Raw genomic sequence first — 63,168 nt, 5'->3', positions numbered from 1 at the left:
GACATATTGTGGGTATAGAACATGGTTTGCAATTCAGAGACTCATGAAGTTCTGCTTTTCTGATGTATCAAATACTTATGTCATGCAATAAAATGCAAATTAATTACTTAAAAATCATACAATGTGATTTTCTGGATTTTTGTTTTAGATTCCGTCTCTCACAGTTGAAGTGTACCTATGATAAAAATTACAGACCTCTACATGCTTTGTAAGTAGTAAAACCTGCAAAATCGGCAGTGTATCAAATACTTGTTCTCCCCACTGTGTATATATATATATAGAAGGTTGTTTAGTTTTTTTATCTAGAGGCTAGCAGCATTTGTATTTTATTTGGAACAGCCTACTTTCATCATCCATGCAGACACATTACAATTCAATTAAGCCCTCAAACTCAGAGGGGAGGCTAAATGTGCAACAAAATGTCAACAAAGAGGAAAACACCCTTTTTAACATTTGATATTTTGCATGTTAACACACTAGTACTTTACATACACAACATTGTCATTTGAAAGCTTCTTGTGAATTCTACAGACCGACACCACCAAGTGGTGCATTTTAATCATGAAATGTAGGACTACTTTTGCCACAAGAGAGAGCTCTTTACATAAAAATGTATAATCCATGTTGCGAGTTGGAAAATAAATGGTCCTTATCAGCTACTGGCAGAGATTTGTTTTTTTTGTGACAGTTGATCATGCCATTACATTATACCTCATGTAATGATTGTAGTGGAGTTCCTGGAATATTGCATGAATCATCAAACACAACAATAATCAAATGAATTGGGGGCATTTAATAAGGAGTCTTTGCGCAGGTCTCTGAAATACACCAGTATTATAAATCTATTAGGGCTATGGGTAAGGTTTGCAACATGCGTCACTGTCTTGGGACACGATGGATGACAAGGTGAGGATTTGATGAGCCCCTAAAGTAGTACAGCTGACTAAAGCTTCTCAAGGAGCACGTTATATGTGGATTGGAACATATGTTAAACAAACACGACTCAAACTCAACAAAGACAAACCCTACCAGGCTGACAATAGTGAAAGAATATGGGGCATGAAAGGGGGTCAACTCATTTGAGCTACCCCCCAAATTTGCTACATGGTGTAAGAAATGGGAAGTCTATTGAAAGCTTGCTCCGTCGTTATGGGTATGAGGGACTGCACGTTCCAAAGGAAGGGGGTAGTTTAGTGACCAAGAAATCCACCCTCTTGGTGTCATAAAGTGTTCAACTGACAGTCGCAGGGACCCAGGTTCAATTGTATTTTTAAAATAAAAAAATCATCACAAATACCACTTTTCACACATTGCCCTGTCAGAGAGAGAGGATGGAAAACCTGAGCCTTTTTGGCCCTGTCTATCCTAACAGGCAGTGAACTACATATCCCAGAAGGCAGTAGAAAAATATTGTTTTTCTTTTTTTATATATTAACAAATATAACAAAATATACAAACATATTTGACAAAACAGTATACCAAATAAAACAGACCAACTTAATACACAGGGAGAAATACTGTCCCCCTCTCCTTTCTCCAACTACTTTCGCACGGTATGTGCGCAATGCAAGGTCTTTCGATGGGAGTGCAGTTAAACTGTAACATGCCAAATGTTGATACCCTGGAGTGATAGTGACTTTTTTTTTTACAGCTAGTTAAAGCTGCACTGTGTACCTATGTGGATACAGGTGTTTTTTGAGACCCCTCTGGCAAGAATGGGGTATTTTTTCTAGATTTCAACACAATTTGTTGAGAGCTCAGACTTTCCAACCTGAAGGTCAAGGAGTCATGGTTTGACCTATTTTTTTTCCCAGAGTTCCCAGTTGTCTTGAAAGCACAAAGTCAAGGCTGTTGGAAATTCTAGACTGGATGCGATAACAGCTACACACAAGATTGAAAAGATACATCAATTCCATTTTACAATGTCTTCACAACAGGTAGCAAAATACATTATACACTGAATACAGCTGTCCTCAGGCAGGCTAAAAGCACAATATTGTTCCTGTTGCATTACATTGGGTGACCACTAGCGACATATTGGAGCTTTCGAACATAAAAAATAGATGAAGTTGCAGCTTTAACTGATAAAGGATTGACTGAGAAGTGTAGTGCCAGCGACCGACATGTCGGTAGCGTTCACCTGCTCAGATGTCCCCTGCTCAATAGTTGCATGCCACTCATGAACTGACAGAGTTCGATAACATATCGGGAGTGTTCCTCTGCCTAGGCGTTAATGACACCTGCCAGATCTTACAACGCCAGTCAGTGGATGATATAGTCGATGACGTGGCACGCAACCATTGGTTGATGCATGCAATGTCTGAGCAGGGGAATGCGACCATGATGTGGTATTTTTATTTAACTAGGCAAGTCAGTTAAGAACAAGTTCTTATTTACAATGACGGCCTAGCCCGGCCAAACCCTTCCCTAACCCGGATGACGCTGGGCCAATTGTGCGCCACCCTATGGGACTCCCGATCATGGCCGGTTGTGACACAACCTGAGAACGAGCAGGGTCGGTCGTGACGCCTCTAGCCAGTGTTGCCAACTCCTCAGTAAGGAAAGTAGCTATTGGCTGTCCTAAAAGTTGCTAAATGACATCACCTAATTTGCATAATTGGCCATGTAATTGTGATGGACACTGTAGGAGAGATGAATAATGTTGTGGGAGAGACAAAAAGTGAGTAAAAAACACCCTAAATATGTTTAGAACTACAAATGAACTTTGTGTTGATTCTTGTTTTTTTAAAGTCACAATTCCAACCCTCCTCCTTTATCCTGGGCTTGGGACCGGCAAAAGTGACCCAAGAGAAACACTCTGGCGGAGTTACTTAGTTTTTAATTTTATTTTAAATTTTGTTTGGTTATTAACATTATGTTCCACTTAGGAGCCTACAACAAGTCACAGTAAAACATTAAATGTTTTAACCATATCATTAAAAAAAAAAAWTTATACAATCTACATGAACAATCTAAATGGACCAAAAAGAGATAATAGAAAAAAATGTCAATGGCAATGTGAGAAAATTATGGTAACTAGTCTGGCCCTAATTCAGGTTATTTTTTATTTTTTTATGTAAGCCAGGGCGAGCTCAGCCAGCAGCGGCTTCCCGCATGCGCGATTCATTTGCAGTCTGGACGCGGAGGGGTGAACATCTTCTGCTCTGGCTGCAGCTGGGAGGGACTGCTGCATGAGGACTGGGCCGCCTGTGAGTGCTTTGGGACGGACTTTCACGTCAGTCTCCAAGTCTCCAATAGCACCAGAAAAAGTCGCTAGATTTGTCGCTAGTCGCTTTTTTGAAAATGTGTCGCTAGAGGGGTCTGAATACTCGCTAAATATAGCGACTTAATCGCTAAATTGGCAACACTGAGTGTCTTAGGTTATGAGATTGCGTGTGTGAGAGCAAGCAATTTACACTTGAGAGCTGTTAATCCACCGTGGGTCCAACGTTACTTTAGATTGACATGAGAACGTTAGCTTCTTGCTAGCTGAATACCAGTGCTCTCAGAACCACGTTGTGGAGTTGATAACATCATTTGAAGCTGCTGTATGGGTGAGTTAGGATCTACTGTTCCATGTGGGTTTAGGGTATCATGTGGACAGTGTTTATAGCAGAGCCACTACCATTTATGTATTTCACTTTGTACTTATTGTCCTCAGATTGTTTTATATGCACTTTACTTACATTTATTTCACTTGATTGTGATTTAGACTTAAAATTACTTCGCCTTGCGGTGAWTTCCCTTCTACATTATCCTATTTTAAATGTAAGCGTTGACAGAATAAACAACCCCAAATTAGTTTGTGTCCTGTGCTGGGTTTACTTTCGCCAGGCTACACTTAGATCATGTATTTTCAAGTAGAGATCGTGCATTCTTCTCTATTTTACACAGCAGGCAAATGTGCGCAATAAAACGAATGAAATGGAATTCTAATAATTTAACTGATGTCCAATTAGTTGTTTAAAAACCGAAAAACAACCAAAATGTAGGTCTTGTAAGATCTGGCAGGCGTCAGCAACGCCTAAGCAGAGGAGCGAGCCCACAATCTTCTGGTCTGTTGACCAACTCAGAGTTCTAACTCGGAAACTCGGTACTCTTTCTAGAGCTCCATAGGGCGGCGCACAATTTGCCCAGTGTCGTCCGGGTTAGGGTTTGGCCGGGGTAAGCCGTCATTGTTTTGTTCTACCTATAACTAGCTACCCATCTCTTCCTTGGAATCTCGGACGGAGATTCAAACACCGAGGTAAAGTTGGTTTTATATTCACACATTTGGACATTCAGACATTCGCCAAAAGCCATTTAAAAATGTAAAAATCAATAACTAATTCACCGTTTGTCACAATCATCGAACTAGATATGATTTATTCTATAAATGTCTAGCATACGTTTACAACCTTTGTTTTGGGGAAAAGTTCCAGTTGAGATTTTATAGAAATACATCAAATCTATAAAATGCCATTTAAAGCGGTATAAATCAATAACTAATTCACTGTTTGTCACAAACGTTAAACTAGGTATGATTTATTTTCACGCCCTGACCTTAGAGATGTAACGGCTTTCTTCTGTGGACGAAGGAGAGGACCAAAGCGCAGCGTGGTTAGTGTTCATCATGTTTAATAAAGAACATAAACAAATGTGAAAAACCGAAACAGTCCTATCTGGTGCATAGACAGAAGACAACCACCCACAAAACCCAACACAAAACAGGGTACCTAAATATGGTTCCCAATCAGAGACAATGACTAACACCTGCCTCTGATTGAGAACCATATCAGGCCAAACATAGAAACAGGAAAACTAGACACACAACATAGAATGCCCACTCAGCTCATGTCCTGACCAACACTAAAACAACGAAAACACAAAAGAACTATAGTCAGAATGTGACAAGAGAGCCTTTTTATGTCTCTATTTGGTTTGGTCAGGGTGTGATTTGGGTGGGCATTCTATGTTCTTTATTTCTAGGTTTTGGCCGMGTATGGTTCTCAATCAGGGACAGCTGTCTATCGTTGTCTCTGATTGGGAATCATACTTAGGCAGCCTGTTTTGCCACCTTAGGTTGTGGGATCTTGTCTTTGTTTGTTGCATGTTTTGCACTACGAAGCTTTACGTTCGTTTTATTGTTTTTGGTGGAACATTAATAAAGAAAATGTATGCCTATCACGCTGCACCTTGGTCCGGTCATTTTACCACCAACGACTGGACGTAAGTTGTGATGCAAAAATATTAGCAAAATGCATAGCACTCAGAATTTAAAGGGTTTTACCAGGTATTGTTCATCCTGATCAGACATGTTTTTTTACATGGACGATACATTGGAGATAATATACGACAACTACTAGAAATAATAGAAGATCATGAAACATATAAGAAGCCAGGAATGGTATTTACAGCGGATTTTGAAAAGGCATTTGATAAAGTAAGACTGGATTTTATTTATTTCGGTAATTCTCTTAAAAAATGGGTAAAAATAATGTATAGCAACCCCAGGTGTAAAATAGTAAGTAACGGCTACTTCTCATAGTTTTGAATTGTCAAGAGGAGTTAAACAAGGGTGTCCGCTGTCACCACATCGTTATGGCCATCGAAATGCTAGCTATTAAAATCAGATCCAATAACAACATTAGAGGATTAGAAATCCAAGGCTTAAAAACAAAGGTGTCCATGTATGCCGATGACTCAAGTTTTATGTTAAGTCCGCAAGCTAGATCCCTGCAATGTCTCATTAAAGATAACTTTTCTGTACTCTCTGGACAAAAACATAATTATGATAAGTGTACAATATTACATATTGGATCCTTAAAAAATACAACTTTTACATTACCTTGCAGCTTACCTATAAAATGGGCTGATGGTGAAGTAGACATACTCGGTATTCATATCACAAAATATATAAATAAGCTCTCCACAATGAATTTCAATAGAAAACAAGAAAACAAGATCCTGCAACCATGGAGAGGTAAATACCTGTCTATTTATGGAAAAATTGCCCTGATTAACTCCTTAGTCATATCTCAGTTTACTCACTTACTTATGYRGCTGCCTACTCCTGATGATRRGRTTTTSAAATCATATGAGCAAAAAATATTTCYCTTTATCTGGGAAGCTAAACCAGACAAAATAAAACGAGCATATCTATATAATGAATATGAATTGGGTGGGTTGAGATTATTAAATATAAAAGCACTAAACCTCTCTCATTGGTACAACAAAGTGAGAAGACCTCTGCATCCGTACAGCAGTCTGGAGGCCCAGCCAGCATTGACAGTTGGCTGCGTCGAAACTCCCAGCCCTTACTGGAGAGAAGCTCCACGGTGCGCTGCCTGCTGCAGTTTCACGGGAGTGCAAGGAGAGCAACATCTCCCAAACCATGCATTATGCGACCACCGTTCGGCCCTCCAAGGGCATTCTGAAGAGACGAGGCAGCCTGAAGCAGAAGGTCCTCAGAGAGGCTCCGACCCCAGTGATATAGGAACTAACGAAGGTCTTCGACATCTCCCCCCCGGCCCAGCCCCCACATGTTGCATCGCTGCCCCGCAAAGGCATCTTGAAGAAACCAGCCAAGCGAGAGTATGGCTACTACTCCTCCCAAAACAACAGTGACTCTGCCCAGACACCCCAGGCCCAGCTCTGCCCCTCCGCACGCCCCACCGGAAGGGCATCCTGAAGTGCCACAGCAAGTTCTCCTCAGTCGGACTGCAGGAGTTTAGGGCCTCTGGACCAGCTGGCYGTCTCCCTGGCAAGAGGTGGCATCAGAGCACAACCCAGCGGAGAAATAAGCGAGGACAGCATCCTCTCCTCTGTCCTTTGACCAGCTGGATCTGCCTGACTGCGTGGGACCAGTGGCGTCACTCATGGAGGTAGCTGTTAATAGTGACATTTGTCTGGATTGAGTTCCAATTGGCTTTGGGGGGTTTTCAATGTTGACTTTGGGATTTTGATTTCTAAATTGTGCACTTTTGTTCAGGATGTTAGGGACTTTATCAGGGCTCGGTATCCCAAAAGCATCTGAAGGCTAAGTTCATGATTAGAACCTTCGTAGAAGAATCGTTAAATCTCAGAGCTGTTTCCCAAAACCATCGTTATTAATATTGCACTCAAACACTTGTATTTTAACTTGCGGACTAGACCGGACGCGTGTGCACGTTTATTTTGTACATCCAAACATGATCAGGACACGCAGGTTGAAATATCAAAAGGAACTCTAAACCAACTATATTAATTTGGGGACAGGTCGAAAATAATTAAACTTTCATGGCAATTTAACTAGCTAGCTTGCTGTTGCTAGCTAAATTGTCCTGGGATATAAACATAGGGTTGTTATTTTACCTGAAATGCACAAGGTCCTCTACTCTGACAATTCAATTCATCTTTCAATCACCCACGTGGGTATATGCTTCTAAAAAACAATCAGGCAATGGGAGAGGCGGGACTTGCATTGCGTCGAGCGTCACAAATAGAACCAAGTTCTATTTTAGCGCCTGGCTATGCAGATGATCGTTGACCCATGCGAGCAGTGTGGGTGCAATGATTGAATAACATGTGTGTAAATTTATTTTTGCAACGCTCGTGCACGTTACTCGATTGGTGTGGTCAGCATCCTGATTGGTTTTTAGGAGCATATACCCACGTGGGTGATTGAAAGATGAACTGAGGTTCACACTTCAGTCCAGGTGGTGGTTGTAATGCACCTTAAAGTTGGTTGCCAACCACCATATAAAAAGTGCATCATTAGATGTTTTTTTGCCCTCGCACATCACTTTATACACAGAAGATCTCTGCTAAAAGAATCACATGCTTTATCCTTCTCTCTGTGACCGCCGATAACTTCAGAACAAAGTTGACAACAAATAAAAATACTTTGCAATTGATACAAACCAGCGACTTATAAAATGAAAACCGAGATGACTGCATTAAAATATAAACAGTATGCTAGGTCTAATTCAATCATATTGAAATATGGTCATTTCCATGTAAAAGGACCCATGAGCACCAGCATGTGATGTTCATAGGAGCATGTCAAAATGAGTGTCAAATGAAAGCTAAGAATGTATATTTTTGAGAAAGGAAGGTATATATACATTTGTAAACCATTTTCCATCCTTAAAATGTGGAATAAGCGAAGACTTTGATTTCTGGTCAAACAGATGAAAAGGGGTTATTTTTTACTTTTTACCAGAAAAAGTCTTAAAAGGTATTAGAAATACATTAAAACACAATAATGACCCCTGCCAACTAATATCAACACTTATATTAAACTTTTGAGAAATGTTTCTGCCTTCTGTAAGTTTAAGAAACATTGCCTTGTGCCTTGAAATTCTGTTTCCAAAAACCAACATATCTTTAAGATATTTTCAAATTTCTCTCCCTCATGAGGGAGGATAATGAAAGTTCACAGAAATAACAAGTAAAGGTAGACCTATCAATTAGTTAGTGTTTTTAGTGATGTATATTTTGTTTATTAATTATTAAGTGATTAAAACTCGAAATTCAGTATCTACACATGCTACAACGACGGACTTAGCGACTGTTCTCTCTTTATGTTCAATCACCATGTTGTAGGCCGTCATTGTAAATAGAATTTGTTCTCAACTGACTTGCCTGGTAAAATAAATAATCAGACAGATTCATCTGGGCCTGCAGAGCTGCAGGGTCTAGAACTGACTTTTATTGTCTTTAGCATGTATGGTAACTAGTTAATGTGTAACTTCCCCAGTGAACTGAAGAACTAGTCCAAACCAATACATGGGACATTTTTATGAGTTGACTAATTTACAAGGATGTGTTTTTGTTTCCCTGTAACAGCAGGTGGCCAAAGACTGGTATTTATTATTTTATGATGTGCCCTCTGGGCATTTCATAATTATGACCAGGTTTGATTAACTTTATTCCATTTTAACATTATTTGTGTTATTAAAAACAGTGCCTAGGAGCTGCCTAATCAGACTATTGAAACCTGATGATTATATCAAATGTTTATCAGGGTTCACTTGAATGTGTAACAAAATGCACACAAAGCTTCGCACAAGGGGCTGCAACATCAAGTTGCTATTCAGTGACTGGAATCTGATGAATACTTAGTTGCATTTTTAATAGGATGCTTTTAAATGTAAAGGGAAATACAGTATAACTCTTGGTTTTAGATGTATACAAGAGTGGTCGACAAAGGAGGGTAACATTTTTTTCCAGTATTATACAGGAACTACAAACCTTTCAAACAATTCCCTTAAGTGACCTAAATACGTTTTTGTCAAGTTTTTGTCCACACAACCTTAAAAATATGTTGCCAGGTAATAGATGCAGCATGCAGGTTAATCTAAGCAATGATATGTAGGTTGTGATCCATGTTTGCCAAAGTTCCCAGCTTATCTTTTGCGTCACCTTATGCTCTATCCCACTGATTAATCATTTTAAAAAACGGAAATGAAACTATACCCACATGAATGATTCTATCATTGTCTTTGACCTCGTTTGCGACATATGATAGTTGTGGCATTACTATTGATTTAGTAGGCTGATTATAGTAGAATGCTGATACCAGAAAACAATGCATGTTTGTGCTGATCAAATTCTGCTGGCATTAGTCAACATATAGGTGTATTACAACACTCGTAACAGTCCTGACTTACTGATGTTCGCAGGATGAGAGAGATGTCAGAAGGGGTACAAAATTAAAAGCAGCATTTTAATAATAGTGAATAATGTCTTCTCTTCACCAAGCTCACACAGCGCAAACATTGAAATAAAAATGTAGTGCAAAACAGCTGGCAAAATCACAAATAGCATATTTCAGTTAAAAGGATAGCCCTCTGTGGTAACTCTTCAGAGAGCTTCCCTGAAGCTAACAACAGTAACTTCAAAGTTTAAAAATGTCCTTAAAACACCAAGTGCATAGCAATGAAATAAAGAACTCAAACAAATGTCAACAGAAAGACACATGGACATCTTATCAAAAAGATCACAATTCATCTCAAAAGACATGTTTCTTCATATCACATACATTGTTATAGTGACTGAGCTTGTACTTCTCTGCCAAAAATTGTCGTAGGGGGTAGTTAAGACACCTTTCTCATTATGGTCACTATGGTAAAATAAGCCAAAGTCATTGTTAAGAAAGACCCATTAAAGTGATTGTCTGCTTGGTGTCATCTCTATCCCAATAGGTCTTGGATGTTAGTGGCGGTCTAGCTGACCTCTGGGACGGGCATCCCTGAACGACAAGCCCCTGGTGCCTGGGGGGAGGGGGGCAGGCTGAGCTCCAGCACACCCTCCAACTGGTCGGAGCAGCAGCAGAGATACTCCTGTTTGAGGACAGAGCAGTAAAGAAATTGTCTAGGAAGGGTGAAATGAAAAGCTGTAAACCATCAAACTTAGAGTCCTCACCAACCAAGGCTCAGAGAAAACAATTACATTTGTACTATGTTTTTAAACCAGTTTGCTTCCTTATTGAATAAAGGAGGCCTTTTTTCTTTACCTTGTGGAATGAACGACTAGATTGTACTTCCAGGGAGAAGCCAGACAAACAAGGAAAATACAAGTATATATTTTTTTATCAAATAAAATGTTATTTGTCACATGCTTCTTAAACAGAAGGTGTAGGCTAAGTGTGAAATGATTCCTTACGGGTCTTTTTCCAACAATGCTGAGTTGTGACACGAGGAATAAATACACAGTGACTCACGTATAATAGTAACGAGTACAAATAACATGGCTATATACAGGGTGTACCACTACCGAGTCGACGTGCAGGGATACGAGGTAGGGGTAAAGTGACTAGGCAACAGGATAAATAATAGACAGTAGAAGCAGCGTATGTGTATGTGAATATGTGTATGACGTAAGTATGCATGTGTGTGTTGGTGTTAGTGTACGTATGTGTGGGTAGAGTCCAATGTGTGTGCATAGAGTCAGTGCAAGTTACTGCAAAAAATGTATTGTTTAGCTTGGGGGTAGAAGCTGTTCAGGGTCCTGTTGGTTCCTGAGTTGGTGCGGTGGTACCACTTGCCATGTGGTAGCAGAGGGAACAGTGTATGACTTGGGTGGTTCGAGTCTTTGACCATTTTTTTGGCCTTCCTCTTACATTGCCTGGTATAGAGGTCCTAGATGGTAGGGAGCTCGGCCCCAGTGATGTACTGGGCCGTACTTATCACCCTCTGTAGCGCCTTGTGGTCAGGTGCTTTGTAGTTGCTGTACCAAGCCGTGATGCAGCCATTCAAGATGTTCTCAAAGGTGCAGTTGTATAATTTTTTGAGGATCTGAGGGCCTATGCCAAATGTTTTCAGTCTTCTGAGGGGGAATAGGCACTGTCATGCCCTCTTCACATGCACCTATTACATAGAATAACAATGAGATGCTTGTTTTTCTATGCTAAAACTACTGGTGGGTGCTTCCTAAAATACTTGACTTGTAGGCCTAAATGTTTCTGCATTGCTAGTATCAACAGTCACATTTCGCCATGAGCTACCAAATGTCTGCCCCTACCTGTGGCTGCCAGTGCAATGTAGGAGTGGACATGCCTGCGCAAGGCATGGAGGTTGTGAGGGATTATGGGTATGCCATGAAGAATTGGCTCCAGGAAGTCAGAGGGTAACACAGAAGCCAGGTCCCACTCTAACCCTGCCACCACCACAAGTTCCCACTGCTGCAAAACACACACATTACATTAAATCAACCATAAGCTCCAACTGCTGCATAACAGATAAATACATATGTAGGCTATTACATCAACAGAAAACAGGTTCCCACTGACTGAAAAGCAGAACATAGAACCAAAATGACAGTATATTCAACCTACTATAACAAACAAAGTAATAACACACTTATTGAGTCAAAACTCATTCTTATGGCAAAAGCAAATGGAACTTGAAAACAAATCTTGTGTTTACCAGAAGCTCTGACACTGTAATGGCATTTTCAGCATAGCTTGCTGGCGCTCAGGGGTACTGTCTTTTAAAGTTTTGAGGCCAGGAACATGTAAACAGCACCTAAAAGTTGCAGGTTTGCCCATTGAACAGGAAAGAGACTCAAGTAATGGTCCAGTTAGTGGCTGGACAAAGGAAATAGCTCAACCTCACACTTCTGCTCCCTGCAAACCTGTTGGAGGAAAGAAGTATGTTAAGCAATGATAAACTGTGACTACACTGGCTTCATGGATGGATTTGTTTCTATCCTCATGCATTAGTATCTAGGCAAAGGAGCTGATGAATATGACCAGATGTTCTCTCTGCCCAGAAAGCTACCATTCACCAGCTCTGCAAAGCGTTATAATGTCAAAACACATTCGTCACTCAAAAAATATGCATATTGTCATTTACTGCGTTACACCGTGTACTTCCCATAGGCCTATCAGCAGTGGGGTAAAGTACTTAAGTAAAAATTATTTAAAGTACTACTTAAGTAGTTTTTTGGGGTGTCTACACTTTACTATTTATATTTTTGACTACTTTTACTTTTACTTCACTACATTCCTAAAGACAATAATGTACTTTTTACTCCATACATTTTCCCTGACACCCAAAAGTATTCGTTCTATTTTGAATGCTTAGCAGGACAGAAAATTGTTAAATTCACACACTTATCAAGAAAACATCCCTGGTCATCCTTACTGCCTCTGATCTGGCGGACTCACTAAACACAAATTCTTTGTTTGTAAATGATGCCTGAGTGTTGGAGTGTGCCCCAGGCTATCTGTAAATTTAAAGAACAAGAATATTGTGCCATTTGGTTTGCTTAATATAATGACTTTTTATTTTATTTTTACATTTAGACTTTTACTTAAATAGGATTTTACTCTGTGACTTTCACTTTTACTTGAGTCATTTTCTATTAAGGTATCTTTACTTTACCAAATTGTCATACTTGAGTAAATTTTTCCACCATGTTTAAATAAAATGTACAAGCAACCGAAGGAGCGGTCAAATACAAAACATTTAAAAAATAGGTTGCTTGTATTTTGACATAACTCTTGCAGAGCTGGTGAATGGTAGCTTGAACGGTAGCTTTCTGGTCAGAGAGGAGATCTCATCATATTCATAATCTGTTTTCACTGTAGTCCTCCAATGTGTCTCTATTTTGTGATACTATTTAGAGATGATGGTGATGCCCGACTGGTCTTTTCCAGGGACAGAAAGTTATACAATGTTCGAAGCAAACCAGATGGCACCATTTTCTTGCTTTTTATTTTTTTACGGATAGCCAGGGACACACTCCAACAAAAGGAGTGGGTGCGCCAGATCGTGGGTGTTTGTGTGCGGACGTGCGTGAGAGAGTTTGTGGTGATATTATTCCATATTAATGGATTGGAGAGTTTTTTTTATGTGAATTGGTGACTGTTTGATGACATCAGGATGATGTCAGATTTAATTAATTCATAAATTCAATGAAATCCAATAAAGGGGTAATCTGGGATTGGTACATCCAATTTTGGTTTAATATGCAGCTATTGATTCTTGAAGAATATAACTTAGAAATGCCTCATGAGCAATGGTCAGAACCCAAAATATAAGCTTGTTTTACTCCATTGTTTATAAAGAATGGAATTGTAAACAAACACTGTAAGCTTCAAAACATGGTTCAAACGAAGGTTACGTATGTAACCACGGTTATGTGAGCTATATGGATCACTTCAATGTATTGGTATCACTCCGCAGCGGAGGGATACATCAGAGGTGAGGATTTACAGATTTACTCCCGTATACACCTATGTCACGGCTGGGGTCCGCCCCTATATATAGACCCCATGGCCATGACACATGTTCTCTACATCATTTTTGAGGCGCCTCTAGAGGAGGAGGATTGGAGTGATCCATATAGCTCACATAACCGTGGTTACATACGTAACCTTGGTTATGTTTCACTATATTGGATCATTCCAATATATTGGTATACCCATACCAGATTAGTCTGTGCTAGAGGGACCTGGCCAGCCAGCGGTGAAGTCCCAGCGCGGGACCGAGACGCAGGGGCCGTCAATGTGGAAGGGGGGGGGGTCCCGGCACAGTCCCCAGAAGGGGAGGACCCCTGAACCAACCGCAGAGGGAAGTACCACATTTACCCGATAGTACCTAGCAAAGGTGCAAGAGGAAGCCCAGCTGGCTGCAGCACAGATATCAGCGAGAGCCCAGGACGCAGCCATACCTCGTGTTGAATGTGCCACCACAGATCCCAGCACTGGCCTGCCAGCCAGGCGGTATGCTGTCGTAATCGTTTCCACGATCCAGTGAGAGAGCCTCTGCTTTGATAGCCCAGCCCCCAGGACTCTGTCACCATAGCAGACAAAGAGCTGGTCTGTTGTTCTCACTGACCATGTCCGCTCCACATCGGCAGCCAGTGCACTCACAGGGCACAGCATGCCGGAGTGAAGTCCAGACTCCACTGCCACTGTTGGGGGGTCGTAAGCAGACAGAATAAAAGGATGTTCACATGCCTGTCTGACAAAACCTTCGGGAGGAATGAAGGGTTGGGGCAGAGAGATATACTCCTCCCCCCGGGGTCCATCCGGTAGCACTCAGAACTTACTGAAAAAGCATGGAGCTCACCCACCCTCTACATGGAAGTAATCGCTACCAAAAGTCACCTTCATAGTGAGGTGTTTCAGGGAGGCAGACTTCAAACGGTTCGAAAGGCGGCTTTGTCAAAGCTGCCAAGACCACACCCAGATCCCAGCTCGCCATTGAGGGGTTCCTAGCTGGACGCAGGTGACAAACCCCCTTCATAAAGCTGGAGACCAAGGGATGGCGCCCCACTGGCCTGTCCATCCACCCCACATGGCAGGCAGATATTGCAGCCAAATACCCTCTCAGTGTAGAGGCTGTCAAACCCTCATCCAAGCGAGACTGCAGGTATTAGATGACATACTGCAACCCGCATGACTCGGGCACAACCTCAATACCAGTGCACCAAGAGCAGAACAACCGCCAGCGCAACTGGTATGCCACGGTTGTAGCCGGAGCCCTTGTGCTCTACATGGTGTTCATTTCATCCCCTGTAGTCCTAACATGGACCATTGGTGCCTTTCAGTGGCCAAGCCCACAGACTGAGGCGGTGCGGCCTCGGATGCCACAGAGTTCCCCCGGCCTGAGGCAGCAAGTCCGGTCTCAGGGGAAGTTGCCAAGGTGTCCCACACAACAGGGACAGGAGAAGGCTGAACCAGGGTCGTCTGGGGTAGTATGGGGCCACCAGAAGCAGACGATGCTCTGCCATCCTGGTCCTGTCCAGCACAGCCTGGATCAGGGAAAAAGGGGGGAAATGCCTAAAGCTCCAGCCCTGGCCAATCGTGAGCCAGAGCTTCCAAGCCCAGAGGCCCTGGTGGCTCCGACGTGGAGTACCACAGGGGGCGGTGTGCATTGTCCAGGGAGGCAAACAGGTCCACCTGCGCCTTCCTGAACTTGTCCCACAGGTGCTGCACCACCTGGGGATGTAGGCTCCAGTCCCAAGGTGGCGGGCGCTCCCTTGAGAGCATATCCGTTGCCACACTCAGGATGCCAGGTACGTGCGCTGCGTGTAGAGACACTAGACGTCCCTGAGCCCAGAGAAGTAGCTCCCGTGCTTTAAGATTGACGTGGTGGGACCTAGGTCCACCCTGATGGTTGATGTTAGCCACCACTGTGGTGTTGTCCGTTCTCACCAGGACATGTCTTCCCTTCAGATGTGGAAGGTAAGACCGCAGGGCCAGCAGTACAGCTCAGAGCTCTAGTGTATTGATGTGCCTGCCGCTCCAAGGGGGTAGCCAACAGCCGCTGGCCGACCTGCCCTTGGTCACACCCCCCCAGCCGATGGGAGGCGTCTGTGCTGACCAGCTCCCGGCGGCACATCCTCAGCATCTCCACCCCACCTGAAAGGTCAGGGCGGATACCACCCGCCCCTGCCGAAAGTGGTCGAGGCAAGATAAGATCGCCTGAACCCTTCTGGTGGGCAGGCGTGCTCTCAGGACTGAGTCCAATTCTATGCCAATGAAGGCCACTCTCTGGGTGTGCGTCAGTTGACTCTTCTTGTCGTTTACAGTAATGCCCAGCCTGCCGATGTGGGTCAGGAGCATGTCTCTGTCTGACAGGACCTCGGGCCTGGTTGGGGCACAAATCAACCAATCGTCCAGGTAATTGAGGATAAACAATCCTGAGGAGGCAACATGAACCGTCTCAGGGTCTCCCGGTCCCTGCGAACATTATTGGTCTGCTCTAGAATGTCATCAACCCCTGGGCCAAACGTCAGCCCTGGGGTGATGGAGTGAGTGGCAAATGTGCTCTGGAGAGCAGGTGGCAGACGGGATTGGGCCAGCCAGAGATGGCGCCAGGAGGTAACCACCTGCACCATGGCCCGTCCATTGACGTGGGCCTCATCCCTCTGGAGCAGGGAAAGCAGACGAGACACCTCCATCACTTCCCAGAGGATCTCCTATGTGCCCTCCTGCAGCCAGGAAAATAGAGTCTGCAGGTAGGCCTGCAGAGCCACTGGGGACTATGAAGCCCCGCTGGCGGCTTCTGATGGCCTGTCAGCCTGGTAGCCCCGCTCACGGGGGTGAACAGTGCCAGCATCACCCCCCAGGAACAGCCTATCACTGGCCAACAGAGAACAGCGGGCCTTGCCATCGAAGCTATCAACCTCCTGACGCAGGGCATGCGCCCTCCGTTCAAGGTAGTCCCAGCGGCCCGACTCATGCCCCTGTCCAGGACTGGTAGCAGACGAGCTCTGCCTGCGGTGGCTCTGGCCACGCTTCCTGGGAGGGGTACTGGGTCCAGTAGAGACTAACAGCTCGCTGACGCACCACTCCTGAGGGAGCTCGTCCCCAGCCTGAGCCCGAGCCTGGCTGACCCACTCGCGCATGGCCTCCAAGGTGCAGGCGTTCTGAGAACACCACACAAAACAGGCATCCAGTAGGGCGCTCCACCGCCCTCACCGTGTGACTCAAACCCAGGAAGTGCATACACTAGGTATGCGGATCCCCAGTGGGGATGCCACCATCATACCTGTCACAAAGGGAAGCCATAAGTTCAGCCAAGCCAACAAGGCCACGGATCAGGGGTCCGACGCCCTGGGAGAGTTATGTCGTGACCCGCTTGGTGGAATAGGAACCCGGTGAGAAATACATTACCCAGTACCTCTGCAAACACAGGGGAAGACCCCTGTGGGAAAAACAGGCAGACAAAAAAACAGRAACCAGGTAAAGGTTTTGAATTGTTTTTTTGTTTTAAGCCAACTGCATTATTACCTACCGGTTTAACGCACACGGAGTCGTAGTGTATTGCTAATGAAACGACAAACCACGGGCAGAAGATACAGATCAACCGCACGCAGCACTCAAGAGGGGCTGGGCATGTGGCCAGCTGCTCCAGGCTGCAAACAGCCAGTGAATATACATCCACGCAAGATATTACACTTACCAGTGACATACCAAGCGAACTTCAGAAAGTTTATACCTCAAACCATACGGCCATCCGCCGAGAAAATGAAAGAGAACGTGTGTCGCGGCCATGGGGTCTATATATAGGGGCGGACCCCAGCCGTGACACAGGTGTACACAGGAGTAAATCTGTAAATCCTCACCTCAGATGTATCCCTCCACCGCAGAGTGATACCAATATATTGGAGTGATCCATATCGTGAAACATAACTATCATTTTGATCTCATGGATAGTCAGTCCTMGTATCCATATGTGAGAGTCCTTGTGTATACTATGTATTTGAGAGTGGTTACATTTCTCCTGCCCCATTCCTCAGCTGTTTACCAAATAAAGTGGCATGGTGAGTGCTTTGTTAGTTTGAATCCCAGATTGCCCCTTTAAAGGGGGCAGATCTGCAGGACTATTCAACATCCATGATCCAGACTTACTATTTCAGTCAGATTTGTTTTTGGGTAGCGGGAATAGGCATCCATCGGAACGAGTTCTAGCTAGCTGTGAAATGTCCTCTTGCCCCCAACACTGTGGGAATTTCGGAAACGCTCGAGCTGTCACACCTGGCCAGGATACCCGTCAGCATCTCTGGGATTTTTTTGTGAATGGTAACAATGTAACTTCAGACATTTCACTTTAAACCAAGGAAATCATTTATTCAAATTGTTAATTTTTACAGTAACATTTGAATAGTATTTTGTATAACTTTCCTTCATTAGCTACTTAACCATGTTACAAACATACACTCACTGAAAAGTTTTTTTTCCACCAAAAGGGTCCGTGTGCTGTTGCTTCTCTAAATTTATTTGGAAATGTAGGTGTCATACAAACAAGTCAGCTGTACATTATCTTTACTTGTGAAACCGACATTGCTTCAAAACTGGCAAACACATCTCTATCATTTCCACTCAATAAATGTAATGTATGTTTACAACAGTTATGTATTTCAGTTTGTAAATGGCATCCTCACTTACACATCAGAAAGGAATTCCATAATATCACTTTGATAGTCAGGATGTTGAATGAATGTTAATCTGTAATCCATCTCGTGGCCTTTACTCTTGTCTCCATAGCAATGATAGAGCATTTGGCAGGGGGAAAACAGTTCATATGTGTATGTGTTGTGGGCAGTTTAGTGAATGATGGTACGTTGGGGAGAAAGAAGGGAAAGAGAGGGTGCGGCCTTGCTCAGCTCCATACTCAGTCCATGGCCATTGTGACAGGCATAGCGGTTTCCAGATCACGGGACTCTGAGTTCTGCAGCTCCCGGCGGATCTCTGCAGAAATCTGGGGGTGTGTCTGCACCTTAAGTAGCTCCAGTAGAGCAGCCTTCTGTTCGGACGCCAAGTCGGCCTTGTAGCGCTGTGCCAGGGTAAGCAGACTCTGGTGCCACAGCACAGGAAGGACACGCTTCTCACTGCGGAAGGACAGGAAGTGGCCGACCAGGGCATCCAGGACACGGAAGGGCAGGGCATATTTTTTATCCAGTAAGAGTCGCAGGAAGATGCTGTTGGCTCCATTGTATTCCATCTCTGCCAGTTTCAGCATGGCAGCGCTGCAGAGAGAATCAGTCATTTGTTTACTACATTATTTTCTGACAAGCCATGCTGTTCTACTACCTTATTAAATACTGTTGTACCATACATTCACATGAATTCCCACTTAAATGATCAGCAACAGTCAAGCTGCCACGGTTAGAAACCAAGTCCCTAGCCAAGTGGCAAGCCGAGCAGTCACATTAGGGCATCATAGACCTTACAAAATTGCACACATAACGCAGGTAAAAGAGTGTCTCTTACCTGGAATGCAGTACAGGGATTGAGCACTTAGTGAGTATGCTGCCAATGATGATAGCCTCCCTCAGAGTACATGTTCCAGATTCACAGAACGGGATGAGGATGCCTGAGTGAGAAAAATAGAAATGTGTGAACACACAAATAGAAATGTGTGAACACGCATTAATATGCTGGGTTAAGGGGTACAAAGTCATTATCTGGAAACAAATAGATAAAATACGGTACAACACATAGTACAAATGCACAAGAAATGTTAAAGCTGCAATATGTAACTTTTTGGGCAACCCAACCAAATTCACAAAGAACCTTCTAAATCTGGTTCAGTCTGTGATCTGGTTTGATAATACTGCCACCTAGTGACAATGACTGTCTTTTGGCTGATTGCCAAAGTGAACTCGGAACAAAACCCACTAAGTAGTATCCTTGGCAAAATTTTTGAATACCTGACAGATAATGTGTATTATCTTAATTACTTTCACCCCCCATTATTACATCCTGGCAACCATACATTGATTATCAACCAAGCTTTTAAATGATCTACCTGACTATTTCTCTCCCCTTTGATACATGTTCTTGATTTGTCTCACCTTTGAACCATGCCCCTGGCTTGAAAAGAGCCTTCTTCAGTGCCATGTACAGGTGGAAGTTTAGTTTTTTATATTCTGCAATGTCATCTCGTATCCTTGGCAGTAGCACCAAGTTGTAGAACCGTTGGGCCATTCGCTCCTTCAGATTAGATGAGAAGATTCTGTTCAGAAAGAAGAAAAATCAAGAGTCGGTCATGAATATCCATAAGGTGCTTTCTAATATCAAAAAGGTTTTTGATAGATGTTAACAAATCATCCTGTAAATTTTTTATCAGACCTTGTTGCCTGGTACATAGCAGCAGCAGTCCAGGTCTCAGGCTCTGTCAAGTACAGAACCTGCTCCCAGTTTGACAGTGCTGGAATGATCTTGAAAGCTTTGGGCAGTTTGCCGCTACGATATCTTGACAGAACCTGGACCAACCGAAAAAAAACAAGTTAATAATAGTTGGTAATATTCCGCCTCTGACTGTTCTGACTGAAATCTGATTAAGTGGACAATAACACGTGGCCAAGCAAATTAATACAGGAGGACGCAGGTGCACGGCTTACCTTGTTGACACCTTTGTACACTTCAATGATCCTTGGGTCCAGTTGGGGCATGGGTCTTCCTGACACCTCAGACATCACTGTCCCCACCTCTGTCTGCTTCTCTGTGATCTTCTCCATGATGATGTCTGCTAGAGTTCGCCTGGGGAAAAAAACAGAACAAGGACAACACTGAGGAAATCCATATTCAGCTACAAAGTTATGATTATTTTTTGGAAGAGATAACATGAAATTCCCTTTTATGGCATGATAGTGCTGTTGTCATTCAATTGAATCTAAGTGTCTAACACACAAAATAAAATAAAAAGACACAAAATGGCAAATCATTCATCATCAAGATTTTTCACTGCAATAAAGGTTTTTAGCTCAGTGGTTTGGCTCAGAGTTTTGGGGCCTCATGCTGTACCTCATGGGAGGATTCTTGTTCATGAACATCTGCATAGCTTTCTCATCCTCTGGGTCCACCACCACTTCTGTCCCACAGTTAGCCTCTTCCTCCTCACCGGCCCCAGCTTCACCCAGTGCCGGCCACTCCTCATCAGAGTCTGCATCCTGAGAATCTGGCCCTGCAAGGATATAAGACAACATCCATATCCCATGAAACTGTACCACCAGTATAACTGAGCATAGCACAACACTTCAAGAATAACAATGACTGGAATTGACCTCCATGCAAAAGTTCTCAGTAGTCAAGTGTAAAGTAATGTGTGGTTGTTGTGGATAGCTAGCTAGCAAGACAAAAAAACAAAAGCAGATAGGCATTTTCTTGCTTGCACCTCAACGTTACCTAAAACAGTGGCTTGCTTTTTCTTGACCTCTGGTGCCAAACCATATTCTGTCTGTAGTTCTTCTTGTTGGATTCGTGCCTGCTCCAGGATCTTCCTTGATAGGCGTTCGTCCACGTACTCGTCTTCATCTTCTCCCCGTTGATCCCTGTTCTTCACTCGGCCATGTACTCGAACCATATCCCCTTGAAGAATCTGGTCAGCAAGCGCAACCATTCCGTCGCCACTTTTCTCCCCACCTCCACCTTTGGGTTTCTTCACTTTCGGCATCTGTGCTAGTTTATTATACAGACCTGTTCGAAATGTACTATTAATCTAGCTAGTTAGTTTAACAATTCATAAAGTAGCTCATTTGGAAATTCTCACCAAAGTTCCAGTGAACACACGTGCTTTTTTTTATCCAACGGAAGTGACGTACTATCGGAGACGAAACATAATACCAGAGACATTTAGAAAATGAAACAGCGCATATGTCTTTGGTAGGTATTACTGGATATATTGGAATTGTTCCATCTTCAAAAAATGTATATGAACAAAATGAGTGTATTAAAATGTTCTTCGCACGAGAAAAACGCAGGCGCAGACAGATTACCTAATTTCCTCCTAATACCGGAAACAGACCATTTTTCAGCAGGAAGCGTGTTCATTTTCGTAGTAAGAAAATAACAAACGTCTTGAATCAATGGGGGTGACTTGGTGAGATTCTATTGTTTGCTTTAAAAAAAAATCWAACTTGTATCTAACAAAATGTAAATTGCTAGCTAGCTACGTTACTTATCACACTTGGTATTTTACATGGCCCTAGATCCCATGTGGATCCACATGAAACAGTACACAACTCAATGATCTGTTACCTGGTTGATTTTTCTTCCAAGCTTCCTATCATCTTACATCACCATTCAGATCTGACATTGTTTCAATATGTGATTTTGGAAATCAGTAAGTTAATGCTGAACAATATCTTAATGTTATTAACAGTTATACTCTGTGTGCTGTCTCCCTTGCTTAGTGTGTGTCAGGTGCCTRTGGCAGAGGGAAAGAGTGTGCAGCAGACAATAGACATTCTGCACAAGAAGTTGGAGCAGTTGGGCGCTGTGAAGCAGGGAAACTTTACTGTGGACTGTGAGACGTACCATGCCACAGGAAATGCCAGTGGTAACTAAAGTTGTACTGCAAAGCTATGACATAAACAAAATTGTCTTTCATATCTTGTCATGTAATCCATTGGACTACATCCTTCAAATACCCACAAGGGAGCAACAACCGTCTTTCTGTTCTCTCTGTTTGTCACAGGCCAGCCCACCAAACTCCTGTATGTGATGCATAACTCAGAAACCCCCCTGAGCTGCTTAGCCCTGTTCGAAGGAGGTCCCTGCCTCACAGCAGATGGAAACTTTGACGTGCTCATGATTAAGCTGAAAAGCCACTTCCAGAACGCCAAGGGGCACAAGGTAGAGAGCCGTGGTTCCCGCTACCGCTATTGTGATTTCCTGATAAAGGTTGGAGCAATAACAATGAGCTCCAGCGCAAGGGGCATTTCAGTAGAGGTGAGTGGTCTGTACAGCCAATTATCAAAATGGAGGGTAAAGTTTTTTTTGATCTGTGTTACACTTTTTCTAAACTGATGTCCACGATCAAATCTCTTTATTTGTTTAGGTGGAGTACTGTCCCTGTGTGGTCCCTGGGGACTGCTGGAACCTGATGAAAGAGTTCATGCAAAGCTTCCTGGGCCCCAGCATCCCGGAGCTGCCCTCTGTGTTCGCCACCAAGCCTGAGGGCCTCTATGTGCCCGCGGACTGTGTTGACACCATGACCCAGTACCTGGAGTTGTTCAGCAAAGTGCGCAAACAGCAGGTGCTCCCAGGGACCACACGTTGACATCTTCATGGCAGCAGGAATGTCCTGGATAATCTCAGCTGATAAAGAAGCACCACCAAGAGGACAGCAGTACTTCCTCCACACCCCAACACAAGCAACATGTAATCTTAAGCTACAATGTTGTGTAATTTAAATTGTACTGAGTGTCAGTACAGCAACTCAAACTGATCAAAGGATTTCACAACCACTGCAAGGAATATATCATGGCAAAAATTAGAACAAAACCTTACTGGTTGAAGTCTGAACTCTTGAAGGAATAATGTTGTGTCCCAAATGTCTTGTGGATTATCCTTGTGAGTAATCGGTTTAAAGGACCTTCAGTTTAGATACCAATGTTGTATCTGGGCATTATGGTCACACTAATAGTTGGTTATTTTGATTTAAAAATTGCCTGACAACACTTTGTAACACTGTTTTTTTAAACTCAATAAACCTATGTTTACCTTACTTGATTAAGCTCCTCTTTTTCATAACAGTATTTTCGGAAATATATTAGACTTATTAACCATATGCATATTTTGTATACTGCTGCTGGTGTTTTTCACCAAGTACAGTCCTGTCATGAATGGTTTATAGGGGACTTTGTCAGCTGTTATGAATGGGAAAAGTATGCCAATAATGTATCCGTCTCCAGGTGAAAAGCCATGACTTGTAAAAATGACATAGAATTTACCAACTGAGCTCATGAGGACTAGTATGGGTAATAACAAAAATGGTTTGGTATGGTAATAATAACCATCCGATCAGTTTGGATCTTTTCATGACCATAGTAATGAACGCTACATCCTGTCTGTACCAATGAGAGCTAAAGCTCGACGGAAGAGGGATCAGTTCAATCCAATCAGAATGACTTGATTCCAGGACCGAAATAGTTCGGTTGTCTCGAGGTCTAAAACAGCTTTCGCGTGCAGATGATGGCGGTAAATAGAAGCGAAATTCATTTTGTATTTTTTTTTTACAAATACAACAAACAGTTATTTTATGGATCAACTACTGACATTGTCGTGTACTGTTTTGTCAACCTCTGAAAGTTATGGGTTCATGTTACCGTTAGCTAGATAGCTACATTGCAGGTTTTCTGAGAATCTGTGACTTTATTTGTATGTTGACCTCCCGGTGTTTTGTTTGAAGATGTACTCAAAAGTTTATATACGACACATTTAGCTTTGTTTACATTGCGGCTCTGTGGATTCTAGCTAGCAAGCTAGCTAGTTAGATGACAAAACCGCAGTGATTTTTTCCCCTCCGTGTAGTCAACCATATTAACTAGAAGTTGTTCAGTGTTCACAAGAGTGGATTTCAGACTAGTCTTTGTTCTGATGGCTAGCAAGCCTAGCTAGCTTAGCAAATGCTAGCCTTCAGGCTATTGTTTCTCTGCAATGTGTTAAACTAAATAAATACATTACACCAGTATAAGGGACGCCATTATGAGGACATTTTACATTTTCTTTATTTGATCACAATGCCGGCTATTGTACCATTAGCCAAATGATTGAAGAAATACAGTGAATGTGTTGTAAAACTTAATCGCCCTAGCTAGCTAACCTTCATAGCTAGCTAGCTGGGTAGTTAACGTTAGCTAACGTTACCAACAAGTAGCTAGATATCTGTCTATTGGCGAGCTAGGTAACGTTATAGCTAATTAAACATGACAATAAGTTGGAACTTGCTAGTTAAGTGAACAAGAACACACTCTCTAACCCGCGTCGAGTGGTCAGCTGGAGGGAGTAGCTAACGTTACATTTTCATTGTGGCACGAGCCGAGACGCCACGTTATATGGCAAAACTGGTGCCATTTGCAAGCCAAGATGGAAAACTGCTAACCTATGTTAGCTAGTTAGTAGTTTGAATCGAACGAAATGATTGGTCGCCAAACCAATGCATGTTGACCAGCAGAAAAAAAGTATGCAGTTTGATCCCTTTGTTTGTTGTTATGGATAAATCGATTGTTTCTTCATTTTAAGTCAGACATAGTGTTAAACTGCTCAACTCAATTGCCTAACATGATTATGATTTGTTTATAAACTGTGTTAAATTCTGCTAAGAAACTGTCGAGTAAATGTTCAGACATAGTGAACTAGKAACCTGCTTTAAGTTTGTTAGAAACGTATTTGCTTTGCTCAAATTAATGTCTCAATCTGTCAACTGTTATGTAAAAAAAAAAKCTCGCTATACAAGCACAACCTCTTTTCCGATTTTATTTTCAGTTTATTCAGGATCCTGAACCAGACATGAGTGAAGCTGATTGATTGCACCTGTGAAGGTCCCTTTGCTTATGTTGAAAGAACACTGACTTAAATCAGCACACAGTGTTTTTTACAGTAAGTAAAACAAGCTTACATGGTGTGCAAGTTCATATTCTTGGTCCTCAATTTTTTCCACATGCTACACCAGTCAGTTTACTTTCAAATAGAGAACACATTTTGTATTTAGCATATCTGAAATGAAGCGGTTGATTTCTATCCCTATGATTTACTGAAGTTGATCTCCTTTTCCCTCCTGCAGGATGAGCTGCTGCTTGGCACAGAGGCGTGTGTCCTGACGCTGTGGGCAGGCACATGTGCATCTGGAGAGATGGACCGCTGTAAGCACGTGGGGCGTCTTCGCCTAGGCCACGAACACTCCATCCTCAACTCACAGAAATGGCGCTGCATGGACTGCTGCACCACCGAGTCAGTGTGGGCCTGTCTCAAGTGCTCTCACGTGGCCTGTGGCCGCTTCATGGAAGAGCACTCCCTCAAACACTTCCAGGAGTCAAACCACCCCCTGGCCATGGAAGTGCGGGAGCTGGACGTCTTCTGCTTCGCCTGTGGAGACTATGTGCTCAACGACAATGCTGAAGGAGACCTCAAGCTCCTGCGGGGGGCGCTCTCCACTGTGCGTAGCCCTGGCAGGCGCTCCCTGCGCTCCTCTGCAGGTGGTGACTGCAACCCCTGGGTGGGCGAGAGCGGGCCCCAGCCTGCCATGCAGACGGCCCTGTGGCACCGAAGGAAGGTGCTGCTGGGGAAGATGCTGCGCCGCTGGAGGAACCGGCAGCAGGAGGAACAGAGCCAGCGGGAGGAGAAACTCGAGCAGGAGAAGGAGGAGGTTCGGCGCCAGAAGAATGAGATGAAGAGGAGACTCATGGGAGAGCTGGCCAATGTGCCGCCCAGGAAGAGTGCCAGGCTGCTCACCCAGGCGCCCCGCTCAACCATCACACTTATCCCCCTGAAGTTCCGCGACCCTCCGGAGCGTTTGCCTCCACCCAAAAAAACCTCCCTTCTATCCCTGAAGCCCCCCAGCAATGGCAGGACTCGTAAACTCAAAGTACGGAGGTACTACTCCTCCCATAAAGCGACCCGTCGTAGACTGGCCCCGGGGGTCACTGGGCTACGCAACCTTGGGAACACGTGCTACATGAACTCTATCTTACAGGTGCTGAGCCACCTGCAGAAATTCAGGGAGTGCTTCCTCACATTGGACATGTGTGAGACTGAGGAGCTGCTGGCCAAGACAAACCAGGGTGTGGCTGGGGCTGTGGTGGGGAGTGGTAGTGCAGCCACACCAGGCTGCCCTCTGGGACGTGGCATGGGGAAGGCAGCCAGTGGGGGTCTCCCTGCTGTCAGCAAGCAGAGCTCGCCCCCCGGCCTAAATGCAGCAGAGCTGGTCCAGCCCAAGGAGCCGCGATCCTCCACCCGCCAGCAGATGTCACTGTGCCACGAGCTGCACACACTGTTCAGGGTCATGTGGTCTGGCCGATGGTCGTTGGTGTCGCCCTTTGCCATGCTGCACTCTGTGTGGAACCTGATCCCAGCGTTCCGTGGCTATGACCAGCAGGACGCACAGGAGTTTCTGTGTGAGCTGCTGGACAAGGTGCAGCAGGAGCTGGAATCAGAAGGCAGCAAGCGCAGGATTGTCATCCCCATCACCCAGAGGAAGCTCTCCAAGCAAGTGCTCAAGGTCCTCAACACCATCTTTCACGGGCAGCTACTCAGCCAGGTAAAGGTCTCTACTCATTGACATGGCAATTGTACACAACACATTAATTTAGGTTTGACCGTCAGCACCCTATCATGGCTAAAGGTAAATCACAAGGATGTTTAAGCTCTTTCTACTCTATAGCATTTCCACGTTAGGCCAGGTTTTCTCCACTATTACTAGTTGATTGCTGGATTTCACTCCAGGTGAGCATTTAAAAAAAAAAAGAGATACCTATTGCTTGTTACACAGCCTTTTTTTCTGAGTCTCAAGTCAAGCAGGACAATAGTTGCTCTCCAGCACCAGAACTAAGGCGTGTCAGATTTGAACTAATAAGCCCTTGGTAAAATGTTTGCTTGGTTATCCCTGCATCTGTCCAGGTGACGTGTCTGTCCTGTAAACACAAGTCGAACACGGTGGAGCCATTCTGGGACCTGTCCCTGGAGTTCCCGGAGCGCTACCACAGCACGGAGAAGGGCTCGGCTGCGTCTCTGGCCTACCAGCGCAGCTGCTCCCTCACTGAGATGCTGGCCAAGTTCACTGAGACAGAGGCTCTGGAGGGCAGCATCTATGCTTGCAACCACTGCAACAGTTAGTACTGGGACAGAGACTAATGTCTGTTAATGCAATAGACAAATCCTCCTGTACTGTGTTTTGCTGTTCTTTTTATTCAGCTATTCGACCAGAATCATGGTTAGGGAAGTAGGCCTATAGAGAGCAATAGTAATGGCGTCTTTTTGTAGGTACTAATGCCGCCATGGTTTGTTAGACAAAGCCTATGGGGAAATTAATGGAGTTTTTGTAGGTTTTGGATACATGCTGAAAATAAGGTCTGTGATAAGCACAAGCTTAGGAGATCTTATACATTTTGTTCTGTGAGATCTTAATCAACTGAAGTCACTTTTTGAATTTTTAAGCATTTAATTTTTAAAAAGCACAAAGGTGTCATAATTCATAAAGATCATGTTCACTGACTGATATTATCTCATAGAACAAAACCTATAAGATCTTCTAAGTATGTGTTTCCCCATAGGAATGGCTGAATGAACCCGAGGTAACTAAATTCAGTTTTCTAGGACTACAAGCTGGGGAGCACTATTGTGTGTGTGTGTGTGTGTCTCTTTTCGGGCTAGATTTTATTTGACTAATTTGCCAATTGATTGATATTGAAAGTGAAACTGAGTTTTTGCTTTTTGGGTAATCACAATATAGTTCTGCTTTTATAGTGGTCACGTCCTGTACCTCCATGTCACACAAATGTTACACGTCTGTGACCTGTATTTTTATAATTGTCAGGGAAAAGACGGAAGACGTCCCACAAGCCCCTGGTTCTGTCAGAGGCATGTAAGCAGCTGCTGATCTACCGCCTACCTCAGGTTCTACGGCTGCACCTCAAACGCTTCAGGTTAGCCCCTGAACTTTAGTACATACTGGTCATTCAGAGCATTTATTACAGTTGCAGGAAGCATGTATTCAAACACCCAGTTTGTCTACTGCATTTGAAGACATAGTCTGCTTACACAGTCAAGATTTACACCCACCAATTGTCTGTCCTTCTTGGTTTCCAAATGTGTGTTATGGTTTAGTTGATAGGATTGTATATTTCTGCAAGGGGATGTCTTGTAGCAAGGACAAGCATAAGATAACCAATCCCTGTTCTGTGACAGATGGTCAGGCCGGAACCACAGGGAGAAGATTGGCGTCCATGTGGCCTTTGACCAGGTTTTGAACATAGAGCCCTACTGCTGCACAGACTCGGGCCAGTCGGTTCACAGAGAGGGCTACACCTACGACCTGTCTGCTGTAGTCATGCACCATGGGAAAGGCTTTGGCTCAGGGCACTACACTGCATACTGCTACAACACCGAGGGAGGTAAGTGGGACCAAGATACCAGAAACTTGCATCCAAGCAAACAACTCTGTCTTAGAATAGCCTGTAGTTTAGGCAGGATTTTCACTTGGTCTTTTCAGATTTAAAAACATGATGAATTGGTCAAATGTTTAGTTGTGTAGTGCAGTTGACTCTCATAAACGTTTTGCTCCGGGTATTAAAAAAAAAAAAATGTAAACCTTTATTTAACTAGGCAAGTCAGTTAAGAACAAATAGTTATTTTCAATGACGGCCTAGGAACAGTGGATTAACTGCATTGTTCAGGGGCAGAACGACAGATTTTTACCTTGTCAGCTCGGGGATTTGATCTTGCAACCTTTCGGTTACAAGTCCAACACTCTAACCACTAGGCTACCTCTTGCCCTGTATAACCTGATACTGTGAGATTACATGAGTTGCTGTTGGGACTGTAGGTGGCACAGTTTGCCAAGCTGTAACCAGCCCTCTCCCTGTGTGTGTTTCCAGGTTTCTGGGTCCACTGTAATGACTCTGAGATGAACGTGTGCAGTGTGGAGGAGGTGTGCAACACTCAGGCCTACATTTTGTTCTATACCCAGAGGTCTGCCTAGGCCCCTCTCCCTCCTACACCCTAGACCAGGGTGTACTACCTGGTCTGGGGGACTGAGACCTATATCTGTGTCTGTTGCCTAGAGGTCTGCCTGGGCATGTTACACTCCCTCTACCAGGCTAAACCCTGGTTTACACCTAGATTTCCCTTGGCTTGAAACAACTCAGCCCACATTTGTTGAGTCTGGTATGCTAACAGCCATGTGAGAGCTACTGAACGTTGTACCACAAGGGAAGGCAATGTTGATCACGGTTAGTTATGTATTTCACCAGGTGTCAAAGTGCTTTACATTGTACAGGAGTTAAACATTGGTGGAGGATGACGCAAGTTATCTCCCTCCTGGGGTGATGAACACCAGCCATTTGGAACGGAATAGGAATTTTTCTGTGGCTAAACTAATTGAGTTTCCCTTTGTGGCTCAGGATCAGATATTATTAATTGCATCAGGTGATTCAGAGCCTGGGTGGATTACGGCAAGCCTGCAGATACTATCAGACACTCCATAACCAATGTTGCCTAGCCTACCTCTGTTCTGTATTCTCAACCACAATGAGATGTCAGCCAAGGGCATTTTAGTCTCCAACCCAGTGTCATCTGTATCTCACTATGACCTCTCTCGTTCTGCTGTGGATATCTCAGGCTTTAAGGCCTTGGTCTGGGCCAACAGAATGAACGGTATAGATGGTGTGTAGATATTCCTGTATGTACTCCGTTTCCCTACCTTGAACAGAGGTCTGGAGTTGTGTGGTAGAAAGCTACTCTGGAGATGGATGGGAATTGTATTGGGCCAACTGGCGTCATGCTGCACCTTTATGGAGGAGGGGCTTAGTTCGTTGATCCCATGATCAATGGGCTCCTTCTGATCTTTTATTGACTTCTATGTCATGTGGCAGCTCTCTTCTCCTCCTACCTTAATTGTAGAGGCTAGTTTAGGCTCTGGTTGGAGTCCGGTGCACTGTAACTCTGTTCATGGGTAGAAATGGATGGAAGAATGAACAAAGGACTGAGATATTGGAGAGTGTGTTGTTGGGATAATTGTTTGGGTTAAGAGGGGTATCCATTTCACTGGAGTGGAGCACCTGCAAGCAATATATGTGTGACATCATGACATGAAATCAAGATAAAATCAGGAATTCTTCAGCTTTGTAATACGTAGTTTTTTTCTACTCTGCTGTTTCTATTTGGGGTCTTAGTTTGCCAGGTTCTCAAGAGTTATTGTACTGCTGGTCTTGATATGAATCAAATACACGGAACAAAAATATAAACGCAACATGCAACAATTTCAAAGATTTTACCGAGTTAGAGTAAATATAAGGAAATCAATTTAAATGAATTCATTAGCCCCTAATCTATGGATTTCACATGACTGAGAATACAGATATGCATCGGTTGGTCACAGATACCTTTAAAAAAAAAAAAGGTAGGGGTGTGGATCACAAAACCAGTCAGTATCTGGTGTGAACACTATTTGCCTCATCTCAACACATCTCCTTCGCATAGAATTTATCAGGCTGTTGATTGTGGCCTGTGGAATGTTGTCCCACTCCTCTTCAATGGCTGTGTGAAGTTCCTGGATGTTGTCGGGAACTTGAACACGCTGTCGTACACTTCAATCCAGAGCATCCCAAACATGCTCAATGGGTGACATGTCTGGTGTGTAAGCAGGCCATGAAAGAACTGTGGCATTTTCAGCTTCCAGGAATTCTGTGCAGATCCTTGTAACATGGGGCCGTGCATTATCATACTGAAACATTAGGTGATGGCGGCGGCTGAATGGCACGACAACGAGCCGCAGGATCTCGGCACGGTATCTCTGCATTTAAATTGCCATCGATAAAATGCAATTGTGTTCCTTGTCCTAGCTTATGCCTGCCCATACCATAACCCCACRGCCARTCTGTTCACAACGTTGAAATCAGCAAACCGCTCACCCACACAATGCCATACACTGCCATCTGCCCGGTACAGTTGAAACCGGGATTCATCCGTGAAGAGTACACTTTCTAGCATGCCAGTGGCCATGGAAGATTATCATTTGCCCACTGGTCGAGTAACGATGCTGAACTGCAGTCAGGTCAAGACCATGGTGTGCATGCAGATGAGCTTCCCCGAGACGGTTTCTGACAGTTTGTGCAGAAATTCTTTGGTTGTGCAAACCCACAGTTTCATCTACTTTCTTATAGTCAGCATGCCAATTGCAATTACGTTGAGGCAGCATGCCAATTGCATGCTGCCTCAACGTAAGACATCTGTAGCTTTGTGTTGTGACAAAACTGCACATTTTAGTGGCCTTTTATTGTCCCTAGCACAAGGTTCACCTGTGTAATGATCATGCTGCTTAATCAGCTTATTGATATGCCACCCCTGTCAGGTGAATGGATTATCTTGGCAAAGGAGAAATGCTCACTAACAGGGATGTAAACCAATTTGTGCACAGAATTTGAGAGAAATATGCTTTTGTGTGTATGGAACAGTTCTGGGATCTTTTATTTCCGCTCATGAAACATGGGACCAACACTTTACATGTTGCGTTTATATTTTTGTTCAGTGTACAAAATTCATTTATGTGAACTGTAAAAGTTGGAATAATCTAATGACGATGAATGTCTTACTTTTTAAGGTCAGGTATGGCCTTTCCATGGGCCTGTCATGATCTCTTCTGTATTGTAAAAGCACCTGTCATCAATGTAATTGTCATATGGGGTTTGCCTGACAATGATTAAAAAACAAGAAAATACTTACATTTGTGTGTCACTTGCATATTTTGTTAACGTACTACCAGCTGTACCCTCTTACATTGATGGGCTGTCTTAAACTGTCAGTGTTTCTCACTATATTAGCTTACTGTGTTTTTCTAGAGTACATTTTTCAGGTTCAGTAAGTTCTTGATTTTGTCGCGGTAACTACTAGCACATCCAATAAGAATTCCCTTGAACATGTAAGACCTCCCTTGATCAATTTACAAAAATAATATCCATATCCACAATCCCATAGGTGAGTTTCATCTGCACAAAGGCACCTCCTGGTGGAAAATATGGATATTATTTTTGTAAATTGATCATGGGAAGTCTAACTAAACCTGGCAACCATGACAAATCGTTTTTTTTAGGGCTRAGTCTTATCCTTTAAGTGTTCCATAGTTAGTTTATTTTGTACTGTTGCTAAGAACAGTGAACTCTTACATTTTGGCAACAGAACAAGCATATATGTGTTTATCCCAAACAATTTGAAATCCAATTGGTTACCTTTCACCTGGTCACATATGTGGATTAAAGGATTACATAATTATTTTTAGAGGCTGTTCACTGCATGTCTAAGCACATACAGTATTTTAGAAGTGAAACCAATTGTAAACTCAACCCACACTGAATTGTTTTATTTATTTTGTACCTTTATTTAACTAGGCAAGTCAGTTAAGAACAAATTCTTATTTTCAATGACGGCCTAGGAACAGTGGGTTAACCGCCTTGTTCAGGGGCAGAACGACAGATTTGTACATTGTCAGCTCAGGGATTCAATCTAGCAACCTTTCGGTTACTAGTCCAATGCTCTAACCACTAGGCTACGCTGCCGCCCCATGATGGACACTCGATTAGTAAAAAGATGCACTTATTATAGGTTACTGCTTAAACAAACTGTCTCCTACAGGGAGTTGATATACAAACCTTAAGCTTGAACCCGCCTGGAGTTCAGGCTTTTTTTTTGCAGGGGGGTACATTGAGGGATTGTCTTTGAAATTAGTACCTTTTTCATGATACAGATTACAGGTTATCACTGATTACTTAGTATTATTATTATTCTCTCTAGTCGATACTGTTAGATATACACAGTTCCATGAAAACCATCCGACTTTCCAATATCATGCAACATTAGCATCGTTTCAGAATTGATTTATTAAGAATGGAACAGAGTTGTGATGGAGTTAGCAAACTGGATAGAAATATGGAAGCAATGGTCAAACATGCTGTGGATCTGACGTTACATAGATTCTTAGCTGCTCTACAACAGTGGTTATGAAATGGCATTGATGCTCAGAATAGCTAATAGATAATTCAGTAGTTGTGAGGATCCATCTCACCAGAATACGTCCTGGCCCTCCAAAGTTCTTCTTTACATCACATAAGAGACGAAAATGATTGATGCACCCAAAAAGTGTAGTTTAAACACCAGAAGTGATTTAGTTGACTGTTTTAGAATTAATATGGAGAAGAACATTTAGGTACAAACTGTCTATAGACAACAGAATAATGATAAAAGAGCAACGTGTATTTCTGTTGGTGTTGGAATGTTACTCATGCCAAGTGCATCACACAGGTATAAATGCACAAGTGAGGACATGCATGAGTAGTACATACCTTAACATTCAGCAAAAAAGCAATCCTTTTGCTTAGCCATGTCCTCCAAATATACAATTGGCTCAATACAAAGGAACTGTAACAGCAAACATGGTTTAGCAAAGCATAATTTGTTATTCTATCTATTATCACTTCTAAGTGTAGGCCTATACTACAATTTTTTGAGATGTGTCAAAGAATTTCAACATGAATTCTCAAATTGTAATGAAATCATAGTGACTATGATGGTGAGTTGACGCCACTAGATTAGTCAAGAGAAAGAGCAAATGCTTGAGTTGCCAAGCGACCAGGCAGATAGTTTCTCGGATTCCTTGTAATCACCATTAAATCACCTCCTAAAAAGTCTCTATCTCAACCAAAAATGGCCACCATCTTCCATCCAAAGGGAGTCTTCTTCAGTTGCTTTGTAAAGAAAAAGTTTTGTGCCTTACAACACTCATAAGTACAACTCTCCAAGCATAAACCCTATGAAAAAAGTGCAACGGTTCCCTTTCAGAAATATGACTTTGTTCCAAACTTTTAGTTTGTCTGGGGCAGCTTAGTGTATCAATCTGGTCCCTCTGTCCACATCCTGGTCACTCAGACACAGGGGAGTGGGTGATTGGCTGTGGGGAGCTCAGCTGGGCAGTAGCCACAGCTCCAGGAAGTCCCAGTGCTTCCAGAGGATGAACAGGAAAAGGGCCAGCATGACCGTGGCGGCCACCCGTGCTCGGGTCTTCATGAGTGGGGTGATGAAATTGGCCAGGGTGGAGACAAAGACCAGCACTACAGCCATGAGTGCCAGGATGATGTTGATGAGTTTGCCCAGTAAGGCGCGGGCGTTGGCGTTCTCCACACCCTCCAACTGCACCACCTGCTGCTGCTGCTGCTGGAGCTCCAACTTAGTGATGCGAGTCAGGCACGACTCCACTGCTTCCTGCATGTATACACACCACACAAACACAAAGTTACAACAGAATTAGGGGTTAATTTCTGGAGTCATACAGAAAAAGTATTGTGCTATCTTACTACATATTATACTGTAAATCCAAGTATCTACCTGAATGTCTCTGGCTCTCTCATAGGACTGGTAGGCCACTTTCTCCTCTATGCTGGCCAGCTCCTGTTTCAGATTAGTCATCTCGTTCTGGTGCAGCTCTGTCAAGTCATTCAGCTGCTCTTCCAGTCGCTCGTACCTAAAAAGAACGATAGATAAAAAATCTATGTATAATTTAGACCAGCAAAGTGAAGACCAATTCAACGAGTTAGAGAAAGATTTGTACATATTTATGGTGTTTTCAAGGTGTCACTCAATCCACTTAATTTGAGAATCGATTTGATGTGTTATAACAACTACTTCTGATTTTGACAATTTGAAATGTACCAAACCTGTTGTACCAGTTTTACTGACCTATTTAATTATCCTCATGAATATCATTCAGCATAAATCATGTAGAGTGAAAACACTGGACATGATTTACACTGCTGGTCTGAAACAAGCTAAAAGCAAACCAGCTTGTTCAGCAGTTAGTGTGAGAACAATGTATACCAACAACTCTCATTTCATGCTCTGTGTCTTGGCCTAGGTGTTGGTCTGTACCTGTATCTCTCCTCCTGTAGGCACTGGGTCATGTAGGAGTAGTCACTCTGCAGCTGACTCTTCATGTCCTCGATGGCATCCTCCATGTGGGCCTGGCTGGCCTTGATCTCCTGCAGGCCTTCCAGCAGAGTGTCCCAGGAGCTGTGGATGTGGTGGTGGTGGTGGTGGTGGTGCCCTTCCAGTCTGGGGCTCCCCAGGCCAGCCTGCCCATGCCCCGACATCCCACCTCCTCCCCCAGCCCAACCTGAGTGACTGCCTGGCGCTGAGCCAGAGGAGGCACTGGAGCACTCGTCGTCGCTACCGTACTTGGGGCTGGAGACCAGGGTGGCACTGCCACTCAGGGCTCTTTGAGCAGGCACGTCCTCCGAGTGCCCTCCCACCCCGTCCTCTATGAGGTGGGAGATGTTGTCTGCACTGCCAAATTTGTTGCGGATCAAGCTGGCGAACTCCCGTGGCTTAGACACCACAGCTCCTTTGACCCCTTCCACCCCTCCTTTGACCCCATCCACCATACCCCCGCCAAAGCCATGGAACCCTGCTCGTACATTGGCCCCCATGTCCTTCAGCCCCTGTTGCATGTCCCGCAGCACATCCTTAGGCTGACGAGCTGGACCATTCTATAAGGAGGGTAGAGGGAGGACGGGGGATGGAAGATGAGAGGGAGAAATGAAAAGAAATGGGTCAGGAGGAAGAGGAGGGAAATAGATTGACAGGATGTGAAGGAGCAGTAGATATATGGATGGAGAAGTGATGAGGGATGGAAATAAAAGTGGAATGGTGGAGGTGAGATAACAGAGGATGGCGATCAGAGAACATAAACACATCAATAAGAGGTAACAGTCTGAACCGAATACTCAGATAATCTAGTTAGGAATAGGGTTGGGCAAGTATATGATAATACTGTATACCAAGGTATTTTGAAGTACTGGTGATATGATTTACAATACCATGGAAACGGTCAATATTTGCACTTTTTAYKTAAATACCTGCAATCAATGTGTGTAGTGGTTGAAAGATAAAGCTAATCATTCTTATTTGTTTTTCTATTATACAAGTTTTTCTTTCGATAGTGAATAAGTGACATCTCATGTCTTGTTTTTTCAAACCCAGGTATTGAAATAGGTATTTTTGACTACCCGCTGTTACGGCACTACTTCCACAAAAATGATACGGGAATCAACATGGTAATGTAGGTACCGTCCAACCCTACTCAGAAAGTGACAACGTATCATCTCGTCAGAAAGCAGCAGTCAGGGTAAAACACACACTCACCTGCTCTATCTCCTTCAGCTTCTTGTGGTAGTGATCTAGCTTCTTGTGCAGGTGGGCGATGGTCTGTGCAGACCTCTGGTTCTTCTTCTCAAACACCTGTTTGATGCGCGAGGCCTGCAGCTTGTCTGCGTTGTGGGCCAGCTTCAGGTACTCAGCTACGTTGTCATCTCGCGCCTCCTGTTCTATGCGAATCTGCTCAGTGATTTTCAGGATCTTCTGCTGCAGGTGCTCCAGAGCGAGCCGCGTTCGTTGCGGATCGACGACCCCTGAACCTTCAGCCCCCACCCCGGCCCCATCCAAGCTGATGTTACTGTCAGAGCCACCATGGCTGGCTGAGGGAGGCAGGCACAACGTTGTCACTTCGCTTTTATCCAGCTAAGCAGGGAAGGGGGGGGTAACAGAGTGCAGAGACAGAAAGAAAGTGGTTGCCATGATTGATGTGAAGTAACCACTCTCAAATTCATAAACAGTGCTATGGATGCAAGGACTGACCATCTAGCCATGAGGCTATACAGTGTTTGTTTACATTTACATTGTTTTCAAACATTTGGAGTAAAACAAGTTAATGTATATTTTGGGTTCTGATAGGGAACGACAGTTGAACCAAACTCATGAGGCATTTATATATTTTATCTTCAAGAAATCAATGGGTATATATCATTAATTTATAATACCAAAAATGGATGTAGTAACTAAGGACACTAGCTTTAATAAACAGATCTCATTCCCATCACGGTTTACTCAATAAAAGTGTTTTCACAGTGCATACTGTACATGTAAACGCAAAATATATACACTACATGACCAAAAGTATGTGGACACCTGCTCGTCGAACATCTCATTCCAAAATCCTGGCCATTAATATGGAGTTGGTCCCCCCTTTGCTGCTATAACAGCCTCCACTCTTCTAGGAAGGCTTTCCACTAGATGTTGGAACATTGCTGCAGGGACTTGCTTCCATTCAGGCACACAAGAGCATTAGTGAGGTCAGGCATTGATATTGGGCAATTAGGCCTGGCTCAAAGTCGGTGCACCAAATCATCTCAAAGGTGTTCGATGGGGTTGTCAAGTCAAGTTCTTCCACACCGATCTCGACAAACCATTTCTGTATGGACCTCGCTTTGTGCACGGGGGCATTGTCATGCTGAAACAGGAAAGGGCCTTCCCCAAACTGTTGCCACAAAGTTGGAAGCACAAAATCGTCTAGAATGTTATTGTATGCTGTAGCGTTAAGATTTCCCTTCATTGGAACTAAGTGGCCTAGCCCGAAACATGAAAAACAGCCCCAGACCATTATTCCTCCTCCACCAAACTTTAGTTGGCACTATGCATTGGGGGTGAACTGCCAGACGGTGAGGCGTGATTCATCACTCCAGTGAACGAGTTTCCACTGGTCCAGAGTCCAATGGCGACGAGCTTTACACCACTCCAGCCGAGGCTTGGCATTGCGCGTGGTGAACTTATTCTTGTGCACGGCTGCTCGGCCATGGAAACCCATTTCATGAAGCTCTCGACGAACAGTTATTGTGCTGACATTGCTTCCAGAGGCAGTTTGGAACTCGGTAGTGAGTGTTACAGGCAATTTTTACGCACTATGCACTTCAGCACTCAGCTGTCCCGTTCTGTGTGCTTGTGTGGCCTACCACTTCGCAGCTGAACCGTTGTTGCTCTTAGACATTTCCACTTCACAATAACAGCACTTACAGTTGACCGGGGCAGCTGTAGCAGGGCAGAAATTTGTCAAACTGGCTTGTTGGAAAGGTGGCATCCTATGACAGTGCCACATTGAAAGTCACTGAGCTCTTCAGTAAGGCCATTCTACTGCCAATGTTTGTCTATGGAGATTGCATGGCTGTGTGCTCGATTGTATACACCTGTCAGCAATGGGTGTGGCTGAAATAGCCGAATCCACTAATTTTAAGGGGCATCCACATACTTTTGTATATATCGTGTATATTTTTAACACATGAATATCTTAACACATTGCCCTGATGATGGTGATGATGAGGGTTAGGCCTAAGCCAATGATGCATACCATGATTATTAGCTATTTTAGTTAATAAAACACAACAGTCGCCTGCTTTGTATAAAAATCTGCACTACCAATTCTATCCTTTTGAAGCTTGTGTGATGTATGATTTAGTGGTGTGATGCTGCATGACATAAGCCTGGGAGGGTACTCCATCACTTCAACCCTGCAACGTGGCAGGCAGCTCAACAAACAATGGAGGTCTAATCTCCCTCAGTGATGAACCTCGTAACAAGATCTAACTGAAAGACAACCATCTGTGGATTGTTTACATAGGATGAAAAAACATCTAGTTGTTTCTGATGGGGGATTTGTTGTGTTTAATTATTACCCCCTGTTGACTGGGCAGACATCACAACATTACTGTCACCAACCCCAGCAGAGCAGACAGGAACCAGGGAAGACAACTGACAGCACACATCTCTCAGTGAGTGCTACCCTAATTCACCTAGTCAGGCCACTGTGGCTTTAATAGCATTTTACTAGCATGTGAAAGAGGTCTCAGATAAGCCCAACGGCCCTGAACTATTTTCCAACAGATCCACTGACAAGCAAGGCGACACTTTAAGAAAGTAGGTTACAATCAGGTAGCTGCATTGAAACATAAGCATATGATTTTAAAGGACAAATGACTGCATGCACTACAATACCAGGCTATTCATCTATTATTTTTATTCCAATGAGAGCTAATGAAAAGCTTATGTAGTTACAGACTTGATGAAGAGAGGAATAAATACACAATGTTCCTTCCTCTCTAGATGGATAATAAGACAAAATAAAAAACACACACACACACACACACACACACACACACACACACACACACACACACACACACACACACACACACACACACACACACACACACACACACACACACACACACACACACACACACACACACACACACACACACACACACACACACACACACACACACACACACACACACACACACACACACACACACACACACACACACACACACACAGAGCAATGACCGATGTTCCTGGAAACCAGAGCAGAAGCAGGGGGATGACAGACGGCGGTGGCATAAAAAAAGGGGTCTTCACATGTGAGGAGGAGACATGCACCGTGTCAATGAGAATGGACGTCAACATAAAAGGATGATGAGACAAAACCTGTGCAGTGACAGATTAATTTGAGAACATTACCATACTGTTTAATCCAAGATTGGCAGTGCCACTGCAGGTCTATGTTGGAGGCCCATCCCCCCCACCCTCCCTGTGGTCACACGAGACCCCCTCTCCTCAATGTCACTCCCCTCCCCAATGTCTGCCTATCGCCTTACCAGAGCTTCATGCTCCATTGTTGATAGCAAAGATGTCTGCAGCCTCCCTGTCTTCCATCTCTCTTTCTCTCGTTCTCTCTGCTCTTGCTCTCTTTTGTATATTGTACGCTCGCTCTGTCTGCCTCTGCGTCTCTCTCTTTCTTTCCCTCCCTCTCTTTCCCCTTCTCAAACGTTAGCCGCCCTGCTCTATCGCAGCTGTGTGAGCTGAGTCACAGATGATGGGGGGACAGTTTAGCGCACGCGTGCATGTGACTGTGTGGGCTGAGACCAGGGAAGCATAGAGGGGGAGGGGGGATGGGAGAACAGAAGGGCTTGTGTCAGGACCTATCGCAGCCCCTTCATCCCTTAAACCCTGAATATACACCGCCCCACGCATGTTTATGGAGGGCTGCTGCAGTGGTTTGTAAAGAATGTGGAGCCAGGCTTAAAAATGAGTGCCATATCTTCAGTGTCCCACGATACAGCATGACCTATACAGGCCGATATACAATGAAAACCATTGGGGAAAGGGGTTGGGGAAAGGGGGATGTAAACTAGTTATTGTCATCTTGACAACAAGTTGGTCACCAAGGCACAAGTAACTTTAGTACCTGGCTTGAGAATGTCACCACTTTGATGACAATGCTTTAAATACAATATTTTTCTCTCTTTTTCAGATTGACAATGGATGACTTTGACTTTGTCAAATTATTGAATTACTCTAACATTTTGATACATCATGTTTGATACATTATTTATTACTGATAGCCTATGTCTCACACAGTCATACTTACATTCTCCGTTATGTTTATAACATAATTAGTTTTTATTGAGGGTTCTTTATGAATAAGTACCATAAAGGTTTTTATTTTTTGGATTAACATTTTTTTTCAACAATATACAATAACCTACACACAAGCTGGAGGATCATATCACAGATATCAGCAATCATGAAAATCCACACAGAACTAAAGTTCACATCACCATTCCTTGTTCCTTAACAGATTCTACCCACAATCCATAAGACTGAACAATTAATCAAATGGCCACCCAGACTATTTACATTGACCTCCCCTCTCCATTTGTTTTTACACTGCTGCTACTCGCTGTTTATTCTGTATGCATAGTCTCTTTACCCCTACCTACATGTACAAACTACCTCTAACCTGTACCCCCGCACACTGACCCAGTACCGGTACCCACTGTATATAGCCTCGTTATTGTTATGTTTTTGTGTTACTTTTTATAGTTTTTTACTTTAGCTTATTTGGTAACTATTCTTGAACTGCACTGTTGGTTAAGGGCTTGTAAGTAAGTATTTCACAGTGAGTATTTCACACAACACCTGTTGTATTCGGCGCATGTGACAAATAAGGTTTGATTTGATTTACATCCCCCTTTTCCACAACCCTTCAATTCAGGAAGTCTGAGGAGAGCTCCTGACAACCCTCTAAATCCCTACAGACTCCACAACCCCTTACCACAGAGAAATAAATACATACAGTGAGGGAAAAAAGTATTTGATCCCCTGCTGATTTTGTACGTTTGCCCACTGACAAAGAAATGATCAGTCTATAATTTTAATGGTAGGTTTATTTGAACAGTGAGAGACAGAATATCAACAAAAAAATCCAGAAAAACGCATGTCAAAAATGTTATGAATTGATTTGCATTTTAATGAGGGAAATAAGTATTTGACCCCTCTGCAAAACATGACTTAGTACTTGGTGGCAAAACCCTTGTTGGCAATCACAGAGGTCAGACGTTTTTGTAGTTGGCCACCAGGTTTGCACACATCTCAGGAGGGATTTTGTCCACTCCTCTTTGCAGATCTTCTTCAAGTCATTAAGGTTTCGAGGCTGACGTTTGGCAACTCGAACCTTCAGCTCCCTCCACAGATTTTCTATGGGATTAAGGTCTGGAGACTGGCTAGGCCACTCCAGGACCTTAATGTGCTTCTTCTTGAGCCACTCCTTTGTTGCCTTGGCCGTGTGTTTTGGGTCATTGTCATGCTGGAATACCCATCCACGACCCATTTTCAATACCCTGGCTGAGGGAAGGAGTTTTCACCCAAGATTTGACGGTACATGGCCCCGTCCATCGTCCCTTTGTGCGGTGAAGTTGTCCTGTCCCTTTAGCAGAAAAACACCCCAAAGCATAATGTTTACACCTCCATGTTTGACGGTGGGGATGGTTTCTTGGGGTCATAGGCAGCATTCCTCCTCCTCCAAACACGGCAAGTTGGGTTGATGCCAAAGAAACTCCATTTTGGTCTCATCTGACCACAACACGTTCACCCAGTTGTCCTCTGAATCATTCAGATGTTCATTGGCAAACTTCAGACGGGCATGTATATGTGCTTTCTTGAGCAGGGGGACCTTGCGGGCGCTGCAGGATTTCAGTCCTTCACGGCATAGTGTGTTACCAATTGTTTTCTTGATGACTATGGTCCCAGCTGCCTTGAGATCATTGACAAGATCCTCCTGTGTAGTTCTGGGCTGATTCCTCACCGTTCTCATGATCATTGCAACTCCACGAGGTGAGATCTTGCATGGAGCCCCAGGCTGAGGGAGATTGACAGTTCTTTTGTGTTTCTTCCATTTGCGAATAATCACAGAAACTGTTGTCACCTTCTCAGCAAGCTGCTTGGCGATGGTCTTGTAGCCCATTCCAGCCTTGTGTAGGTCTACAATCTTGTCCCTGACATCCTTGGAGAGCTCTTTGGTCTTGGCCATGGTGGAGAGTTTGGAATCTGATTGATTGATTGCTTCTGTGGACAGGTATCTTTTATACAGGTAAGAAACTGAGATTAGGAGCACTCCCTTTAAGAGTGTGCTCCTAATCTCCGTTCGTTACCTGTATGAAAGACACCTGGGAGCCAGAAATCTTTTTGATTGAGAAGGGGTCAAATACTTATTTCCCTCATTAAAATGCAAATCAATTTATAACATTTTTGACATGCATTTTTCTGGATATTTTTGTTGTTATTCTGTCTCTCACTGTTCAAATAAACCTACCATTAAAATTATAGACTGATAATTTCTTTGTCAGTGGGCAAACGTACAAAATCAGCAGGGGATCAAATACTTTTTTCCCTCACTGTATATAAGAAATATGGGCATCAAATATGATTCCATCCATCACAAAGAGACTATTATTAGTTCTCTGTATTAAGAACTATAGAACTATTTGCAAACTGTCAAGAGTTTATGTCTTAGTTACACATACACATAATAATGATCGTACAGGGAGGAAGTAGGAGTTAACAATGCAATTTCATCATGGTATATTACTATAGAAGAAAATGTCCTCCACCCTCAACAAGTAGGTGAATAAATGTTTTGTTAAGATCCATCCCACACTTCAATTGTGGCGGCCTGAGCTTTGTTAATCACAGTCACTGACTGCTCTATACGAGCAATATTTTATGAAATATAATGGATTGTGGATAWGATAACCACCATAAAGCTGTTGAACAAAGAAGGAAATCAAATTGTGGGTTATCGATATCGCCCAATCTAGATACACTTAGGTTCCGTAGATTTTTCACATCACCATTGCAGGTAGCCTAGTGGTTAGAGCGTTGGGTCAGTAACCGAAAGGTTGCTGGATCACCCGGGCTGACAAGGTAAAAATCTGTCCTTCTGCCCCTGAGCAAGGCAGGTAACTGTTCCCTGGGTGCCAAAGATGTGGATGTCAATTAAGGCAGCCCCCACACCTCTCTGATTCAGGGTGGTTGGGTTAAATGCAGACGACACATTTCAGTTGAAGGCATTCAGTTGTACAACTGACTAGGTTACCCCCTTTCCTTTCCCGTTCCCAGTTATTCATTAATCAGAAGTGAGGAGCAGAGCAGAGGCATAAGAGCACCTCACACAACAAGAAGAGACAGGATCAGAAACATGAACAACACAAAGTAGGTCATTGCTCTTGCTCTCTTTCTTCCACTCTTCCTCCCCCTTAGTCATGTCCTTGAAGCTCCAATGGATGAAATTAACAGCTGCACCCCCAACATCTGGACTGAACTCCTGGCTGTCAGAGACATGGTAGTGGAGCAACGCATAGTGCTGAGAGACACAGATGTCAATTTGAGCGCCACAGAGGGTGTGGTGGACAAACTCAGCATATACTGATTAATGAAGGTACAGTCAGATATATATAAAGTCAACTACTGTTGTCATTGGTTTGTTTTATTTTATAAATATCCTTCAATTATTTCTGTCATTATAGCCATGGAGGCCAGGCTGAAAGTGAGTGYGGGCTTGGTAGCTGGACTGGAGAAAGAAATGCCAGGTACTGTAATGCACAAAGCTAGATTTGGATAACTATTACGTTTTTTTGTCTGCCAGATGGAAGTAACTAACATTTCTTGCTATTTCGTAAAAAGAAGTGCTGCCATCAGTACAGTACTTTTTGGTAAGGGTCCTTGCCCTGAGTCCACAGAGAGGTCAGCAGTGGTGTTCTTTGTTGCACTATGTAGCACCATAGGGCCTTCTGACCAAGATGGACCTTGATCAGAGAGGTGACCAAGAACCCAATGACCACTCTGACAGAACAGAGTTCCTTGACTGAGATGGGAGAACAGTTTCTACAGCACTTCACCAATCTGGGCTTTATGGGAGAGTGGCCAGACGAAGCCACTCGTGAGAAAAAGGCACATGACAGCACACCTGGAGTTTGAAAAAAGGCTTGTGAAAGACTGAGGTCATTAGGCAAAAGATTTTGTGGTCTGATAAGACAAAAACTCTTTGACCTGAATACAAATCACTATGTCTGGAGAAAACCAGGCACAGCTCATCACCCGTCTAACACCACCCCTACTGTGAAGCATGGTGGTGGCAGCATAATGCTATGGGGATGCTTTTCAGAGGCAGGGACTGGGAGACTGGTAAGGATAGAGAGGAAATATTAATTGAGCCAAATACAGGCAAATTCTTGATGAGAACCTGCAAACAACTTTAGACTGGGATGAAAAACAATGCTCCAACAGGACAATGACCTCAAGCATACAGCCAAAGCAATGCTGAAATGGCTTAAGAACAAGAATGTGAAAGTCCTTGAGTGGCCCAGCCAACGCCCAGATTGAATCTGTGGAAAGACTTAAAGATTGCTCTTCACCGCCACTCCCCATCCCGAACTTAACAGAGCTTGAGAAAGGGAATGGGAGAAAATCCCCAAATCCAGATGTGCAAAGACATACCCAAGATGACTCAATTGTAATCGCAGCCAAAGGTGCTTCCACAAAGTATTTACTCAGGGGTGTGAATAATTATGTAAATAGGATATTCCTGTATGTCATTTTCAATACATTTGCAAAGATTTCTACAAAAATGTTTTCACTTTGTCATTATGGGGTACAGTGTGTAAAATCCATGTAATCAATTTTGAATTCAGGCTGTAACACAACACGTTGTGGAATAAGTCAACGTGTATGAATACTTTCTGAAGTTACTGTAGGTGTGTTCACTGAAAAGGTTAAATGGGTTTCCACTTTGCAATTACTGGATTTGGTCGTGGAACACAGCACATGATTTTAAGCATTTGCAAGAATTCCCAGAAGGTCCTATCTGCTTTCCATAACACATCTGATGATACTACACTAACTTCCCAATTCAGTCTCCCTGAAGCTAGAGGTTGGGGAGAAGGTGTATGTTAAACTCAGGAGTGGAGCAGTTGCTTTTGATGATGTTACCACTTTTAGTGTCTATCTTCTGTTTCAAATGAGAAAGGGGACACTCCTTGACAAGATTCACTACACACTCAAAGCCACAAGAGGGTAGAACACATTTCATACTTTGCTTGTTTTTTCCCCTGATTTACAATCGCCATTTTACAGGTTTTACTATATCATGTCTTATACAGTATACAGTATAGTCAAATTTACTCATCTGCTTGTATGCCGTCTATCAAGGTGTTTTGGTACTTCCCTTATGCACAGTGCCCCTGTGACAACAATTTTGGACCCCCTTGTGGCCCCCCTAAATGTGGAGTATGAAATAATTTTTACATAACWAATTTTTGCTATCGTTCTTTTTTTACATCCGTTATTAGACAGTGGCAATGAGGAACATGGTCTTTTGCCTGCTAATGCCTGCAATGCAGTGAAGAAAACGATATGACAACAATAACGTCTAATGTAACTGGCCCCTCTAACAGTACAACTGGCCCCAGGTTGGCCCCCCCAGTTGAAATGGTCTAGAACCGCCACTGGTCTGGCTGTATTTTTACTTCTGATACTGTTGCCGATCATCATTCTCCGAAGTCGTCCTATAGTGTGGCCAAATATTTTTTATAACTAACCAAAGATAAACCACCGTCTGTCGTTTCTAATCGGGACAAATGAGTCATATTGGACAGAACAAGCAAGGAGGTGGGCAGAGCCAAGCACAACCTAGCGAGATTCTATTGGTGTGTTCTAGCAAACATTTGTGTATTTCCATTAGGGAAGTAAGCGTGTGCAGTAACTCAATTTGTCTTTGCACCCCTTTGAAATAACACGATTTTTGAACACTTTGGCAAAGTTCTACAAAACTTTGTCCACTCTGTTCATAACATATTATAGTTTTAGGAACAGAAAACTGTATTGAGATCAAATGTTTAATCAATGAGAAAAGTTGCAGGATGTCGGCAAAAATCTATTCTCCCACTGCCGACCACAGGGCTTCCTCTCACTACCATAATTGGTAGTGAGTGTAAACGCCAAGCGTTTGCTTCACTTTTATACATCCGGTAAAATATCTGTCTCATTGTTCTATGTGTGGTGTGGCCACACAGGCCTATGCCAGTGGAGGTTCCTCAGAAGAGGAAGGGGTGGACCCTCCTCCTCAGTGAATTTCTTCATCAACAAAAACATTTTTAAACATTTTAAAAGTTATCCTTTTTAGATAAAACTTTACTTAATATATTCACGTCACCAAATAATTTATTAAAACACACTGTTTTGCAATGAAGGTCTACAGTAGCCTCAAAAGCACTCTGTGGGGTAGCACAATGGTGTAGCCGGAAGACGGCTAGCTTCCGTCCTCCTCTGGGTACATTGACTTCAATAAAAAATCTAGGAAGCTCATGGTTCTCACCGCTTTCTATAAACTTACACAGTAATTATGACAACTTCCAGAGGACGTCCTCCAACCTATCAGAGCTCTTGCAGCATGAACTGACATATTGTCCACCCAATCAAAGGATCAGAGAATGAATCTAGATCTGAAAGCATAAGCTACAGCTAGCTAGCAAGAGAGAGAGATTTAGTCATTTTTTTCCACTTTCAGTTTCACTTACTTAGCTAGCAAATGCAGCTAGCTAGATTAGCCTACTCAAACACCCTGTTCAAACAGAGCAATGCTATGTTAGCTAGCTGGCTATGACTATCCAACACAACACATGATTCTTCCAAGTCAAGGTAAGCTATTGGTTTTACTAATTTATTGCCACCGGGGCCTGCCAGTGTAAGTGCTAAACTGCTTACACTGTAATGTTACTGCATGATTGTAGCAGGTTTACTAACTTGGTAGTTGAATTAGCTATGTTGACTATGATGTTACTTTAGCTAATACGGTGACAACGATGTAGGTTGTGTGTAGCGGTTATGATATGGTTTGGCTTGGAAAGGTTTTTTCACCTGGACACATACAGGCGATGTGTTGTGCATTGAAGTCCACAAGCGATTTTTATTTTATTTAACCTTTATTTAACTAGGCAAGTCAGTTAAGAACAACTTCTTATCCACAATGACGGCCTAGGAACAGTGGGTTAACTGCCTTGTTCAGGGGCAGAACGACAGATCTTTACCTTGTCAGCGCTGGGATTCGATCTAGCAACCTTTCGGTTTCTGGCCCAACGCTCTAACCACTAGGCTACCTGCTGCCCCCAAATGGGAAAAGGTGAGAGGAGGAGAGCGCATAGATGCAAGAAGGAACACAACGTGGCTGCTATGAAAGTGAACTGTTTACATGTGATCAGGGGTGTATTCATTCCGCAAATTCTGTTGAAAGAAAATCTTAAACAGAAGCAAACGGAACGAAGCGGGGATAAACAGACCTGAATTTGTCCAATAGAAACTCTCGTTTGCAACTGTTGGACTAATGATTATGCCCTAGATCAGCTAGATCTTGGCCAGGTCGCAGTTGCAAATGAGAACTTGTTCTCAACTAGCCTACCTGGTTAAATAAAGGTGAAATAAAAAAAAATAAAAGATGCAGGCAAGAGTGTGCAAGGAGGTATTGAATGTGGCACTGTCTGTCACGTTGTAAACTATCATTCATCGGCTAGGTTGTAGCTACCTCATGATGGGTATAGGGAAAATGTTAGTATGATGTAGTAGCAGTGGTGTAAAGTACTTAAGTAAAAATATACTTTAAAGCGCTACTTAAGGAGTTTTTTGGGGTATCTGTACTTACTTTACTATTCATAATTTTGACTACTTTTACTTTTACTTCACTACATTCGTAAAGACAATTATGTACTTTTTACTCTATACACCCAAAAGTACTCGTTACATTTTGAATGCTTAGTAGGACAGTAAAATGGTCTAATTCACAGAACATCCCTGGTCATCCCTACTGCATCTGATCTGGCAGACTCACTAAACACATGCTTAATTTGTAAATTATATTTGAGTGTTGGAGTTTGCCCCTGGCTATCTGTAAATAAAAAAACTCGAATATGTGGTCATCTGCTTAATATAAGGAATTTAAAATTATTTATACTTTTACTTTTGATATTTAAGTATATTTTAGCAATTACATTTGTATTTGTATTTATTATGGATCCCCATTAGCTGCTGCCAAGGCATCAGCTACTCTTCCTGGGGTCCGGCAAAATTAAGGCAGTTTTACAATACATTCATAACCGATTTCACAACACACTAAGTGTGTGCCCTCAGGCCCCTACTCCACTACCACATATCTACAGCACAAAATCTATGTTTACATGTGTATGGTGCATATGTTATCATGCGTGTGTTATTATGCGAATTTAACGCTTCAATATAGCCTGAATACTTGTCATTTCACATTTTCTATGTATTACCTTTTACGTGTGGCATAAACACAACTAGTCACAATGTATATTTTTGTTCAGTATAATTCCAGCATCCAAACTGCGCAACAGCCATTCGATTAATGGAAAGAGACATCTGTTACAAAATACCGAAAGGTTTAATGACATTCTGGGATTGTCAAACCAGGCCTTCGATATGGAGTATGGAGGAATGTATTTTCTGTTCGTCAAGATTGACATACTCTACTTGATTGTGTTGTTGACAACTCAAACCATGATGATATACGCTCGAAGTTGTGAATCGGTATGCAGTTAGTTATGCATTGCTTATTGGTTGTGTGTGGTGCATTGGCACAGAAACCTGTTGGTGGAAAATTCGTTGAATATATTTAATTTAATTATAAATATAGCATACAAATGTTGAATATCTGATTTTCCACAACTGATCATTGTCTGCAGCCAGCTATGATAGTAGTCTATTGTGGCAGGCAGGGAAAGTAAACTCGTCCATTGAGGAAGGCGCACCCTCAATCTTCTGGCCCAGTAGCCCTGTGTGGCGTCGAATGTGCTACAAAACCATGCTGAAGTGGTAAAGTCGATATCCACGTTTATAAACAGGGTTGCTACAGCTTTCATTGATGGTGGTAATAATTATTTTTGTAGGCGGGAGGGTGAGCAAATTATTTTACAGCAGGGGGGTGCTTTTTTTATGACACCTGGAGTTCGACCAGCTATCAATACAAAAATAGCAGTAGTTTATTCTTATGATCTCTCTAGAGGTAAATAAATAGTCTACAATTGATTAGTCTGTTTTTTTTCTAACTAGTGGAGGTGCATAAGCGGCACCCATGCACTTACCACAAGTTCCTTATTTTGCTAAGTTCGCCATATTGTATGCACATTGCTCTCCATTACTCTTTTTTTGTATAATCATTTGCAAAGTGCATTCGGAAAGTATTCAGACCCCTTGACTTTTTCCACATTTTGTTACATTACAGCCTTATGAAAGAGATTTGCGTCAGTTCAAATCTGGTATTAGGACAAAATGTGATTCTGAGTCACCGAATATACTTTTAATACTACTTTTAATTAAACTCAAGCGATAAATGGTAAATGCAATTTTCGTATATACGGGTTCACTGTATCACCGCGCAGGGTAGAACAGGGAACTCTGGAATGTGCTCAAACAACAGTTTTTATACTATGACAGCTTTAGTTCCAACCCGTCCGTTGGCCTATCACAGTAGAGGCTGAGCCTGGTTTAAACTTTGCTCAGCCTATCGCTGGCACTCAGACTTGTCCCAGTCTCTTGGTGCTCGCATCTGTCCGCATCTGGTCGTTGGGTAGATTAGATCCGTCTTGTGTCTCACCCCAGATTCTACCCTTATTTGCTATTGTCCAGTGTCCTACCCTCCCTGGTTGGCCTAGAGATATGCACCCCTCCCCTCTCCAGATTGACCACAGCTTTTGCATCAAGGCACTCTATGTTGCTCAATCTTTACACACATACACACACACACATCTGCATTGTTTATGTGTGTGTGTAACAAAACAATATTCATCTTCAAACAATATGGTAGCGGGCTATAGTGCATAAACATAAATCCTAACACTTATTATAAAAATATTTAATTGTTTTCCTCCCTCATTAATCTACACACAATACCCTATAATAACGAAGCAAAAACATGTTTCTTTTTAAAGCAAATGTATTAAAATTAAAAAAACGGAAATATCACATTTAGATAAATATTCAGACTCTTTACTCAGTAGGTGTTGAAGCACCTTTTGTCAGCGATTACAGCCTTGAGTCTTCTTGGGTATGACACTACAAGCTTGGCACACCTGTATTTGGGGAGTTTCTCCCATTCTTCTCTGCAGATCCTAACAAGCTCTGTCAGGTTGGAAGGGGAGCGTCGCTGCACAGCATTTTCAGGTCCCTCCAGAGATGTTAGATCAGGTTCAAGTCCGGGCTCTGGCTGGGCCACTCAAGGACATTCAGAGACTTGTCCCAAAGCCACTCCTGCGTTGTCTTGGCTGTGTGCTTAGGGTCATTGTCCTGTTGGAACGTTCGCCAGGCTGAGGTCCTGAGCAGGTTTTAATCAAGGATCTCTCTGTACTTTGCTCCGTTCATCTATTCCTTGATCCTGACTAGTCTCCCAGTCCCTGCCACTGAAAAACCTCCCCACAGCATGATGCTGCCACCACCAGGTTTCCTCCAGATGTGACGCTTAAGATGTGACGCCAAAGAGTTCGATCTTGGTTTCATCAGACCAGAGAATCTTGTTTCTCATGGTCTGAGAGTTCTTTAGGTGCCTTTTGGTAAACTCCAAGCGGGCTGTCATGTGCCTTTTATTGAGGAGTGGCTTCCGTCTGGCCGCTCCACCACAAAGGCCAGATTGGTTGAGTGCTGAAGAGATGGTTCTCCTTCTAGAAGGTTCTCCACAGAGGGACTCTGGAGCTCTGTCACAGTGACCATCAGATTCTTGGTCACCTCCCTGACCAAGGCCCTTCTCCCCCGATTGCTCAGTTTGGCCAGGCAGCCAGCTCTTGGAAGAGTCTTGGTGGTTCCACACTTCCATTTAAGAATGACGGAGGCCACTGTGTTCTTGGGGACCTTCAATGCTGCAGAAATGTTTTGGTACCCTTGCCCAGATCTGTGCCTCGACACAATCCTGTCTCTGAGCTTTATAGACAATTCCTTCGATCTCATGGCCTGGTTTGTGCTCTGACATGCACTGTCAACTGTGGGATCTTATATAGACAAGTGTGTGCCTTTCCAAATCYTGTCCAATCAATTGAATATACCACAGGTTGGAGTCCACCTGATAGGTATCAGTCTGGTGTTTTCTGTAATGACCTTAGTGATCACTGTTTTACAGCCTGTGTTCGTAATGGCTGCTCAGTCAAACGACCTGTCCTGATTTGTTATAGATGCTTGCTAAAAAACTTTAATGAGCAATATTTTCAGTGATATTGTTAACAAACACGCCACCATAAAGGAAATGAGAATTAAAAACAGATTTAGCCCCTGGATCGACCGTGATCTTGCAGAGTTACTCCACCTCAAGAATTGCATTTGGCGAAAGGCTTGGCACACACATACTCAGGCTGACTGGCTCTCATTCAGGCAAATGAGAAATAAGTGCACCCAGGCTTTCCGGAAGGCCAAAGTTAGTTACTTTATGGAGCAGTTCTCTCTCTCTGTGGTGCTAACCCCAAGAAGTTCTGGAAAACGGTTAAAGACCTGGAGAATAAACCCTCCTCCTCACAGCTGCCCATGTCCCTTAAAGTTGATGATGTGGTTGTTACTGACAAGAAGCACATGGATGAGCTTTTTAATCACCACTTCATTAAGTCAGGATTCCTATTTGACTCAGCCATGCCTCCTTGCCCGTCCAACATTTCCTCATCTCCCACCCCCTTCTTATTCTAATAATCGCCAAGCCTATCTCTGACCTTTTTAACCTGTCTCTCCTGTCTGGGGAGGTTCCCATTGCTTGGAAGGCAGCCACGGTTCGTCCTTTATTTAAAGTGGAGATCAAGCTGATCCTAACTGTTATAGGCCTATTTCTATTTTGCCCTGTTTATCAAAAGTGTTGGAAAAACTTGTCAATAATCAACTGACTAGCTTTCTTGATGTCTATAGTATTGTCTCTGGTATGCAATCTGGTTTCCGCTCAGGTTATGGATGTGTCACTGCAACCTTAAAGTTCCTCAATGATGTCACCATTGCCCTTGATTCTAAGCAATGTTGTGCTGCTATTTTTATTGACTTGGCCAAAGCTTTTGATACGGTAGACCATTCCATTCTTGTGGGCCGGCTAAGGAGTATTGGTGTCTCTAAGGGGTCTTTGGCCTAGTTTGCTAACTATCTCTCTCAAAGAGTGCAGTGTTTAAAGTCAGAACATATGCTGTCTCAGCCACTGCCTGTCACCAACGGTGTACCCCAAGGCTTGATCCTAGGCCCCACGCTCTTCACAATTTACATCAACAACATAGCTCAGGCAGTAGGAAGCTCTCTCATCCATTTATATGCAAATTATAGTCTTATACTCAGCTGTCCCGTCCCCAGATTTTGTGTTAAACGCTCTACAACAAAGCTTTCTCTACCCTTAACCTTGTTCTGAACACCTCCAAAACAAAGTTAATGTGGGTTGGTAAGAGGAATGCCCCTCTCCCCACAGGTGTGATTACTACCTCTGAGGGTTTAGAGCTTGAATAGTCACCTCATATAAGTACTTGAGAGTATGGCTAGACGGTACACTGCCCTTCTCTCGCTCCTCTTTCACCCCAGCTGCCAAACTAACCCTGATTCAGGTGACCATCCTACTACCCATGCTAGATTATGGAGACGTAATTTATAGATCGGCAGGTAAGGGTGCTCTCGAGCGGCTAGATGTCCTTTACCACTCGGCCATCAAATTTGCCACCAATGCTTCTTATAGGACACATCACTGCACTCTATACACTTGTGTAATCTCTGTATACCCGTCGCAAGACCCACTGGTTGACGCTTATTTATAAAACCCTCCTAGGCCTCACTCCCCCCTATCTGAGATACCTACTGCAGCCCTCATCCTCCACATACAACACCTGTTCCACCAGTCACATTCTGTTAAAGGTCCCCAAAGCACACASATCCCTGGGTAGCTCCTCTTTCCAGTTCGCTGCAGCTAGCGACTGGAACAAGCTGCAACAAACACTCAAAGTGGACAGTTTCATCTCAATCTCTTCATTCAAAGACTCAATCATGGACACTTAAATTACAGTTGTGGCTGCTTTGCATCATGTATTGTTGTCTCTACCTTCTTGCCCTTTGTGCTGTTATCTGTGCCCAATACTGTTTGTACCCTGTTTGGTGCTGCTACCATGTTGTTGTCATGTTGTGTTGCTACCATGCTGTGTTGTCATGTGTTGCTGCCATGCTTTTGTCTTAGGTCTCTCTTTATGTAGTATTGTGTTGTCTCTCGTCTTGATGTGTGTTTTGTCCTAGTCCCCGCAGGAGGCCTTTTGGTAGGCCGTCATTGTAAATAATAATTTGTTCTTAACTGACTTGCCTAGTTAAATAAAGGTTAAATAAAAAGTTGTAGAAACATCAAGGATGATCAATGGAAACAGGAAGCATCTGAGCTCAATTGCGAGTCTCATAGCAAACGGTCTGAATATTTATGTAAGGCAATTGTTTTTTTCCAAAAATTTCTAAAAACCTGTTTTCGCTTTGTCATTATGGGTAGTGTGTGTAGATTGATGAGGGAAAACGCTTTAAAAAAATATCTTTTAGAATAAGGCTGTAACATAACAAAATGTGGAAAAAGTCAAGGGGTCTGAATACTTTCCAATTGCACTGTATGTATTTATTGTCAATTAACCAATTACACATATCTACCTTGTTTTACAATAAATAAGAATGTCTTCGTTGTAGCTATGAAAACACTATGTAAGCCTGTGCACCAACATCTATAAAAACAGGTGAACTTTTGGGGTAATGTATGCTGATATTTGCATAGCAGTGCGTAAGGTGCAAAGCTATTATTAAGCAAAGCTATTAGTTAAGTTTGGAATGTTGCCATACAGTGATGTTGTCTAACCACCATTCAAATTACCCATAGCAGCAGGATCGGCCATCATAACAATAAATAACCGTTATGCACCAATAGCTTACAGTTTGAGGCAGATAAAAACTTAAAATAGAATAGAAAACAGAGGCTGTAGCTTAGTCAAAAATAGCTATGTTTCTGAGGACACAATTTCTCTCTATTTAGAATCAAATACCATACAGGCATTTGTACCTGCTGTTGGCTACATGAAAAAAACAATTGTGCAATACCGCAAGAAAACTTTAAATGTTTCACTGCTTAACAGTGTGATATTAACATCAAGATAAAGCTGATACTTATCAAAGGAAGCTTGAATGTCTGGCTTTGTGTTCAGATGGCCAGATGCTAAATAGACTTTCTAAAAAGTCTTGAAAAGCTTGAAAGAACATTGCGGAGGTCCCTATCAACAAATTCCCAAGAGTATTATAGCAAGAAGCCCTAGTTAGGTAGAAAGGGGGACATTGAGCAAAAGGTAGCCTAGTGTTTAGAGTGTTGGACTAGTAACCGGAAGGTTGCAAGATCGAATCCCCGAACTGACAAGGTAAAAATCTGTCATTCTGCTCCTGAACAAGGCAGTTAACCCACTGTTCCAAAGCCGTCATTGAAAATAAGAATTTGTTCTTAACAGACTTGCCTAGTTAAATAAAGGTGAAAAAAATTAAATAGGTGCCATTTCTATATAGGAGTTTGCATAATTTTATGCACGGCGGTACCCTTCAAGTAGATTCCTATGAGTACATGTTGAGATACATATTTAAATTGTGAGACACAGCATAATGAAAAAAACATCAATCCATACATTTTAACATTTTAACTGGAAAGACTATTGTGTTGTTGTGGTCATTTTTTCAAGAGTCCTCTCAATGTGACACTATATTACAGTAGATTAAAACTCAGCACCGTAAACAGTATGGTTTCATTATTTCAAGATATGATCAAAACAAGACGATTTATGCGTAGACCGAGGCATGGTTTCGATTGGTCTATTTCAGTGCTGTGGAACCTTAACTGTCCAGACTTTGATTTTCAAGTCTTCCTTACACTAAACGGTCATAAAGGTTTAGAGGATGTTCTTTCATGACTCACAAATGGTCATGGATGCACCATTAGAATGTCCCTCCCTTACCACAGGGAGAACACAAGCCCCCTTACTTGAAATCATTAGTACATCGGTTAACCTACATGGATATAAAAATAAAACAGTATGCATCGGTAACGGATGCAATAAAATAGGTTGTTTCATTTTTCACTGCGTTTGTTTAGAGGATTGGTTATGTATTTCTCCAGGTAAGTGTACTGTATGTACTCAGAGTCTGTTCAGCGTGTCGGTTCCCGAGAGAAGTAGTGCTTGCTGTGGTTTTGTCCAACTGTTGGCTCCCTGGCAGCTGTGACGGTGTCTCTGAAATCACCGGCCTGACTTAAGCGACGTACCCACCACTCTCTTCTTGGCTTGGTAGAAATCTGCAGACGCCAATAGATATTTTATTAGCATTGGACTCGGTGTTCAAAACTTAATTGAAGTAAACCAGCAGTTCAACCCTAACAACTTATAAACCCTCCCCCCAAAAAACATCCCCCTACATCCACACCAAACCTCCTACCTGTGAGGTTGGTCTGTTTCCTCTTCAGTTTGTTCTCGTCTTGCGGTTTCTCCAGGTTCTGGAGGTTGGCTCCGTTCTTCTCAGGGGTGCAAGGGATGTTTTCCTTGCCACGGTGCCATGGCCCCGCCCTGACCATCCCTGTGGATGCTGCCGGCCCTCCGATCTTCTGTGCCTCCCCCTGACCCAACAGGCAGGGCAGGTAGAGGAGAGGCACCATGGTGCCCGGAACCTCCTCCCACTGGAAGTCTCGCCCAGCCAGAGGCTTATCTGACAGGAAGTCGAAGCCCCAGCGGCGACAGGCGTCCTCCAGGTCTCTGCGCAGGGTGTCCTGATACTCCTGCTGCAGCTGCTCATGGTCAACTGGGCCAAACAGGTTCTGCCTGGCAGGACTTTTCTCCGGAGAGCTCAGGATGCACTTACAACTGGCCATGGTTGTTCTGGTTCTAGATTGCAGGGGACACAGGGAGAGGATAGCATGGTTAATTGACAGGGCATACAGAGCACAGCAAGAGGATAGTGGTCTGAGCCGCTGTCCAGGAAACAGTAACGTCATCAGTAAGATCATGTGAAAAGAAGTCATATCAAATGTAGATACCGGATGTACTTTGAGTATGTCACACTACTGAGTCCCCTTCTTGAGTGGGTCTTCTACAGAATAGCAAAACTATCTAAAAGCACTGAAGTGGTAAAAAAATAATAATCATGCAATGTTCTACTGCAACCAATCAGATACTTCTCTGAACATAGGTAAAGATGATAGCAAGAATATATGTAAGACCAAGACTGTTTCTCGCAGATTTAAACCTCAACTACTAAACTAACATAATGAAATGATCTTAATCACCCTATCCTATCACCCCAAAAAATGTGTAAATGGCATCCTATAATCTGATATTCCAATATAATTCAAAAACGAACTATCAAACCATAATCACTTAAACAATACTAAATGTAACAAGTTGTATAGCCTACCACAACCAATAAAGAACTTATCATTTATGCACAAGTAAACCTCTCTCAAAATCTTAATTGTACCTTACTTCATATGTGTAACGGAGGAACTGGACTGTGTATTGAGGACGCTGCAGTTGTATTTAACAGCCAGTCATCAGCCAGTGATTCATAAAGCCTTCCTACTTTCCTGATCTAGTACATGTCTGGGCAAAGCTCTATGGACATGTAGAGACAAGTCCTGAACATCAACCCTTATGACTGTAGTACAATAACTACTAGGCACCAGTGTTCATCCATAATTTAAGCAAAACATATTTCATGTAATTACATAACTAGTCTGAATGTACCACTACTATCAACTGACACGATTATCATGTTTCATAAATTAGGTGGTTTCACAATTTTCTATCTATTTCCCTGTCAGACAGTGGTTAAATAGGGGTTTAGGTGTGTTGAGTGTCACATCCCAGCCCTCATATTCTTGCTCTATGACCACTCTCATGGTAAAGAACCTTCCCTTGCAATAACAAAGTTTACCCTGGGGGAAGCAGAGGCTTCTATCATTCCCTTAGGAGATAATTATGCAAGCTGTATTTATGTAACTGTAAGCTAAATGTAGCAATTTTTGACACGGAACCCCTTTCTTTACCATTCATTGCCATGCAAGAAAAATCAGGTTTATGATCATTTTTAATCTAGAAGAAAAAGAAACGCACACCTATTTAGGCGAGGTGCTGGCTAGCGGAGTAGAACACTTGAAAATAAAGGAAAGCCGCACACTCTAGGAGCTCAGATGCAACAATTTAATCTCCAACGTTTCGACAGCAAAGCTGTCTTCATCAGGCTATGATAATTTTTACACATATAGAGTTGCAAATGTATTATTTCCTTGAAGTGCATGAGAAGTAGGAAGTGGGGGAAGATGGGATCCCGTTTACTAAATTGTAGGAGATATCCGGGATGGGGTCCTTTGAGACATGCAGGGCGAAATTTGCCAGAACAAACTGGAAGTAGATCTGGTGCAGTCAGTCAAGTTATTTACACAAAATTCCACTCAAAGCAAACTCAACCCCATCCCACAACATCCTCATGAGTTGGACTTTTCTGTTCTCATTTTGTATTTAAAAATCCTGGGAGAAAAAAATCATATCCCAAGGGGCTCAAAACTGCTGTGAATTGATCTACTCTAGCCTACTTCTTTCTCTGTCTCTCTTTCCCTGTCTGTCTACTGAGAGAGATCACCTGACAGGGTGGGCAGTCACACATAGGCAAGGCTGCAGAACAGACTGGCCTGAAGTCATTACATGAGACATGTCTGAGAATTTGAAGGCATGCCCCATGACTAAGACATCAGTGTAGTTAGAAGTTACATTACAAATCATATTTAAGGCCTCAGTTTGATTTTACATAACTACACTCTGAGGGAGACATTAAAATCCCTGTATTATCCATTATCACATTACTAGGTATTTCTGTTATAAGTATTCAAAATTACACTTTTCAAAATGTTAACTTATGTGAAGTGAACATATCAAACAGAGGGTTGAGTATGTGGGTCTAATCTTACAGTATATTCATGATACCATGTCTGATGTCATTCAAAACAATACAAACCGAGTTAACTAGCTACAGTAAACGAAAAGTCTACAAAAATAGGGTAAATATATTGAAACGTGACAGGAGAAACCCTTATTTCCTCTTTCCACCCAAAGAGCTCTCCGTTGACGTCACTGAAAGGGGCGGATTCAAGTAAGTGGCGGGAGAAATATAGCAGACGCACATGACTTCAGAACCTGCCCACTTACTACTACACCCCACGTGAATCTGAAAATCGTTTGAACCGGTAACTGAGGAAATCAATACACACGGTTTCCAGTGGACAGATGTTGTTGACCCAGTGAAAAATGACAAAAATGTATGACTAACAAGCAAATACATTGCATCATTGACAAAAACGTATCTTATCAAACCATAGCCACCAACAGCAAGGTTAACTGTGAGGATGATTTCAACTTGCCTTCGTTCAAGTTGTATGAAATAATACATTTCCATCGGTCTATAGCCTACAAATCGTCAGGCCTTTTCAATTTACATAAAAAATAGCATGCATAGATATTTTAAGATTTTACTTACATTGAAACTAGCCTAATGTAAAGGTCCCTTTTAAGGTTTATGCAGGTTACTCTTTGAAGATAAAATGAAAGAAACGACCTTAGCCAAAGTTAAGTAAACTTTTTCTTAGCATATCAATTTTCTCAAAACGAAATCCTTGTGACAACTAAATCAACTCAAACCCTCACTGAGGTTTGCTTCTCTTTGCTCGATACCTTTCTCAAAGTGTTCTAGTGATGCAGAAGTGGGGTTTTATAGTAGAGAATGATAGAGGCCTCTAGTGGGCAAAAGGCAATTTTAACATCGGCAGCACCTTCCCCCATGCTTCAGCCATTTTAAAGTAGTAAAAGGCTGCGGTTCAAACTTATAAAAAACACACCCTCGACCACTTTATTTATTTAATTTAACTAGGCAAGTCAGTTAAGAACAAATTCTTATTTACAATGACAGCCTACCAAAAGGCCTCCTGCGGGACGGGGCTGGGATTAAAAAATAAATAAATATAGGACAAGAGGAAACACAACACTACATAAAGAGAGACCTAAGACAACAACACAACATGACAATAACATGGTAGCGGCACAAAACATGGTACAAACATTATCGGGCACAGACAACAGCACACAGAGCAAGAAGGTAGAGACAACAATTAATCGCGCAAAGCAGCCATAACTGGCATTAAGTGTCCATGATTGAGTCTTTGAATGAAGAGATTGAGATTTAACTGTCCAGTTTTTATGCCCTTGGGGGAATCCCCGTCACCATCTTGGCGGYCGGTCCAAATGATTAGCCAAGCAAGGTACGTTTGCAACGTAGGCCCCTCGTCCCTCGTTTTTAGTCGAGCCTGAAACTCCCCATAATTCAATTCGCGACGATTGTACATCCGCTAAGAAAAGTCCGCCAAAAATGAACGTCAATGTCAATAGAGTCAACATACAAGTGTAAGTAAAAACGAATGTAAATAAGTTAGAAATCTGCTACCAATGCACGTGACGGCACAAACACGTCTCGTAAAAGTAATGTTTTTGTTTGGTTAGCTTTTGGAAATTGTATAAATAAAACATGTTCCAGCTAGGCAAGCTAACGTTATTTAGCTAGCTATCATACAGTAGGCGTATGTTAATAATGATATTTAATGTAAGTAGACATGCAATCATAATTGACTGTAGCGCATATAAATCACTCACAAGCTACCAGTGGCTGAAAACACAATCATCGCGTTGAACGAGTGACGAATTTCTGGGAATGGGCGGTCCATTTCAAAATCTGTCCTTCCGTTCTTGCCCTGCAGGTGTATACTCGTCAGACGRCATGATATGATAACAGAAGTGTCCACTTAATTTGATGTCAGAGGGGATAGGGTGTTTCTTTTTAAGTGTTTGGACTGTAACCAAAGTAGTCAAATGGGTGGGGATTCGTATGGGCCTCAATAACGCTGCCCATGTTGACATAGACGCTATAATGGCTGAGATATAAAAATGAGTCCTCTATCTATCCCAATCGTTTTTTTCAATTTTGGGGGGCATGATCAGTGTTGCCAACTATTTTTCAGTGAGAATCGCTTTTGGCCGCATGATTTGGCGCTCGAAGTCGCTAGATGACCCAAATGCTGATCACACCGCCCGCGTCGCGTTCGCGAGCATGCAAAAATACATTTAGAAATACATGTGGGTCATTCTATGAAAATGGTGGCTTTTTGAACAGCCAATTTTTACAAATAGTAATCCTTAAAAAAAAAAAAAATCTTAGTCAGATAATAGTTAGCCCCTTAACATTATAAATCAACATAAATTACAGCTTAACATATTTATATTTTTACTACATTACATAAAATGCTTGTGCTGCCTTTTTGTCACTGGTGTTACCTATATTTTAGAAGACAATTCAGTCTTTCTGGAATCTAATTCAGTCTTTCATTTTCATATATAATCAAAGACAGAAAATGTTAATGATAATATTAAGAAATTGTTTGGATTAGTAATAATTTACTTTAAACATGCATGTGTAAAGTTCGATTGTCTGACATTTTTCCATTTATACTATTGTTTTTTTTGTTGTAACATTAGAAATAGAGGTTGAGTCATCAAAATCGAATGATCATATCCTTAAAATGTTTGCTAATGAATGTAGCAACAGTTAGGTAGATACAAAAAAACATATTCAATTTAATTGGGCAACTGATGCCAGAACACCAATATGCCATACAGTATAATACCAATGACGCAATGTAACACCATTGACACAATGTGAAACCAATGACAAACATATGATTATTTCAAACAAATGTTATCAATTTATTTGTAATATTTTTAATTATAAAATTCTTTCAGATTTCATAAAATGGGTTGATTTAATGAACAATAGAATTAGGATTATTGGTCAAAGATTAAGACCAAAAGATGAAGCCTATTGACTAAAATGTATTTCATAACACAACATTGTATAAGGGCACAAGCGAGACCCAGATGCAGACACGGGAGTCAGATGTTTTGAGTCTTTGATATTTATTAAATCCAAAAGGGACCGGCAAAAGGTCAAAATCAGTTCATTTGGAAGACCCATTTGCGACCAAGCTTTAACTTTCTGACTGATGTCTTGAGATGTTGCTTCAATATATCCACATAATTTTCCTGCCTCATGATACCATCTATTTTGTGAAGTGCACCAGACCCTCCTGCAGCAAAGCACCCCCACAACATGATTCTGCCACCCCCGTGCTTCACGGTTGGGATGGTGTTCTTCGGCTTGCAAGCATCCCCTTTTTTCCTCCAAACATAATGATGGTCATTATGGCCAAACAGTTCTATTTTTGTTTCATCAGACCAGAGGATATTTCTCCAAAAAGTACGATCTTTGTCCTCATGTGCAGTTGCAAACCGTAGTCTGTCTTTTTTATGGCGATTTTGGAGCAGTGGCTTCTTCCTTGCTGAGCAGCCTTTCAGGTTATGTCGATATAGGACTCATTTTACTGTGGCTATAGATACTTTTGTACCTGATTCCTCCAGCATCTTCACAAGGTCCTTTGCTGTTGTTCTGGGATTGATTTGCACTTTTCGCACCAAATTACGTTCATTTCTAGGAGACAGAACGCGTCTCCTTCCTGAGCGGTATGACGGCTGCGTGGTCCCATGGTGTTTATACTTGCGTACTATTGTTTGTACAGATGAACGTGGTACCTTCGGGCGTTTGGAAATTGCTTCCAAGGATGAACCAGACTTGTGGAGGTCTACACTTTTTTTTCTGGGGTCTTGGCTGATTCCAACCTCACTCATGTTCTTGTGGCTGAATGGAAGCACATCCCCGCAGCAATGTTCCAAAATCTAGTGGAAAGCCTTCCCAAAAGAGTGGAGGCTGTTATAGCAGCAAAGGGGGGACCAACTCTATATTAATGCCCATGATTTTGGAATGAGATGTAAGACGAACAGGTGTCCACATACTTTTGGTCATGTGGTGTATGACATATTAAAGTAGACTGTCAAATCCTTTCAAATAAAATCTACATTGTTGAGTGAAGAATTGAAAAAAAAGTAGATTTTTGGTAAGCCCTGTTCCTTTCTTTGTCAATTACACATGCCGCGCTGTTCATCAGTCTCTTCATTCACAAGACATTTGATAATATTGTCACCCTACAGACTATTGTCGATTTAATCTTCTATTCCGGCTACATCTATTATATATACAGTGTACAGGAGGTTGGTGGCACCTTAATTGGGGAGGATGGGCTTGTCGTAGTGGCTGGAGCGGAATGGGTGAAATGGTATCAAATACATGGTTTACATGTGTTTGATTCCATTCGCTCCGTGTCAGCCCTTATTATGAGCCGTCCTCCTCTTAGCTGCCTCCATTGACAGAGAGGTCCATCATTTTTGGCACCCTTGATAAAGAGGAGCAAAAATGACTGTATAAAATAAATAATTAAAATACTGAGCTATATTGCATGCACATTTTTAAAAGTATTTTATACTAACACAATTGCT

The 63,168-nt window shown here is 42.7% G+C and overlaps 5 protein-coding genes and 1 long non-coding RNA gene across 9 annotated transcripts; 3 read left to right on the top strand and 3 right to left on the bottom strand.

Moving 5' to 3' along the window:
• The first annotated feature begins 3,115 nt into the window (after positions 1 to 3,115).
• Positions 3,116 to 10,597, top strand: LOC111967235 (uncharacterized). Its single transcript, XR_002877741.2, has 2 exons — positions 3,116 to 3,554; positions 10,167 to 10,597. It is a non-coding gene; the product is annotated as an uncharacterized lncRNA (long non-coding RNA).
• A 7,431-nt stretch (positions 10,598 to 18,028) lies between these two features.
• bysl (bystin-like) lies at positions 18,029 to 21,521 on the bottom strand. The gene is made up of 7 exons (XM_023992096.2): positions 21,110 to 21,521; positions 20,729 to 20,888; positions 20,326 to 20,464; positions 20,054 to 20,187; positions 19,777 to 19,937; positions 19,193 to 19,295; positions 18,029 to 18,948 (listed from the first exon to the last, which is right to left on the bottom strand). The coding sequence occupies exons 1-7, from the start codon at positions 21,375 to 21,377 to the stop codon at positions 18,594 to 18,596; spliced, it is 1,320 nt and encodes a 439-aa protein (XP_023847864.1). The 5' UTR covers positions 21,378 to 21,521; the 3' UTR covers positions 18,029 to 18,593.
• Positions 21,522 to 21,698: 177 nt separating this feature from the next.
• On the top strand, positions 21,699 to 23,241 carry med20 (mediator complex subunit 20). Its single transcript, XM_023992106.2, has 4 exons — positions 21,699 to 21,803; positions 22,117 to 22,262; positions 22,401 to 22,654; positions 22,764 to 23,241. Exons 1-4 carry the CDS (start codon positions 21,790 to 21,792, stop codon positions 22,983 to 22,985), a joined length of 636 nt encoding a protein of 211 aa, XP_023847874.1. The 5' UTR covers positions 21,699 to 21,789; the 3' UTR covers positions 22,986 to 23,241.
• Positions 23,242 to 23,760: 519 nt separating this feature from the next.
• Positions 23,761 to 32,144, top strand: LOC111967203 (ubiquitin carboxyl-terminal hydrolase 49). 2 transcript variants are annotated; one of them, XM_023992074.2, is made up of 7 exons: positions 23,761 to 23,905; positions 25,193 to 25,306; positions 25,491 to 26,963; positions 27,323 to 27,533; positions 28,239 to 28,347; positions 28,610 to 28,815; positions 29,299 to 32,144. In XM_023992074.2, the coding sequence occupies exons 3-7, from the start codon at positions 25,560 to 25,562 to the stop codon at positions 29,400 to 29,402; spliced, it is 2,034 nt and encodes a 677-aa protein (XP_023847842.1). In that variant the 5' UTR covers positions 23,761 to 23,905; positions 25,193 to 25,306; positions 25,491 to 25,559; the 3' UTR covers positions 29,403 to 32,144. The 2 variants fall into 2 exon arrangements, with proteins under 2 accessions (XP_023847842.1, XP_023847851.1); XM_023992083.2 differs by lacking the exon at positions 23,761 to 23,905 and adding an exon at positions 23,912 to 24,888.
• Positions 32,145 to 33,275: 1,131 nt separating this feature from the next.
• On the bottom strand, positions 33,276 to 40,151 carry LOC111967195 (transmembrane and coiled-coil domains protein 2-like). Its single transcript, XM_023992062.1, has 5 exons — positions 39,949 to 40,151; positions 36,608 to 36,982; positions 35,336 to 35,952; positions 34,796 to 34,931; positions 33,276 to 34,672 (listed from the first exon to the last, which is right to left on the bottom strand). Exons 1-5 carry the CDS (start codon positions 39,964 to 39,966, stop codon positions 34,373 to 34,375), a joined length of 1,446 nt encoding a protein of 481 aa, XP_023847830.1. The 5' UTR covers positions 39,967 to 40,151; the 3' UTR covers positions 33,276 to 34,372.
• Positions 40,152 to 54,256: 14,105 nt separating this feature from the next.
• On the bottom strand, positions 54,257 to 60,484 carry cdkn1a (cyclin-dependent kinase inhibitor 1A). Of its 3 annotated transcripts, none has more exons than XM_023992035.3 (3): positions 60,379 to 60,484; positions 56,126 to 56,568; positions 54,257 to 55,985 (listed from the first exon to the last, which is right to left on the bottom strand). In XM_023992035.3, the coding sequence occupies exons 1-3, from the start codon at positions 60,447 to 60,449 to the stop codon at positions 55,930 to 55,932; spliced, it is 570 nt and encodes a 189-aa protein (XP_023847803.1). In that variant the 5' UTR covers positions 60,450 to 60,484; the 3' UTR covers positions 54,257 to 55,929. The 3 variants fall into 3 exon arrangements, with proteins under 3 accessions (XP_023847803.1, XP_023847820.1, XP_023847812.1); XM_023992052.3 differs by lacking the exon at positions 60,379 to 60,484 and adding an exon at positions 59,213 to 59,521; XM_023992044.3 differs by lacking the exon at positions 60,379 to 60,484 and adding an exon at positions 57,166 to 59,179.
• Between the last annotated feature and the right edge of the window lie 2,684 nt (positions 60,485 to 63,168).

The sequence above is a fragment of the Salvelinus sp. IW2-2015 genome, linkage group LG1, assembly GCF_002910315.2.
Source record: "Salvelinus sp. IW2-2015 linkage group LG1, ASM291031v2, whole genome shotgun sequence".
Taxonomy (NCBI): Eukaryota; Metazoa; Chordata; class Actinopteri; order Salmoniformes; family Salmonidae; genus Salvelinus; species Salvelinus sp. IW2-2015.
Note: the sequence above shows the minus strand (reverse complement) of the source record. Positions and strands in the feature narration are given on the sequence as shown.

Bases quoted from the DNA above. Each gene is read 5' to 3' on its own strand.
- bysl (XM_023992096.2), bottom strand. From the start codon at position 21,377: ATGCCGAAAGTGAAGAAACCCAAAGGTGGAGGTGGGGAGAAAAGTGGC. The intron at 19,938-20,053 runs GTCTGATAAAAA...CTTTCTGAACAG, and splicing joins GCTATGTACCAGGCAACAAG to AATCTTCTCATCTAATCTGA. The intron at 19,296-19,776 runs GTGAGACAAATC...TTTCTCACTCAG, and splicing joins GCCAGGGGCATGGTTCAAAG to GCATCCTCATCCCGTTCTGT.
- LOC111967203 (XM_023992074.2), top strand. From the start codon at position 25,560: ATGGACCGCTGTAAGCACGTGGGGCGTCTTCGCCTAGGCCACGAACAC. The intron at 26,964-27,322 runs GTAAAGGTCTCT...GCATCTGTCCAG, and splicing joins ACGGGCAGCTACTCAGCCAG to GTGACGTGTCTGTCCTGTAA. The intron at 28,816-29,298 runs GTAAGTGGGACC...GTGTGTTTCCAG, and splicing joins CTGCTACAACACCGAGGGAG to GTTTCTGGGTCCACTGTAAT.
- LOC111967195 (XM_023992062.1), bottom strand. The intron at 35,953-36,607 runs GTGAGTGTGTGT...CCCTCCTTATAG, and splicing joins AGCTGAAGGAGATAGAGCAG to AATGGTCCAGCTCGTCAGCC. The intron at 34,932-35,335 runs GTACAGACCAAC...CGTTCTTTTTAG, and splicing joins CTACAGGAGGAGAGATACAG to GTACGAGCGACTGGAAGAGC.
- cdkn1a (XM_023992035.3), bottom strand. From the start codon at position 60,449: ATGGACCGCCCATTCCCAGAAATTCGTCACTCGTTCAACGCGATGATT. The intron at 56,569-60,378 runs GTGAGTGATTTA...CCTGCAATCTAG, and splicing joins TTTTCAGCCACTGGTAGCTT to AACCAGAACAACCATGGCCA. The intron at 55,986-56,125 runs GTAGGAGGTTTG...TGGCGTCTGCAG, and splicing joins GAAACAGACCAACCTCACAG to ATTTCTACCAAGCCAAGAAG.